This window comes from Lactuca serriola, chromosome 6 (assembly GCF_051521515.1).
Source record: "Lactuca serriola cultivar US96UC23 chromosome 6, Lser_US96UC23_V15, whole genome shotgun sequence".
Classification (NCBI taxonomy): Eukaryota; Viridiplantae; Streptophyta; class Magnoliopsida; order Asterales; family Asteraceae; genus Lactuca; species Lactuca serriola.
In genome coordinates, this window is record NC_136413.1 from 121,244,877 (window position 1) to 121,316,965 (window position 72,089).

Below are 72,089 nucleotides of genomic sequence, written 5' to 3' on the forward strand. Positions count from 1 at the left end.
ACATTGACGATCTTTTGAGCACTCCAAGTTTGATACTGTGGTTGAGCAGACTTCGGATAGAATTCGACAAGTTCCCTATCAACCTTTGGATGAGGATGAGGGATATCAGCAACGTTATCAAAAGCATGGAAGATGAAGGCTTTTCGGGTCAGTGGCATGTCGAACTGAGAATCGACAGAATTGATTCGATCCAATGAAATCACTGGTTCGAGCCATAGAATGCTGGGAGTTTCAATTGCTTCTTTTATAAGCTTCTCAAGAGTCCACGGAGGAAAAAGAGTTTTCCTACTCTCAAGAAGGTCATGAGCCTCCTTCATTTTTCTTTCATTCGCCTCAAACTCTCTGGCAACGCGAGCGCTCATGTCAGCATCTTTATCCCGGCCTTGTTTCTTTAAGAGATCAGCAATGGTCTCTTTATCATCATTATCACTGTCTTTAGCAATCTTCTTTCCTTTGTCTTTGACACCCGAACCTGAGGGTTGACCTGCTGGAGGAGGTTCGGTTGCTTTAGTTGTTGTGGAAGTGGGAGGCGGTTGAGACACATCTTCTCCCCCTTGTTTCGGATGGGCCACGAACTCAAGAAGCCCTTCAAGTTTGCTTAGTAGGGCAAGGGCAGGAGCAAGCTTCTCTGCGAGAGTGCGCCTCACTGAGTAATTCAGGATCGGATCATGTGCTTCAATGATGTTGGAAAGGGCGGCGTGGACATCCGAAACACACGATGAAATAACCGCACGCTCAGATCGAAGAGATGCAACTTCCTTTTCAGATTGGAAAAGATGAAGACTCTTGACCTTGAGAGCAGTGGTCTTTCGAGCAAGAGCATCCATCACTGAGTTCTCTGAAGCGAGATCTTCTTGTAGCTTAGTCAGGCGCTCCTCAACAGTCGCCTGAAACAATTTGTTGTCATCGCTGAGAGATTGATGAAGACTGGAAAATGACTGCAGTTCGGAGGCAACTGAGGTGGCCAGCGTGTTGACAAGAGAGTCAAGCTTCTCTGCATTGGAATCAGCGGTTCCCTGTAAAGACTGCAAAAGAGAAGTAGCGTCAACAAATAGTTTTTCGACTTTTTCGGTCGCTGCAGCACACGCCTTGGTAGAGGCATCGATATCGGCAGTGGCAGAGTTAATAGAGGCTTCATGAGCCTTAGTAAACGTATCAACGAGCCCCTGAATAGCAGCCTCTGAGATAGTAGATCGTGAGGAAGAAGAGGAGGAAGCAATGGGAGAATCGATTTTCTCATGAAGCTCCTTGAGATGCTTCTTGGTGACTAGAGCATCATCATCATCATCACTTTGCATTTGATACGGACTGTAATAGACCGAGTCAAACTTCATGTCCTCTCCTCCAAGAAAAGGTTCTTCATTATCTGATGAGTGAGCAGGAGATGAGGGTGAGGGTGGAGGCTCGGTTGTGGAAGTAGGTTTGGGTACGGATGTATGTTCGGTAGCGGGAGTGGTTTCGGGTGCTGTAGTAGGAGCCCCCGTATCAGATACGTTGGTTCTAACGCCAGCGGTGGTTGTGGTGGTAGCTTCAGTGAAAATAGGAGGTGGTACAGGGATAGAAGTGGGTGGTATTTGAGTAGTGGAGGTTATGGGGGGAATGGAAATAGAGATGGACATTGGGGGAGGAGAGACAGGTCTAGTGGAAACAGGTACCTTAGGGATAGGCGAACGTGGAGGAGTATTACCTCGAAGGGACTCTTTGGAGTCTGAACTCTCTTCCTCAGATTCGCTGGAGGAGGAGGCAAGAATAAGCTTGCGCCTAGGTTGAGTCTTCCTCTTCTTTGGTGGAGGGGATTGAGCTACTTTGGAAGGTTTGCATTTCTTTGGAGAAGGACCTTTCTCTCCTTTGACAACCTTCTTGTCTTTTCCCTTGTCATGTTTCTTTCCCCTGGGAGCAGGCCTATCAGCATCATGGATTGATTGAATCATTTCAGGAGTGAGCACTCTGGGACCTGAGCGACAAAACTCCTTGTAAGTTCTGATAATGCGGCTGTCGCTTGGAACACATCCATACATGGACTCAGGGATTGAGCCAATGAACTGAAATTTAGAGGAATCAGAGACGATTATCTTCGTAGTGTGGAAAGTTCCTATCCAGGAGAGTGGAGAATCAGCAACAATAGGAACATGATACTTGTCCATCACCTACTTTGTGACCAGCGTCCAGAATCTGGCATAAGAGATCTCTGAATGGCGAGAAGTAGACGCTAGACTCTGAATCAGCTGCTGCCATAAAACCGATCCAAAATCGAGATTGATGCCGTGGTACAACCCATAGAGAACGGTCATAAATAGACGACTCGCCCCGTCTGAACCTGCACTTCGTTCTGATATCCCCTTGAACAAAACTGTGAAGAAGTCGTTCCACTGAGGAGGTAAGCAAGATTTCTTGAACTTTGTGACGATCGTCAGAATTTCAGTATAACCCATGTTATAAAACATGGAGAACAACTATCCCACTGGAATGGATTCAGAGTTAACCCTAGACTCATCAGGTTCAAACCCTAAAAGCGAACAAAATCGTTGTTTGGAGATGGAGGCCTTGTTATCAAGAATGTCGAAGAAGATTCGATCGACAGACTTGTCATAGTGGGCTGTAGAGAAGATTTGTGACAGATACTTCATTGGAACAGATTCGACTTTGGTGAGAGCTGGAACCAGTGGCGAATGCTTGAGACATTCAACGATTGGAAACATGAAAGCATCATAAACTTGTGGAGTGAGATCGATGATCACGCTTTGTTGAGGACGGATTGGCAGAATGTGAGAAGTAGCATGAACTGAAGAGGAGTCCGCCATTGAAGAGAAGAATTTGGGTAAGATGATGAACAGTAGGAAAGACAAATCTTTTCTTGCTCTCTGAATATTTGGTGCAGTAAAGAGGTAAATAATGGTAGAAGTTACCTTTTATACCGTGGTGAGAAGAGAGAGAAAAATTTGTTCCCAAATCTTCAATGAAAATGCGAAGCGTTTCCTTAGGTGATTGATGCGTGACAGTTTCGAGCCCCGATGATTACGCAAGAGAGAGAAAGACTGTCTTGTTTCACACGCCTTCCCATCAGGCGCCGTTTGAAATGTCAAAAACGGTTCCGCTTCACACGCCTTCCCATCAAGCGTCGTTTGAAATATCAAAGCGATTAGACTTTCGGCTGAGTCAGCAACTTATCCCTTTAGAGTGAGTTGTCGTCATAGCGCAAAATAACCACGTGTAACATTGTGAGCCACATCTCTTTTATAACCTTAAATCCCATAGCCAAAAATAGCTTGTAATTAACGAAACCGGATTTATGGAAAATCAAAAAGATTTTCGTGCATAGAGTGTAAAAGAAAAAGAAATAAAGAACACATATGTGGGAAATTGTGATGTCAATAAAGACACGAAACAATGGATCCCGGGCACGAATCTCTTCCTTCAAATTCAAGAGAGACCTTAAAGTGTTTGTGTGGTTTCCCGTTGAATTACGATCAGACACTTATTAAGAAGTGTTGAAAGGCATCTTTTAATAAGGCTAATTTGGGAGGCTTTCGCTTCAGTTCAGAATTCCTAATCTTGACATAAGACAGAAATCGATTGAAGTACTTGTGAGACCAATGTGGTCTGTTGAACAAGTAGGTGTGAATAGAATTTAAAAGACATGTTGAAAATACTTTTAGGTGAAATCTCAGAGAAAAAAAATTGAAACTGGATTCTAAGGGAAGAAATGTTATGGGATTTAACAATTTTATAAGAATCACACAAAAAGAAAATTCAGAGATTTCAAGGTACAGCCCCATGGGTGAATTCGTTAATTCATTAGTGAAAACTAGAGCAAATTTAATTGTTCACCGTCAATGCATAGTAGGTATTGAATTGTGGGTTTCACTTAGCACGTAGTGGCACGAAGCTAAGATCATAAACACAGAAATTGTGTAACCATAAACCTCAGTGGTAATTGTTGAGAGTCTCAAAGGTTACGTGTATGAAGCGAATAGGATGGAGAAAAATATTGGAGATGGTGTAAAGAAACCAAAGTACCTCTATTGTTAAAATAAGGACCAAGCAGAAAACTCTTATCTCATGTGAGAAGATAGTAAGGTAGATCATGATTAGAATAAATATAATAGCCTAATTGGGAAGACAAGGTTTGTATATACCACGTCAGTAAGGCTTTATTCAGAATCAGTTGAGGCTTTGGACAACATACAACAGCATGCTTCTTAGGACACTTAACTATTAAAAGATGTGAGAACAATATCTGCCCCATTGATTATCCACAAATGATAAAAATAGAAAACAATTTAACGAATAGAAAAAAATATTTTTGGAGTTTTTGATTCAAAGAGAAAAACAAAAATAAAACAAAAAAATTTTGGAACCGAACCCGAAATAGATCGAACGCTCGGTTCATTTCGGTTTCAAAAAAAAATGTTTGAACCGATCCCAAGAAAATAAGAGAGAAATAATTGAGAAATAAGGGTACAAAAAGTTTACAACCAAAGAAACTACCTTTAAGTGATAAGCGAAGACAGGTGAATAGGACCGAACCCGAGCGTTCGGTTCATTTCGGCACTTACGTGAACCGAACCCGAACGTTCAGTTCATTTCGCTTCCAACTTTTAGTTTTGAGAAGTAGTTTTTGGTACTGACTCCGATTCCATCATACCTAGCCCTTGTAGAATTTTATTAAAAGTTGCTTCAGGAAGAGCTTTGGTGAAGATGTCAGCCAGTTGATCAGTAGTTCGAACAAAATGAATCTCTACGTTTCCGTCTTCTACATGATCTTTAATGAAGTGATACATCAATGCAATTTGTTTGGTTTTGGAATGTTGCACTGGGTTATGACAGATCCTAATTGCACTTTCTGAGTCACAATATAGTGGGATCTTTTTCATATTGAGTCCATAATCCCGGAGTTGGCTTTGGATCCAAATCACTTGAGATGTGCAAGAAGCGGCTGCAATATATTCTGCTTCGGCTGTAGACAGTGAAACACATGTTTGTTTCTTAGATTGCCAGCTCACCAACTTCCCGTCGAGGAATTGACAGCCTCCTGTGGTGCTTTTCCTGTCTAAACCACATCCTCCAAGGTCTGCATCTGAGTAGGCTTGAACAAAGAAACCTGAGTTTGAGGGATACCAGAGACCGAGAGAGGTGGTTCGCTTCAGATATCGGAGTATGTTTTTCACTGCTAGCATGTGTGGTTCACGAAGATTCTCCTGAAACCTAGCACAATAACACACAGAAAACATTATATCAGGCCTGCTAACTGTGAGGTACATCAGGGAACCAATCATTTGGCGGTACAACGTTATATCGACTGCCGGTTTTTCCAAGGATGGTGTAAGCTTGGTGCCGAACGCCATTGGAACTTTAACCTTTGAATCTCCCATCATGTCGAATTTAGCAAGAAGAGTCTTGGTATATGCTTCCTGGTTGATAAAGATGCCTTCGGGTCCCTGTCTAATGTTTAAACCAAGGAAAAAGCTAATCGGACCCATTGAGCTCATTTCAAATTTAGTCTCCATCAGCTTTCTGAATTCAGCTGTTAAGCTAGGATTCGTTGAGCCAAAGATGATATCATCGACATAGATTTGAACTATCATAAGGTGGTTACCTTCCTTTTTACGAAAGAAGGTTGGGTCAACCGAACCTTGTTTGAATTTAGACATCTTTAAGAACTTAGTTAGTGTTTCATACCATGCCCTAGGCGCTTGTTTCAGACCATAAACTGCCTTGTCTAGAATGTAGCAGTAATTTGGATGCTTTTCATTCACAAAACTAGGAGGTTGCTCCACGTAAACCGTTTCTTCAAGTTCTCCATTCAGAAAGGCGCATTTCACATCCATTTGGTAGACCTTGAAGTTCTTGTGTGCAGCATAGGCAAGAAATATTCGAACAGATTCCAACCTTGCTACCGGAGCAAATGTTTCTTCATAATCAATTCCTTCTTCCTGGCAGTATCCTTTCACCACAAGACGAGCTTTATTTCGAATCACATTACCCTCCTTATCCATTTTGTTTCTGAATACCCATTTGAGACCAACGACTGAGGCATCTTTTGGTGTTGGAATGAGACGCCAGACCTTATTTCTTTCAAACTCATTGAGTTCATCTTGCATTGCTTGGACCCAATCAGAATGATCAAGAGCAATATTGACAGTCTTTGGCTCAACTTTGGATACGAAGGAATTATACATGCAGAACTCTACTTTGGAGAATAGGGAGGTTTGCTTTGCCTTCACTTGAGATCGGTTTAGGACCTTTTCAGATACATTACCCACTATCTGAGATACAGGATGATCTCTGGTCCATTTAGTGAGCGGAGGAAATTTTGGATCATAGGATGGATCCAATTCAGCGTTGACCATTTCTTCCAACTCGGATTGGATATCATCATCATAGAACATGTCGGAATTCTCCCCCTCGACAGATGATGAATCATTTGGATCTTCGGGTGCTACAGAACTCTCAGGTGTAGCCGGGCTTTCGGGTGCTACTGGACTTTCGGGTGTAGCCGGGCTTTCGGGTGTTATAGGTTTTTCGAGTGCTATAGGGATTGAATTCTCCCCCTGAAAATGTGAGTCCGGTTGATTTGAAGAGAATTGATTCTCCCCCTCAACTGCAGTGCCGTGCTGAGGAGGTTCGTTTTGAACTGGTTCTCCTTCTCCCATTTGTTTGGCTGCATCTTCGACAATCTGCTTCAGACGATCGATTTTGTTGTCTGCCGCCTTGGCTTCTGAGAGAGTGGCTTTCTCAGGTTCATCGAATAAGTCTACGAACTGATCAAATAAATTAGCAATCGTGGCTGTGACTTGACCTGTTTGAGAGAAAATCTATCCAATTGCTTCTTCAGTAGTCTTTAGTTTCTTGACGAAATTATCATCGAACATCACATAATAGGTTTCTTCAATCTTTCTAGAACGTTTATTTAAAACCCGGTATGCCTTTGAAGTAAGAGAATATCCCAAAAAAATTCCTTCGTCAGCTTTAACATCAAACTTGTTACGATGTTCTTTAGAGTTGAAGATGAAGCACCTTGAACCGAACACATGGAAGAATTTTACATTCGGCTTCCTATTATTGATGATCTCATAAGGAGCGAGAGAGAAACGCTTGTTGAGATAAGACCTATTCTGCGTAAAACATGCTGCAGCAATAGCATCAGCCCAGAAATATAAGGGAAGAAAAGCAAAACTTAGCATAGTTCGGGCCGCCTCACACAAGGATCGGTTTCGCCTTTCGACAATACCATTCTGTTGAGGCGTATAAGGGGCTGAGAAGTTATGACTGGTTCCTTTTTCTGCCAAGAAGTCTTCGAATTCTTTGTTCTTGAATTCCAGTCCATTGTCGCTCCTAATGTTTCGAACGACTTTTCTCAGTTGTACTTCGACCTGCTTGATAAACATCTTCAGCTTAGGATTGGCCTCAGATTTGTGCTTCAGAAAGAATACCCATGTAAAACGTGAGAAATCATCAACAATAACAAGAATATACTTGCAACCGCCAATGCTCTCGATTGATGATGGACCACACAAGTCGATGTGAAGCAACTCAAGTGGTTCAACAACTTTTGTGTTTATAATTGATGGGTGACTTTGACGACTTTGTTTCCCCATTTCGCATGCAGCACACAAGTGTTCACGATCAAACTTGAGCAATGGAAGACCCCGAACATGACCTCCGGTGACAAGTTTGTTGATGTCTTTGAAGTTGAGACGTGAGAGCCTTCGGTGCCACAACCAACTTTCGTCTGAATGAGCTTTGGATAAAAGACATATGGCTGGATTCCCTTTGATTGGTCTGAGATTCAGAGGAAACATTTCGCCTTTTCGATATGATTTGAGAATGACCTTGTTGGATTTCTTCTCTATAATTTCTGAGCCTTCGTCGTCGAATGAAATTTTGAGACCGGTACCTCCCACCAGTTGAGATACACTGATGAGGTTATGCTGCAATCCTTCCACGTATGCCACCTTTCTTATTGTGAAGTCTCCATTGGTTATCATCCCATAACCCTTTATTGTTCCACAGGAGTTGTTACCGAACTTGACATTGCCACCATTTTGAAGTGATCGAAACTCCCTTAGCTCTTCCTTCCTTCCTGTCATGTGACGTGAGCAGCCACTATCAATATACCATTCTTCGTCAAACTGCTCGTCACTAATAACCTGCAAAAATTAAGCAGATTTAGGAACCCAAAGTTTCTTGGGTCCACGTGAGCCTTTCACAGGAACAGGAGTAGTAAGAGAAACATCAACAAGATATGTTCGTTTTATTAAGGTTGTTTCATATTTTCTTTTAATGGTAAACACTTTGATTTTATTAGGATTAGTTGCATGCTTTTTGGAGTCAGATTCTGGGGTATGGACTTTAGTCTACTTTCGGTCTTCCTTGGCTGAGGAAATCTTCCTTTTTCCTTTCAAGTTCATTGATGATCTTGAATTTTGTGTAGGAACAGAATTGGTTTTAGAAGAAGATTGAGAATGAGAAGAATAAGAGGAAAAGAAATTAGAATGAGAGTCTTTCCTGACTTGGGGTTCAAAATGACCCTTTCGTTTGTGGTCATTAAAGGGACCGAACCTGGACCTTCGGTAGCCGCTTGATGATGAGCCGAAGTTGGATTTTTGGGTGTTGTTGGTTAGCGGTCCGAAACTTGGTCTTTATTATAAAAGCTTGATGGACTGAAATCAGGTCTTTGCCTGTTATTATTTGGCGGACCGAAACTAGCTTTTCGGTTGTTGTTGCTCTCGGGACCGAACCTATCCTTTCGGTTCTGTTCTTCGTGTGGCCCGAAAGTCTTTCTCTCTGACTTAGAATCTTTATCATGGTAAGAGTAATGAGGATTTTGAGAGCGCCAAAACTGCTTTCGCTCTGAGAGATTTTTCTTGTATCTCAGGTTTCTCTGCTGCTTTTGATTTTTCACCTGTTTCGGTTGTCTGTGGATATTAGCTTTTTGTTTCAGCTTTTTGGCAACCGGTTCACTCTTCATAGATGAGGTTTCGCTTGTGGAGGTGACTTCTTCTACAGTAATTTCTTTTGTGCCACTTGTACTTGGTACGTCAAAGTTGGTAGGCTTATTTAGCGGTTCGGGCACATATCTACCTTTGGTCTTCCAGGATGTTCGCTCCGACAGACCAACCGTTTCGTCTGCATTGTCTATAGGTGCTGACCAGAAAAACTCATCACAGCCATCTGCATTATCTTCGTTCACTATGGTAGTGAGTTCGGCTGTTTGATGTTCGGTTACTCCTGTGACCTTATACACCTGATTGGGAGTAGTTCTAACCTTATGAAACACAACGGCCTTTTCTTTAAGGGCTGGGGACTTAGTTTTGGACAAACGAGCGAATTCCACAGAATTTTCAAAAATCAGGTTTTTGTGGTTTTCGGGTTCGCTCTTGACAAACTCAGAACAGTCGACTTCATCCTCTACAGAAATTTCACTCATATCACCGTCCTCATTTAGTTCAGATGCGTTTTCAACATCAATTTTGTTTTCTGAACTTAAATTGGTACTCAATGAGTCGAATTTCTGTATGGTTTTGGTCCTGAGTTTCAGCTTATCATTTTCATCCAAAAGATTTTTAAGCATGTCCTTATGGTCTTTGGATTTTATAAAAGATTCTATTTTGTCCAGACCATACATATAAGTAGGATTAACATCATCGGAAGATACAACACTTTCACAGTTGTATGCTTCGGCATCGATTTCATCCTCCTTAAACTCAAGGAAGGGTAGAATCATGCGATGTATCTTCTGCTCTATTTCACAATTTAGATGCAGTTGAGTAATGTTGGCATAAAGCCTTTTAGCGATCAAACAAAAAAAATTCCTTTGTTTTAACAATTTCAGATTGTCTCTTTGCAAATAAATGTTTTCATCCCTAGACTTAATTAGCTCCAACTCCTTCTGCTCAATCCACATCCTTCGCTCCTTACTCTTGGATGACACCTTTCTTATTTGGTCAGTCAGATTAGAATTTGTGACCCATGTTTGAGTTAAAAAACTATCTAGATTTGAAATTCTTGAATTCAAATTATTTAATTCCTTTTCATATGATTTTTGTGGAATTTTAAACGAAACAAAAATAGATTTTACCTTCTTGATCAGTTCATCAAGTTCACTGATCTGCATACTGAGAGGTTTTGCTGTAAAGCATAATTCCTATCGCTCCTTGGCCTCTTCATTTCCACCATCAGTGTTGTATCCCCTCATCTGAGATACATCGGTCACCATCAGACATCTTCCACCGGTTTCACCACCTTTTTGCGACATAAGCCTTTCCATGAGAAGGCTTTCTCACCTCATCATCTTCTGAGTCGGTCGACCACACCTGTACACCACTGAACTCGTCATCCTCTGCCGAACCCTGCACAATAAGAGCATTCATAGAAGAATTAGTAGCAGTCTTCTTCCTTTTTATCTCTTCCAGTCTTTTCATAAGACTTGCTTCTTCATCTTTCTCTTCGTCTTTCTCTGCCATCTTCTTCAGCACGCAATCCTTTGCATAGTGATTCTTTCCCCCACAGTAGAAGCAACTGACACCAGAGTTAGCTTCACCCTTTGCATCCTTTTTCGACTCCTCAACCTTCGGTTCATCTTTCACTCTTTCGGAACTATAGCTTCCCTGCCAATTACGATTTTTGTTGGAAGGAAACTTTTTCTTGATAAACCTTCTAGGATTTATCAAGAATGAATCAATATATGTCGAATGATTCAATATATTCAAGCCTCAGTAGAGCTCGATAAAGAACTTCCGCTGTAGAGGCTGTTAAGGTTACAAAACAAATAAGAATCAAATCTTTCAAAATAATTGACTTCCAAATCCTACGTACTAAGATGCATGCAAGCACCTATAAATACAAAACCCTAGATATAACTCTCGGATGGACAGGCCCAATCCGGAGACAAAATGGACTAAATAGCGAGCCCAAGACGCAACACCTTTCAGACCCTACAATGATGTTGACAGATTCAGAATCGTTCATCCAACAGTTGGGGTTGAGTCTGCGGGACTTCAGCAGTTGGGGTTGAGTCTGCGGGACTTCAGCAGTTGGGGTTGAGTCTGCGGGACTTCAGCAGTGCGAGGTGAGTTACCTTCCAGTAGCGGTGGGTCTACGGCCACAATGCCGACCCACCAGTAGGAGTTGTATGTTAGATGATTGTCTTTGTGATATTCATCTAGGTTTGCTACTACCTGATGTGTTTATGAGCTAGTATGATATGATATTAGATGCTAGTAGCAGTAGGGGAGATAGTCCCTAAGGTTACGGGTCGATAGGGCCACAGGGGGTGGTTACACCCAGTCATGCTAGATAGAATATGGTTATGTGTTTCATGCTATGTGGTAGTAGTAGAGGGGTGAAATAGTCCCCAACATCCGATCGAGAGGACCGAAGGGGAGGCCAGCACCCAGGTATGCTAAGCAGTATCCGGTCTAGAGGACCGCTAGGGAGGCCAGCATCCAGATATGTTAGGCAATATCCGGTCGAGAGGACCGCTAAGGAGGCCAGCACCCAAATATGCTAGGCAGTATCCGGTCGAGAGGACCGAAGGGGAGCCCAGCACCCAGGTACAGGTATGCTAGGCAGTATCTGGTCGAGAGGACCGAAGGGGTAGGTCGGGCACCCAGATATGTCTGCCAGTATGTGTATGTTATATGATTGTATGGTATGTGGTATGATGGGGGAAGTCACTAAGCTTCGTGCTTACGATTTACAGTTTTGGTTTCAGGTACCCGTTTTTAAAGGAAAGGAGCCGACTTGATCGCAGCACATCACACTATGGTTTTCCGCACATGAGATCTTTGGGATTACACTCTGATATTGTTTTATGATAACATGTTTTGATTATTTCTACTTTTGTTTTGACATGACATGATATTACGGATGTTTTATTACACTGTTGGTTTTATAATAACGTATTTAAAAATGAAATTTTTGGCCTATATTTTTGGGATGTTACATTTTGATTTGCTCAAATTGTTTCATAGTGAATATTGAAATATAAATTGTGACAACCATAAATTTCTGGTCAAGTCAAAGCCAAATAAAGTCAAAAATTCAAACCGGTCAACTCAATTAACCCTTGAATATTAGGGTTTACATCGTGTTTACTATTGTACAACACACTATCTTTATGCAAAGTATCACTTTGAGTCTTCATGTGTTCAGGAAATCTAAACCCAAATTAGGGTAAGTGATGGAACTACTCGATAAAACACTGATGCATACCCTTTGGGGTGTATTACACTCATAACAAGGCATAACGAGGTTTACAAACCTTGCAATTCGAAGTTAAACACTCACAAAAGTCACAAGTGAAATCTCTCCCAAATCTCTCCAAGTATGTGAAATCTCTCCCAAATCTCTCCAAGTATGTGGAATCTCTCCCAAATCTCTCTCAAAATCTTTCATAACTTTTTATAATGATTTGGGGGCATCCTGACCCTTAACTTGGTCAAAAATCACTCAAAACAGGAAGAAATCACGAAAAACAGCCTCTTACCGAACCCTCTTAGGAACCAAACTCCTTAGGACCGAACATGTCAGAACCGAACTACACAGAAGACCGAACTTCGCATCTCGGACCGAACCTCGCACCCTCGGGCCTGAACCTTCGCACCTTCGGTTCCTTCTCCCAACCTTCGGTTCTCATCTCCTAAGAGTCGAACCTCACAGGTTCGCTCATAAATGTCCGGTTTTCGACTACTTTCGCCTGTTAAGCCCGTTTTTGACGAGGATTTTCCACCAAATTCATATTTTTATCATTTAAACTCCCTAAAATCACATTTTAATCAATTTTTGATGGAAATTCTTAGTCTAAGAATAAAATCTAGTTGGTAAGATATATGGGTGGAGTGTTGACTTTTCCATAAATCTATGACACAAGCAACCTCCCATACCCACTCCATGTCACTATTCATACTTTAAGTCACAAATCCCATCACCCCTAGTCTATTCCTTGTCCCCTCTCACCCTTTCCCAGCAATTTATCTTGCACATGGGCCGGGAATTCCTTATCTCTCCTCCAAGAAGCAATTTCTTACACCAAAGGATAACACTTTTCTCTCTCCATTTTCTCTCCAAGAAATTCGAGATTCTCCAGGGGTTTTGAGCTTCTCATCCACCCTTGGTAAGTAAATTTCATCCTTCACTTGATTTTCTACATCCCTTCATTCAAATCATGGATTCCTTACACAAATATCGTCATATTTGTTCATGGAATCTTCGAATCTTCAAACTCCTCCCAAGTGTTCTTGACTTGGAAACTCCTTTTCTTCATCATCCATCTTCTAGAATCACTCAAGGTGAGTTCATACCCCTATCTTTCCACCTTTTTCTTAACTTTTAAGGGGGGGGGGGGAATACAAGTTAAAACACCAAGAACACAACTAAACTCAAACATCAGCTTTCAACAGAAAAGTTAAAGTTCATTCACGGACTATTTTGAGCATCTTAAACTTTTTAGTTTTCAAAACTGTATTAGATGCAAATAGTTCAGGTTTATACCTTTAAAATGACTACTTGCACATACTCACACGATTTTTCTATGATTTTTGGTGATTTTTACAAAACTGCCTATCATTGTAGCTACGATTTCGGACCAGTCTGTGAATATGAACGATTTCGGACCAGTCTACGATTTTTACAAAACTGCCCTAGGGTGGTTTGGGAGTGTTTTTGGGGCTTTTTGACATGTTTAAGAGGTGTTTACGGCCTTGGCATATGCCTGGGCCGTAAACTCTCTTTTACCTCGTAAAATCATGTGATTTAATGTTTAAACACTCCTAGGCAAATCCCTCAATTTATTTCCAAGCCTTTAGGGACATTTTGGGGTCATTTGGCCTCTTTTAAGGTGTTTACGGCCTAAGGAGGAGCTTAGGCCGTAAACTCCTTCTAAGTCCGATTTTTGGGCTATAAACACAAATCATGATGTTTAGAATAAGCTAGGGTAAGCGGACTTACAATTTGGAAGCGTTTGGTTGCGGATTCGGGTCGAAAACGAGTCTAGAGAGAGAGTATAGAGAGAGTGTGTAAAAAGTCTCCAAATGGGGTTTACTCCCCTTTATATATGGGTGGGAGTTGGATCTCAATGGAATTCTACCCAATACTGTCGTTATACGGGGCTTTTGGTCGCACCCGATTTAGTGGTCGTAATAATAAAAACTAACTTTTTCCAATTAAATGGAAATGTGTGTTATGTGTTTTTATTTCCTTTTATCACGACTTAACGGAATATTAAATGTAAACAAATGGAATGTTTATTAAATTGACGACCTCTAATTAACGGAACTTTTATAAACTGGAATATTCCGTTAACGGTAACGGGGAAATGTAATGGAACAACTTGGGTTGTCACATCATCCCCCCGTTAGAGGGAATTTTGTCCCGAAATTCAGGTCTAGGCAAGGAAGTAGGTATGAATGGCCAAGTAGAGGTAAGAGAGCACTTCCTATACTGTTGTCATTGCATTCCCAAGTGAACTCGGGTCTGTGTTTGTCATTCCAACAGACCTTCACGTACGGGATGCGGATTTCGTCTCGTGTAGCTAGTGGGTTCCAACTGGTGTATCTACAAGGTTAGGGTTCTCAATGGATTCTATCAAGATGAGTGAGGCACGAAGAGTGTTGTCGGGAAATCACATATCAAGTCTAAGAAGTGGATCGATCGGGTGTGAATCTTGTGGTATATCCGAAGGTAGTGGCGGCCTGAAAAGGGTTGGACCAAGTCTCCATGAGAATTCTCAGATGGTCCTAAGCTCTTGGAATGGTAGAGCTTTTCAGTACTTAGAACATATTGTACTTCTATGGCAAGATCATCACTGGCGTGATCGCCATTCCGAAGTTCCTAACGTTCTCTCCCGTACTGGTAGTGTAGTCCTTCAGGTTGGTTCTTAGAAAGCTTGGGTGGTCTTTGGTCTCGTGTTTTCTGTCAATTGGCTGATAGAGACTTTCTAGATCGTCGAGTGGGTTGCGCGACTATGGTTATCGGTTTGTTGTAGAGTGTTTATCTCAAGCTTGTGCAAAATGGACCTGCACTTACGAATCTTGAGATACGGAAACCCTCAGGGCCGGGGAGATAGGGTTTCACTAAACGAGTGTTGGACTATCTCGGGAGGGGGTTCTACTATTTCTGCGTGAGATAGTATTTGTGGAACACCTAGTAGTCCAATGAATCTCGCGAGACGTGCCCAAATTTCCAAGGCGTTGGTTTATCCTAGTGCGGAAAGCGCATGCTCCTGCATAACCCCTCGACTAACACCAAGGCTGGTGTCAAGTCTATAATCTCTTCGGGATCTAGGTCATGAGGCTTAACGCAACTACTCTCACACTTTGACTAAGGATTCTTAGCTGCGGAGGTTATCCTGTGGTTCTCGGTATTCTAGTGTTCTCTTCAGAGAATGAAGTCTCTCGTCTACAGGGCGACGACGATTTCCTCCATGCGAGAGGGTGGAGGGTGATAGGCACTACCTGTCTATAACAGGGTGGGCGAAGTTCCTGAGTAGTGCGAATATCTTTGGCAACTACTCTTCCGAAGGTTCTGAGTTTTCTCGGTCTAGGTCAAATCTAGTGAGTATAGGTTCCCATCACTCGGAACTTTAATCTTTTCATCCATTCTTCTTAGAGTTTACTTTATCGCAGCTCTCGGATTTCCGAGATACTCGTTGTGATGCTTAAGTCGGGGCTTAAGCGTGAATGGATGGTCTTAGTCAATGTCCTTGTCTCTTATGACTCAGGTTTCTTTATCAATCGAGGGTGTTAACTACTATGTTGACTTAACTGGGATGACCACAAATTTCGGATTCGTGGTCATTATAGTAGCTCAACCCGCAGTGGTTCTCTTGACTTTAGCTCCCGTTCCATGGGATAGGATGAAGGGTCTTTCTAGGGAATCTACTAGGTATGCTTCGGGTGGTTATCGTCTTCTAGAGTATCTGCAGTGTCGTTCACTTCGGTGTCCATCTGACTACGAGGGGTCGGTCAACAGTGTACGGCACCCTCTCTTGGGTACTTCGGAAGGTTTGAGATAAGAGGGACGATTGACGGATCGCATTAGGTTTGATTATTTGTGTAAGGTTTAGATTCGGGAGAACCTTTATTTGCCGACATGGCTACGGAGAAAGTTCTTTTTACACAGCACTAAGGATGCACACATGGTTGCACGAAGTCGAACCATGATCAATAGGGTCGTCGAAGTTGGCACACTTCGACATGATATAAAATGAGGGTCAATAGAGTCATGCGCCGAACAGGCACACAAGTTCTAGGCGTTTCGGGTTTCGTCCTGTATCACTGCCGCGGATACTTGGACCGATAGAATAGTCGCGGAACTATAGAGAGTCCTAAGTGTTTCCGAGTAGAGTATCTTTTCATGAATGGATTCTCATGAGGCATTTCTATAACCGCCTAACATATACTAGTCATGTATATTTAAGGTGGGGAGGACTGTTGACTGAGCGACTCCGCCCTAAGTCCACAACCAAACGAGGAACAGGAAATGAGGTGGCCTTCACTCACTCTAGGTCTTTCCATCTTAACTATACATGGTCGTAATGTATATGTTTAGCCATTATAGTTTTACCTGATGAATTTTAAATTTTATAACAGTGCTGCGACTTTCGCCTTAATGGGGAAGAATTTACATTTTGAATTAATCTTTTATTGTTTTTAGTTTAGTTACCCGAGATCGAGAGACGTACCAAAATCTAACGAGTTCCTTGATGCTTCTCTCTAAGCAGTAGAGTTAGGCTCCTCCTGTGTCTTTGTTGTTTCCTTCAGCTGGGAAATCCTTCTTGAAATGTCCCATTTCACCACATAGGTGACAAACGGGATTGGTCTCCGCATTAGTGATTGATGCAATACGCTCCACTGGAGTTCTGCATACGCGAGCAGTATGTCCCTTCATGTTGCACCTAGCACAATAGAGTTCCCGGCAGACACCATGATGATGGTAGCTGCACTTGCTGCAATGGGGAAGGTTTTCTAAGTATGGTCTTCTTGAGGTCGAGAGGGAAGGATTGACAGGGGTATAGACTGCCTCAGCTCGTCGCCTTTCAGAAGGTCCTTGAGCCGAGGTACTTCCCTCCTCAATCTCGAGTTTTCTCTTTAGTGGGTTCAGTGAAGGTTCTTGGGTAACTGGGTATGAAAGTGTTGGTTGCTGTTGTCCATCGCCAGGATTGGAAATCCCGATAGGGCCCTTGCTAACATTGGCGGTGTTAGCATTCAGGTGAGCCATGACATCTGCTACGGCTGCTGAGATTGTAGCTTGGAACGTAGCTTCATCGAATAAGAGAGCAGGTTTCTTGCTTGTGGATTGGTTACGCTTCTTCGGTGGCATGGTTTTCCTACATGGAAAGGAATACAAGGTAATGAGAGACGATGGTTAACCCTGGACATTTCTGTCCTGAACGTATTAGGCATAAATTTTTCCCGTGCCTTGGGTACTGGTCGTCTGAGTGTCGACCTACATCCCTATGATGTAGTGCTGGTAATCGAGGTGGGTGTATGAGTATCGGAAAAAGGCCATAAGATGCGAATCGTTCCTACTAAATTACCTTTATACTGGGAAAGGTTTCACTCTCCGGCCTGGAGAGACTTGAGAACAGTTCGGAACGAAACTGCAGAAAGAGAGGCTCACAAGGGCAAATGACTAAATTCTCTCAATAGAGATGCGGGGATCCGCCCTAATCGTGTATCTGGCAACGGGAAACGACGATTTACCTAACACATAGCATGAGTAGTGTAACCACTAACTCACTAAATTGTATTGTTTTACGGGTTCATTAGTGTGACGAACACGAGGAAAAGACAATTCTCGGGTTCCATGTACTGGCTCCCTCTGTCTGTCTCGTATCTTTGGCTAGTATCGGCGTTGGTTTCCTTCGGATAATTACCTAGGGTTCTCTCCTCGTATGGACATATTGAATTTCTACTCTGCCTTCCTTCTGATTCCGACTCTGGGTGTCACCACTTCATGATGGATGACTGGGAATCTCCGAAGTTTAGGCAAATTTCTTACCAATGTCCCTAAAAGATATGGGCACTTGGTGAATTCAATAGTCTCGACCTAGTTCATTCGTTTCCTAGCTGGAAATCTTCTCAATGAACTTCTTCGGGTCAGAATCAAATCTTCTGTCAAGCACTGAAGTGGGTAGGGTTTTCTACAGGGTTCGTGCGAGAATGGAAATGTCTAAAGAATCCTAAGAGATTTTTAACATTTCACTGGATGATCCATATTGAGTCCTGCTACGATTACATAGGGTATACAAATCATATATAGCTTAGATCCGATAGGCCTTCGAATATGTGATACTACTCGGTATCCACATCCAAACGAGGAAAAGGAAGTAGAGCGAAACCACACATTCTTAGCCTATGGGATCCTTATTATATATAACCTTGGGAGTATACCCTCTATAGTTGTAGGTATATCAATAAGGATCTTTTTAGTTATTCACGCAAGGTTGTTTATGTTTCCTAAAATACCCTTATGGTATTTTAATTCTTGTTGGTTTCTTATCTTCTGATTATGATTCTGGGATTAGTGTGAATCTTTTAGTGTTCCAAAATACTCCTATAGTATTTTAACTTTATGTTTGGCTCTAGCATTCCTAGTTGGTAAGTTTCAGACCTGTTGCAACACCACTATCACTCCCAAGCACACGTTCATCGCATCTCGAATAAATGTAGTTGATCAGGTTACATTTATTCCAGCTTACGATTACATAACTGCCCAGGTTTGACGGTAATGCTCAACATCCGAAGACTTTTATTCTTGTTCTTCTTGTGATACTTTTGTTCGAGTGTTTAGGTTTTGGATGTTCTTATACTTTGGTAAAATATGGTTATATTTTAAAGTATAATTCTTGGTTAGAGTGTTTTATCCCTTTATGTTTATAGGTTGTATATCTTTTATGAATTGATATACTTAGCTCACTATAAACAATGCTCTGATACCAATCTGTCACACCCCAAAACCGGAACGGCGGAAACGTTCTGGGGTGGATGACGTCATGTCAAGTATCACAACACATGCATTATAGTAATCAAAGTACAACAAAACATTGCATTAATAGTAATAATTTTACATGGTTACTTTACAATACATCAAAGTAATACAAGTAATAGAATAAATACCGTGTGGTACTAAGCTATCTTCATCAACAGCTCCGGGGATGTACCTGTCTAATGCTAACCTGAGAATACAAGTTATTTGAAAAGCAAGTATCAGCATTTTTACAAATGCTAGTGAGTTCATAAGTATTTAGTGACATTTCATTCAAATAACTTTATAAAGTAATAGTTTAAGTGTTTACAGTGTATTAGAGTTCTTTCCAGAAAATCCTATATTTTCTTTAATCAAAGCAGCCTTCTACCAAGACTGGTCAGTGTTATGTGGTAAAAAGTGGTTTTCCCTTAATTGCTATCATTATCAAAATACTGAATTTGATTATTAAAGAAAGCAAGAGACAACAGGGAAATAACATATGCCTCAGCAGTGAGGACTACTGACTAAGGCAAAGGAATCATAGACTCCAGGAGAGTATCGAACTAACGACACGCCTGGCTCAGTCTAACAAGTAGAGACTCAGACCCCAGAAGATACCAAATGAAAGGTACAGCTGGTTAGGTCTAAAACAGTGAAAAACAGACCCCAGACAGTATCAAATGAAAGATACGTCTTGTAAGGTCAAAACAGACCCCAAATAGTATCAAATGAAAGATACGTCTTGTAAGGTCAAAATAGTGTGACTCTGAAAATGAATTACCAGCATACAGTGTAAATTGTCGGTGAAATACCGTTACCTTAAGGCCAAAGAATTATAAGGTAACTCGGGATACTCGTAACCGTACTGACTAGAGTACCAGATGCCCTACAAGCGTCCGAAATATGACATTTGTCACCCGTTGGCTTGGTAGGCCGGGACTGTAGCTAGCAGTCTGGGTGCGGGGTTGTCAATCTCATATAGATCTATACACACAATGTCCGCTCTCCCTACAGGAGATCCTGGTTATCATCTAGACAACGGAGAAGGCCGTGTCCTGAAGATGCATCCCAAATAGTGAGTAGAGACTTCCAAATAGTGGGTAGTGTGTAAGTGTTGAACTAGAGGTAGAGACTTCCAAATAGTGGGTAGTGTGTTTCTAATGTAAGTGTAGACTAGAGGTAGAGACTCTTAACTGAACTGACTAGAGAATTTCTATATGTCCATACTCATATACATAATATATAACTAATGAATCAAACGACCTTCGGACGGCCATCCGATCCCACCAGACCACATCTCAACGAAGAAAGGAAATAGGGCGGATGAGCCTTCCTAAGTCTTTCAATCATTACTTATATGCACCTATATAAGTACAGACATACATCTAGCTATGACTGAGTGTGTATCAAGTAGAAGTGATTCTTGTGAAGTAGGAGTGTCTAACAAGTGAAGTAGGAGCGGTCGCAAGTGAAGTAGGAGTGTCGAACAAGTGTAAGCGTATCACGAAGTAGAGACGACAATAAGTGAAGTAAGAGCGTCTTTCAGGTATAAGCGACTACAAGTATAAGTGAAATAGAGACAATAACATGTATAAGCGTATCAGGAAGTGAAAGCGTTATCAAGTAGGAGTTTACAATAAGTGAAAGCGAAGCAGCGGTAACTAACAAGTATAAGTATTCGACATGAAAGACAAATTTGATGAAAACCTTGGAAAACCTTTATATTTAGGAAAATCGCATTTTGTATTCTTTGGTAAAATCAGTGTGAAAACCTTTAGAAATCCTTGGAACCTTTATAAATCGGTTTGAAATGATTTTGAATAAAACAGTATAAGTAAGAGTTTGAAACAGTTTGAAAAACCTTTTTGCAAGTCGTTATAGTATCCTACTCGGTAAAACAGTGTACAGTGTGGTAAAATCTTGTGCATGCGGGTTATCACTCACATGTGATTGATATGATAACTGGCATGTTTAACTTGTATTCCCCCCCTATAAAACATGTAAAAACATTAAAAGGTGCATTCAGGGGTATGAACTCACCTGGTGTAAGTAAGTCCGACGAAGGTGCCGGTTAGGCGTTCGGTGTCACGTAAGGACTCGAACACACTCAATGACCTATTTAACATATGATAACATATGTTCACATACAATTAGTATATTTAATACTAATTAAACACGTATACGCACTCAAAGGAGCGGAAAACACTTTGGTTAAGGGTTTGGGGTGTCCCGGGTAACATTTAAGGGTGTGTATGGCTTAGGAATGGAGTTTACTCTCCGAGAGTAAACTCCCAACACCATGTTTACGGCCCAGGGACTACTCACCATGAGTTTACGGCCGTAAACTCATGGTGAGGGGTTCTAGTGTGTTTTAAGGCTTCTAACTTGTTCATGGAATTATTCTAGGTCCAAAACTATATAGTATGAGTGGGTTTAAGGTCTTTAAGGGCATCTTAATGGACTTTACGGCCCAGAGACAACTCCTAAGGGAGTTTACGGCCATAAACTCTCATTCCTTGAGTTTATTGAAGTTTCAAGCCCCTAATACCTTGCTAGTAATTTATAATGAAGTGTGAGGCCATTTGGGGGGATTAAAATTATCATTTGGGTATGTTTAGGGGTGTTTACGGCCTTGGTACATGCCTGGGCCGTAAACTCCCTTTAATCCCCCAAATCTTTGTGTTTAAATGATTTAAACCCAAAAGGATAAGCCCCCAATTTATGTATGAAGCCCTAGGGTGGTTTGGGAGTGTTTTTGGGGCTTTTTGACATGTTTAAGAGGTGTTTACGGCTTTGGCATATGCCTGGGCCGTAAACTCTCTTTTACCCCCTAAAATCATGTGATTGAATGTTTAAACACTCCTAGGCAAATCCCTCAATTTATTTCCAAGCCTTTAGGGACATTTTGGGGTCATTTTGGCCTCTTTTAAGGTGTTTACGGCCTAAGGAGGAGCTTAGGCCGTAAACTCCTCTTCCTTAGCTTCTAAGTCCGATTTTTGGGCTATAAACACAAATCATGATGTTTAGAATAAGCTAGGGTAAGCGGACTTACAATTTGGAAGCGTTTGGTTGCGGATTCGGGTCGAAAACGAGTCTAGAGAGAGAGTATAGAGAGAGTGTAAAAAGTATCCAAATGGGGTTTACTCCCCTTTATATATGGGTGGGAGTTGGATCTCAGTGGAATTCTACCCAATACTGTCGTTATACGGGGCTTTTGGTCGCACCCGATTTAGTGGTCGTAATAATAAAAACTAACTTTTTCCAATTAAATGGAAATGTGTGTTATGTGTTTTTATTTCCTTTTATCACGACTTAACGGCATATTAAATGTAAACAAATGGAATGTTTATTAAATTGACGACCTCTAATTAACGGAACTTTTATAAACTGGAATATTCCGTTAACGGTAACGGGGAAATATAACGGAACAACTTGGGTTGTCACACTGATCATATTTGAGCAAAATGATTTTGGATTTTGGATTTAATCAAACTAATTTTGCCCTAATTTTTAGTAGATTTAGGTTTGTGGTTTTTCTAAGATTGTTACATCATATTATTGTTTTAATTTTGTTCGTTGGTGGTAGTTGATAGCAATGGAGGTGACAGATGTGGTGTTTGAGGGTGGAGGTGGGTTTTTCCAGTAGTGATGATGGAGCAGTGATAGTTGGTGTTCGAATGGTTTTTTTTGGTATGTTGGTGTTTGTACATGAAGGTGACGGTGGTGGTCTTAAGCTTTGAACAGGTGGTATAAGGAGGAGGTGAAATAGGTGGCTTGATGGAAGCAGGGTGGTGGTCTTGAGCTTTGAACTGGGGAGTTGGGTGGTACAAGGTGTTGGTAGATTTCTGATGGTAGTCGTGCAAGTTTCTGGTGGAGGTGCATATTTCAAGTGATGGTGGTAGCTAGGTGGACCCATAATCTTCATTAAAATATTTATTAATAATTAAAAAGAATGTAGATGTCAAAAAATAAATGAAAAAGAAATTACAAAGGGCATTTTAGTCATTTCATGTATCATAAGGGATGAAATATGCAAATTTAAACTAACGAGGGATGAAGCGTGCACCTTTCTACCATATAAGGGACTGTCTAAGTTAATTTTTGAAAATAGGGACTAAACACGCTTTCTGGCATATGCACGAGGGACGATTGGTGTAATTTACCCTTAAAAGAACTATTTACTTTATATTTTTTTGGAATTATGCTTACTGCAACAAATATATATTAAATATATGTTTTCTAAACAAACAAGTAGATTAAATACTCTCATTAGACTAGGGATGTAATGGTTTATCATTATCTAAAAAGTATGGAGTTATAGAGCTTATGTTAGACAATATGCTTAACCACTCTAGCATCTAATAATTGCATTTATGTAGACTATCCTAAATGATTGTTTAAGATGAAGTCTCTACTAATCCCACTAATTTTCATTCCAGAAGACAAGTGCTTAGAAAGTTGTTTTTCTAAGTGGGATCAATACGGAACTTTAAAAGCTAAAGAACCATAAGCCAAATGCATCATAGTTTGGAACTATCAAGTTTTCAACTCTTGTTGAATTTGCTCAATAGTTGATTAGAAACTAATAAAACACATAAAGATGCACTCATGTATGATTATCAAGTATGAACTTGATCAATCTTCCTCAATATATTACGAATATAGAGAGTAAGCGAGTTTTCAAATGAGAAAACATACATGAATAAAAATATTTTCAGATTTAAACTAACATCTCAAAGTAAGATTCTTCTTTTGTATATTATAATTATATAGTGTGATTTAATTATAAATCAAGATGACTCTTGTGTTTTTGTACAAAGCTAGTGGGATCGCATGAAAATTCCTAGTCTTAGATGTAGCCGACATACTAATTCTCGGAATAAGGATCTATATAGATAGATCATGGCAACTTAAAGGATTAAGTAAAATAAAATTAATTGTCAAGGATCTTAAAGATCTTAAGATAAAAGACTCTGAGAGAGTTATCTTGTCAAATACCACCTAATATGATTTTGAGCACTCATCAAAATCCTAGTACAATGTTTTGAAGTAGATAATATGATTGTATTTCATATGTTGCCGCAATTGGATCAATCATATATGTTATAATTATGCATGAAGGTCAGATAAGTTGTATGCTTAAAGCATGTCGAATTATACCAGTATAATCCGAGAATAAGTCATTGTGTGGCTTAAAGGAACATTCTAAATTACTTGCTAGAACTAAAGAAATATTCCTAATTTGCGGAGTATTTGAAAGAAAATTATGTTTAAGTTGTTACACATGTTAAACTTCCAAATAGATTGAGACGACTCTCAATCACAATCGGGTGTGTCCTCATTTTAAATGAAGAGAAATTACATGGATAATAGTTCCATTTAGATTTTAACTAAAGTTACACATTAGAAGGTAAAATCAGGGGCACAGGCAAAACTGAACGAAGTTACCGGTATTTGAGGCATTTATGAACAAAAAATCTAACTTTGGGATAACCAAATATTTTGTGTAAAATTGAGGGCTTATTATGAAAATAACACCAAACTTTTTGCAAATCTATTACAATTAATTTTATCAGAATATATCATATTTTTTGAAAGTTAATTGTTTGTTTAGTTGGTCTTTATCGATTATTTGAAAAACAAATACAAATACATTCTGTGAATCTGGTTTTGCTTCCCTGCACAAATTAGCCTTATGTATTCATGTTAATCATGTATTGTATATTTATAATTTGAACTATAAATTCTAGTTAATTAATTTGATTAGTAAAAAATAAAGTTATTACTTATAATAAGAAAAATAAGTCAAAATATAAAGAGAATTTGTTTTTCGTAATTTTACACATATAAATATTTTTTTTCCAAACAATAAAAATAACTTATTAGCTCGATGGATAAGTTAAATCAAAACATGTTTTTAAAAGTTTGTTTTGAGACCACTATAATCTAATAAAATATAATTGGGAAAAATACAAATCTAGCATTTTTTTAATTATCTATAAAAAAAATAGCCAAAAAATACCACTTAGCCAAAAATAGCTCACAAAACCGTAGTTAACTTACGGTCAATGCCGTTGACTACTGTTTTAGGCTGAAAACTACTGTTTTGTGCAAATGGGCTACTGTTTTGAGGGTCCGTTTATTTTTTCGTGACCCATTAGCCCAAAGTATATAATGAATTTTTTTTCAGATTAGGTCATTTTGCCTATTATTTTTTTGGTTTGACTACTTTTTTTCTCTTAATTGAGCACTAGGTTTTTCTATTTTTCATCAAAATTTTACCGTCTTTGTAATTAGGAGTAGGTTTTATATATGTGGTTAAATTTTTTTTGAAAAAAATCGAAAAAAAAAATATATAACCGTTGGTTTTTGGACAAAATAGTACTTTTTTGGACAAAACAGTAGATAAAACACCCAAAATAGTAGATTAAAAAAACTGTAGTTTTTTTGGACAAAACAGTAGATAAAACCCCTAAAATAGTAGATTAAAAAAAACGTAGCTTTTTCCCAAAAACTGTAGACTACGGTTTGAGAAATCGTAGGTTTTCGAGAGGAAACTGTAGGTTTTATAATACCTACGGTTTTGTATGGCAAAAATGAATTTTTTTTATAGAAAATGCAAAGCAATAGACGAAATGGCTAAACAGTAGGCGAATCTCGAAACCTACGGTTTCGCGGGCTATTTTTGGCCATTTACTAATTTTTTGCTAAAAATTGTTTAATTTGGCTTTAAAAAGTCTTATTTAAAAAGTGATTCTCATTTAAAATAAGCTTGATATAAAGGGAGCGAGTTTTCGATTAGGGTTTTCTTCTGAATCCAAAGGAGCGAGGTTTCTCACTACGAAAGAGGGCTTTACACTGTGTCGTGCAGTTATTCTTCTCCCGATACAACATCATATCAATGGCAACAGGTTCGTCTATTGCTCTTTGCGTTTTTGTAATTTCTATTTTGGAGAAATTCAATTGCGATTTTTCATAAAATTAACAACGCAATGTAGAAATGTCCTTCCTCATACTCGTCGAGTTCCACCCTTTATAGAATCAGGGCAAATCGTTCTAACTCGTCGAGTCCCTCCATGGACTCACCGAGTTCTTCAGTCTATTGCTCCATCTTAATGGGTTAAGCCCCTAATCTTCAAATCTGAGCTTCCTATTTCACATATACTCTAGAAATGTCCTTTTAAGGGTAAAGTTTCCAACTTTACCTATTATCATCCTTACATAATGGGTTTTGCTCAAACCCTAACTCCTTAGGACCTAAATATTGGTCCACAAGCCATCCATACTCGAAACTAAAGCCTACAAATAGAGATCTAGAACCTAAACACTATATGGACACGTAAAGTTCCCGACTTTCCTCCCATGCATGGCCTTTTGGAGCTTAAAAGGCTTGAATGACAACTTATAGCTTGCATGGGGCTTCCATGGCCATAAAGTTTGCACCTTTATGCCATGTAAGACCCTCAAGGTCCTAGATCTGAAAGTATACCCACTTGGGACGTCCATATACCAAAGATTATGTTTATTGGACCAAAAACCCCATAAAATGATAAGAAGGAGATCTAACAAGCTACTAAGCAAGGTTGAGACTTGCTTACCAGAAATAAAGAGGATGAGATGTTGTTTCTGGATCTACTAGCTTCCTTATGAATCCTCAAGCCTCTCCTCTTCTTCACAAGCTTCAATTACACAAAATTCACTCAAAAGTGGCTCATAAACTCACAAAAGGCTCTAGGGTTTTGTGGATAAGGGTTTGGGACTTGGAGGTTGGAAATGAGGCTGATAGGTGGGGATTAAGATGCTTAAATAGGGTGCAAAATCCCGAATTTAGGGTTCCCAAACCCAGACCAACTCGTTGAGTTGGTCCTCCCCAGCTCGTCGAGTAGGTTTCTCAACCCACGTCCAAACTTATTCCTACTCGTCAAGTTATCCCCAGTGGACTCGACGAGTTGACCTTCAATTTGCATATTATCTTTCCTTAATTAGTATTCCAGATTACGGGTGTTACACAAATACCTTTGTTGTAGAAGTTCATATATTTTACATATTATTTTACTTTTTAAATGTTTACGTACCATGTTAACATTCAGTTATCGAGTTCCGTTTGATACGTTTATCCAATTAGCATACATATCGCCTCCAAATGTAGTTGGGGCTACACAATTGGTACTCTATCTGTTATGTAATCAATTTGGCACTTAATCTTTAGACTAATTTTGAAGTTTTTAATTGATATGTCTATGGAGTTTATTACAACATCCTACTTTGAAAAATATAGCAAGTACAATGTTATAATTGTGGATATCTCCCCCTTAAAATGCATTATTAAGATAAAAAGTTATAAGTACAATGTTGCAATGGAAGAACTGATAGTAGGGTGCTATAAAACACAATGAAATGGAAGTATGTTGCTATATCTATAAGTCATAGATTGATTTGTATTATAGTTTTCACATGGTGAAAATTCTTTATGAAGCACCTGGATAGCTGAATTCATACCCTATTGGTTGTCTAAGGTGATCTTCACTGTTAGTGATGACTAATTCAATTAAATTGGATAATTGCATCATGATTTTTCATTAACAGATGTATACTTACTTGCATATGCATAAAATATAATGTGTATTTACTTTTCAATTAGCATACATATCGCCTCCAAATGTAGTTGGGGCTACACAAATTGGTACTCTATATGTTATGTAATCAATTTGGCACTTAATCTTTAGACTAATTTTGAAGTTTTTAATTGATATGTCTATGGAGTTTATTACAACATCCTACTTTGAAAAATATAGCAAGTACAATGCTATAATTTTGGATATCTCCCCCTTAAAATGCATTATTAAGATAAAAAGTTATAAGTACAATGTTGCAATGGAAGAACTGATAGTGGGGTGCTATAAAACACAATGAAATGGAAGTATGTTGCTATATCTATAAGTCATAGATTGATTTGTATTATAGTTTTTACATGGTGAAAATTCTGTATGAAGCACCTGGATAGCTGAATTCATACCCTATTGGTTGTCTAAGGTGATCTTCACTGTTAGTGATGACTAATTCAATTAAATTGGATAATTGCATCATGATTTTTCATTAACAAATGTATACTTACTTGCATATGCATAAAATATAATGTGTATTTACTTTTCTGGTCAACTGCATGTATGAGATAATTAGAAGTCGTAGAAAATGGCTAATGATTGAAGTGTAATGATACAATGCTATGTATTGTATGCATCAGTATCAGGTTGCTAATGGTATATGTATATACCAGACATTTGGTTTATAAGATTGTTGTTGAAGTATGATGTTGTAATGTGGTTGGTTCAATCATATTTGCAAAAAGTAAATGAAGCTATGTTGCTATTTCATGCATTTAATCAGATAGATAACCTGGTATATAGCTACAATTGGTGAGTTTTTATGCCTCGTTGCTGATTAATGCATAAATAATAGCTTTATACAAAAAAGTTCGTTTTTTTTTTCAATTGTGACATCATATTCCCATACATCTTTTAAATTAGGGCAATTTTAGATATATTCTTTTTGCAAATATTTGATAAATCATTACGATTTCAAATTATAAATAGTGTTTTTTTTAACCTTGATTTCCACGAGATTAAACCTAGTAACTTATTAAGTTAAATAAAACATTTTTAAAAAATTTGTTTTGAGACCACTGCAAACCAATAAAATATAAGGGATAACGACTTAAAAGGGTAATATATATATTTCGATTTGTATACATTTGGTCACTGAGTTTTTTTTTTCGTCCACATTTACCCCTTCAACTTGTTAAACTGTACACATTCAATCTTTATGACCGGTTACTCCAGGTTAACCGGTAAAAATGACTTAATAGGTTGATATATTTCTCACTTTGTATACATTTGGTCCTTAATATTTTTGTACACATTTAGTTCTTAATACATACATATACATATATATATATATATATATATATATATATATATATATATATATATATATATATATATATATTTTGCAAAATAAATCATTTTTGTTTTTATACTCATTCAATATTTATGAATGATTTCTTAAGACTTTTCTCATGACATCTTAAGTGGGATAATCCTTAGTGAGGTGTTTGGGGCTTTTGATATTTATGTCCATCGTGATCTCAACTATTTGGTAGTTTATGTCATGTGCTCTGAATATCATAACTTCTTCATACGATCTCAGATTTTAATGTGATAGACATAAACATCAACAAACCGAAACACCTCATCAATGATTGTCCCCACGTAAGATGTCGTGAGAAAAAACTAAAGAAATCATTTATAAGTACCGAATGAGTACAAAAACAAAAATAACTTATTTTGAAACAAAAAAATATTAATGACTAAATGTGCACAAAAATAATAATGACTAAATGTGTATAAAATAGTAAATATATTACCTTATTAAGTCATTTTTCCCGGCTAACTTAGAGTAACTGGTCCTAAAGACTGAATATATACAGTTTAACAGATTTAAATGATAAATATGAAAAAAAAAAAAAAAAAAAAAACTCTAACGAGATATATACAAATCCAAAAATATATTTTTTTGAAGTCATTATTCCAAAATATAATTTAAATGATTCTTATTTAAAATAAGCTTAATATAAAGGGAGCGAGTTTTCGATTAGGGTTTTCTTCTGAATCCAAAGGAGCGAGGTTTCTCACTACGAAAGAGGGCTTTACACTGTGTCGTGCGGTTATTCTTCTTCTTCCGATACAACATCATATCAATGGCAACAGGTTCGTCTATTTCTCTTTGCGTTTTTGTAATTTTTATTTTGGAGAAATTCATTAGAAAAGTAGCGCTTTTCCGATTTTTCATATAATTAACAACATAATGATCTTGATTTGTTGTATTTTGGAATTTGTATGAATCTTGTTCGCAATCAGCAGCTCCATCTCGTTCCTTCTTGCAAGTGGCAGCCACCGAAGAGGCAGTTGCTCCGCCTCTAAGAGTTGTCCAGATCGAAGGACTGGTACTGTACTGCCTTTCTATTCCTTTAATTTCATTACGACGGAATTATGATTCACAACCAGAGGGTTTTGTATCTGTTCAAATTATGCATAACTGATTCTATTTGCTTACATGGTTACGCATTTCACCTTTTTCTGGGATCATAATTGTTTAGATGATGATATTATTGTGAACAAACAGGTTGTATTGAAGATTATCAAACACTGCACAGAGTTTTCACCTGCTCTCGTAACTGGTCAACTTCTTGGCTTAGATGTTGGCAGTGTTCTTGAAGTAACCAACTGCTTCCCCTTTCCAGTATGTTATGTTCTTCTTTTTTCCTCCATAATAACACAACAGTTGCTAATTTCTTCACCATTATTTAACTAACACATAGTAGAATTACATTAAATTAAATTAATAGATGAGGGAGGAGGATGAGGAGATTGAAGCAGATGGTGCTAACTACCAACTTGAGATGATGAGATGCCTCAGGGAAGTCAATGTTGACAATAACACTGTTGGCTGGTAACTTTTTTTTTTTTTTCTTTTCTTGTAAACTGTTTCTTTGAATTCTTTCTTCATTAAATTTGGTAAAAATGTAAGATGTGTATCTTTAAAGGTACCAATCAACTTTACTAGGCTCTTTCCAGACTGTGGAACTGATTGAGACCTTCATGAATTACCAGGTATACACACACACACACAGTTACACTTTGTTGTTTTTATTTGGTTGCATAAAGAATTCAAATATTCAAAGAGAGGTGTTTTCTAATTTTAGGAGAATATTAGAAGATGTGTGTGCATTATTTATGATCCTTCTAAGTCAAACCAAGGTGTCCTGGCTTTGAAGGCCTTGAAACTTTCTGATTCTTTCATGGAGCTTTATCGCAACAATGATTTCAATGGAGAAAAGTAAGTCCCTTTTTATTATTATCTTTAATTCCTATGTTGTAAATTTACACTTTTTTTTTTTTTTTTTTCTTTTGCTGTTTAGGTTGCGGGAGAAGAATCTCACATGGGTGGATATCTTTGAGGAGATACCCGTATGTTCATTTTACAACCCATTTATTATCTACTTTAATAATTAATTAATATTAAATGTTGTTTCTTGTTTGTTATAATATGTAACAGATAAAGGTTTCAAATTCAGCCCTTGTAAGTGCATTCATGACTGAACTAGAACCAGATTCACCTGTTACTCAGGTATTTTATATATTTATATTTATAATCTAGTAATCTAGTTATTATAATATAAAGAAAGACTAATTTTATATTTATATGGTAGTCTGATTATGATAGACTACAATTGTCAACAAATCCCTTTATGGAAAGGAACATGGAGTTTTTGATTGAATGCATGGATGATCTCTCAATGGAACAACAAAAGGTTGTCTTTTTTTACTCTTTTTCTTTTTCATTTCTTTATTTATGTAATAATAGCAAAGTGACACGTGGAAAATTTGTATTTTTATTTCCCAGTTCCAATTTTACTATCGGAATTTGTCACGTCAGCAAGCCCAACAGCAAACATGGCTTCAAAAAAGAAGGTATTTTTATTTATTTATTTATTTATTTTTTGAATATTTTGAAAAATGTGAATGTTTTTTTGAAGGTCTGAAAATATGGCAAGAAAAGCTGCGGGAGAAGAACCGTTGCCAGAGGAGGACCCGTCAAACCCTATTTTTAAACCGCTTCCCGAGCCATCAAGATTGGATAGCTTTTTGATAACAAATCAGGTTTCCAATTACTGCAATCAAATTAACAGGTATTTAATTTTTTTTTTTAATTTTAAAAAATAAAATTTCATATTATTTCATTTGTTTTAAAATTTCATATTATGGGAATTTGCACACACCATGCAGTGTTGCAGGGCAGAGTTTCAGCAGATTATATTTGATGAAGGCGTTACATGAGTGACAACTGAATTGACTGAATCATTTAATTTTGCTTTTTTATTGAAAACTTAAGATGGTATGTAGGAGAATTTTGATATGTAAAAACTACTTGGAAATATTCTATTCGCTATTTCAGTTTCAGTCCCTACTTTGTTATTGTAAGATTTATTTATGACTATTTGTTCTCAAGAATTTGGTATAATATATTGATGGTAGAAAATAGGGTGAAACCAAACTCCAAAACCCAAAAACTAATATAAACGAAACCAAACCCAAATTGTCGGGTTTGGGTTTAAATTTTTAAAAACAGAAAAATGGGTTTTGGGTTCAGTTTTAGTACTTCAAACCGACCCAACCCGAGATTATTACATGTTTTTCAGTGATATTCTATAAAGGTGGATTTTGGTACTAAACTACACTAATTCTATGGCTTGTGTTTTAGTGAAACCGAGATTATTACCATGTTGTTTGTTAATTGTTTTGTTTCTAAAAACTTGTTAAACTTAGTTGTTCTTAAACCTGGTTGTTATAAGCTTCTAGCAACATACTTTGGATGTTGTGTTGTTGAAATGGTTTTTTTAGTTTTTTTAATCTAGGTTGTTAAATTTGTTTTATTTTTTAAGTTATAAAGATTTGCTGAAACATGGGTTACAACCCAAACATACGAGTTTAAACCTAAAACCCATATGAGTTGAACCAAAAAACCGATCTAAGAACCCAAAAACCAAAACCGACCAAAAACCGAACACTATGTATTCTAAAACTCAAAAACTGAAATACATGGGTTGGGTTTAGTTTTACCCCAAAACCGAACCAACCTGACCCACTCAACCCTAGTAGAAAAACATGATAATTATAATTATCCAAGATAACTTGTAAGCTATTATCATTGTATAAAAAGCCTTGTTACTAGGATATGTTGTAAAAACAACATTAAAACCATTCATGCTTTATTGCTTTATGTCTAAACACTGTAAATAAAATATTTCAGTTTTCCAAATTGTATGTAAATTAGAAAAGTGATTTTTACAGTTTTCCAAAGTTTTCCAAATTTCTAAGATGGAAAATGAAAACTCCACCCTTTCCAACCAAACGCGTTTTCATTGAAAATTGGAAATGAATACTTAACCCTATTTTCTGAAAACATTTTCATAGAAAATGAAAACAGTTTTCCACAACCAAACGCACCCTTAGGGTTTTTACAAAAACGGGAATCGGGGTTTCCAAATTATGGTTCTTACAGGCAACAAAACAAAAATCGGAAGCTCACCACCATGTTAGGACAATTCAGAAAACGACCGGGGTTTTCAAACTTCCAAGACGTCAATTCCTAATGTTGTTGGAAGTCATAGTCTAGACCGACAAGCTAATGAAGGGGAAGACATTATGTTCATGAGATTGCTACTTAGGGTTTTCCATAGCTAAAAGAGGGTAACAACGAAGGAAAATATGTTCCAAATGGGTGTTTCAATTAGTAGGGGACAAATATGTGGATAGTTGTCTCCACGTCATTATGCCAACTAAGCACGATAACCTGAAAATCGACATTTTTTTAGTTGAGCCCCTAATTAACAGGTCAAATTTAATTTTAATGAACCATTGCGTAAAAATACTTTAATGATCAATTCGAAACAAATATATATATATAATCCATTATGCTAGAACGTTATATATCCATATAGATATGAAATTGGTTGGCAGTATTGTAACGTCCTTATTCTTTTTACACACAAAATTTAAATTTTTTGAATGGATCCCCTTTTTAAAACTAATAATAAAACATCATTTATAAAATGATTCATTCGAGATTACATAACACATTTTAGAGTAGTAACGAAAGTCTTTTAAACATATTAACCATATTAAACATAATGTGAACGATGTTGCAGTCAAGGTCACGTTCTTCCATTTGATCTCCCTGGAGGGTCCTACAATTATTATTAAACAACGGATAAGATTAAATTAAAGCTTAGTGAATAAACACAATACTCAATCATTATATCGATCATATATATCGTATAACAAATTTTTATTCTTTGTGGGTTTTCCAGAGAAGAAATGGGAGAAATGGTTGGTGGTGGTGGTGCCAAAATCTATAGTTCAGTGACTTTCAAGAGGAAAGCATTGTTCTTGTCACTTTTAGACGGATGATTAGATGATTTGGAACGATTTTCAATCTTGAACATGTATTACCTCTTTTTCATCTTCCATCATCTCTCTTCATCTTTATTGGGTGTTCATCAAGATCTGGAAGCTCAAGAACGATCTTAAAAACTTAGGTTTCTGGATTTAGTTTTATCAAATTTAGCTTCATTGTACCGGTCGTTTTTCGGATTTTTTAGAAAGAGTTTTGATTTTCCAGGAAGATCTTGAGATCTCGTTTAAAGGGTTTCAATTTTTAGAAAGAGATTTGATATTCAGAAAGGTTTTGAATTGGTTTTTTTAATCTCGAGCATGAACTCAAAAGGGTTTCAAGAAGAAGGCTTTTGATTTTATCCTTATTTGATTTGGATTTGTCGATGATTTGGATTTGAATTTTTTCCATGTTTGATTTGGATATGTTAATAGAAGATGTGAGAGAGATGATGGTTGATGGTGGAGGACGGTGGAGGTAATGGTGGTGGATGACGACAGATGGTGATGTGTGTTATTGAGTGTGTATCTTCGTGAAGATGATGAATGTGTGTTTATGAAGATTTTCTTGAGAGTGTTTGTATTAAGATGTTCTTAAGAGTGGGTATGTATGTTCTCTTAAATTTATTAATAAAAAATAAATAAACAATTTACAAGAACAATAGTATAAAAAATAAAAAATTATAGAAAATCATGAATGATCTTTAGGCCATCCACATCAGTGCAATGCCACTAATTTTTCAATTGTGACACATCAGCTTTGCAATGATTACTCACATCAGTGCAATAATACTTATCTTTCAAAAATGGTCCCCACTGCCACATCAACAATTACTTTATATATATATATATATATATATATATATATATATATATATAATAAATAAACATAAATTTTATTATTATAATTAAAATAATATTTTTAAAATAAAATAACAAAATAATAATAAATATTAAATTTATTTTACTTTATTAATTATTTAAGTATTAAGACATTACAAAAAACATGAATTTTAAAACAAATATTACAATATTATTTTTCATTTTCTTCGTCTTCAAATCGGTTCTAAATCTCTTCAATCAAATCCACTTGTAGTTGGTGATTTATGGATCTGTTACGAATTTTTGCATGACTCTGAAGATATATTTCATATGAAGGAAGACGACTTCGGGAAATTTCAGGCCTAACTATATTAAAATTAACATCATTATGTGTATAATCAAATTGACGAATATATGAAACATGTTAACCTTCCACAATCAAAAGTGGTCTCCATTGCCACATTAACAACCACCTTTTACATTTAAAAAAAACACCATTATAAATTATATATATATATATATATATATATATATATATATATATATATATATATATATATATATAATAGAAGAGTAATTAATCATACATATATAATATATATAACTTCATCATATATAATAGAGTAAATTACTGAAATCGTCCCTGTGGTTTGGTCAAAATTGCACGTTTGGTCCCTAACTTTTTTTTGCATTCGGATCGTCGATGTGGTTTGCTTTTGTTGCGTTTTTCGTCCCTATGGTTTAGTAAAAGTTGCATGTTTGGTCCCTAACTTTATGTATGTAAGGGACGAAAAATGCAACAAAATCAAACCACAGGGATGATCCGAATGCAAAAAAATGTTAGGAACAAACGTGCAATTTTGACTAAACCACATTGACGATTTCAGTAATTTACTCTATATAATATTAGTAACTACTATCTTTAAAATAATATAAATATGATGACATGGACTTGCAAAAAAACTTGCACAAGTTGAAAGATAAATGCATATGTGGCATGTCAAACCCATTTGCAAGAGCTTTGCAATGACCAATGCAGACGCTCTTATGGTTCGTATAAGATGACTTTACCCTCATATGCATTGCACATGGTCAGACGAAAATAGACAATAGACGGAAAGTTTTCAACCATAAAGACCATCCTTGAAGACGAAAAAAAGTTAAGGATCAAATTTGATTTTTTTTGAAACTATATGGACCATTTTTAAAGATTTATCTAAAAAGGATAAAAACGTAAACCGTTATAAAAAAAAAAAAAAAAAAAAAAAAAAAAAAAAAAAAAAAAAAAAAAAAAATTAAACCCAAATACCAAAAAAAAAAAAAAAATGACGCTTGACTTACAAGCTTGAGAAACAAAACCCTAGCAATTCAAATAATCTCAAACCAAACTCACATTTCAATCAATGAATTCGGATAGAGCAATGTCTACTGTTTCACCAGCATCGACGACAAATGATGATATTGCAAATGGATTTCAAAATTTGGGGATTTCAATTTCAAATGTTAACGACCTGCAGATCACTTGCTTCTCTGACGTCTTCAATGACACTACCCTTCATTTTCAGATCATTCGTCTTCCCAAACAGGTATCTTGTTCAATTTCTTCATATTTATGCTTCTACGTTCTATGTCCATCTATATCATACACAAAATCCGGAACTTTTACCTGATTACGAGATGCAATCTTGTCTTCAGCTTCCTCGCTTTACCTACCTTGACCATGGAGTTTATCCTTTAGTTTAATACTATTCAAATTATATGGATTTATAGGTTCACTTTCTATCTCCTTGACATTTAAACAACTGATTACTCAGAGTTCAAACTAGACATACTTTTTCTGAATGATATGCAGTTTTGGGGAGAAATCACCAACAGGATTCGTATATTAATGTACAGTATTAATGGGAAATGAAATTTCTGAACATTCTTTGAATTATCTGGGAAATTACTGTGTGGTCTCTAGTAACTGTTTTGATATTATTGCTACATATGGCTTACTCATCAGTCATCAGCTCATGTGTAGATATATGCATGGATTGGTTGTGACTCTGCCAAATTTGGTCATTTATATGCTGCTGCACGTACAAGACCAGTAAGTTTTCACTTATGAGTATGTTATCTTCTGCAACAAGTAATTTTATCCAAATAGCCATTTTGGTGTTGATACCTCCACTTTTCATGTTCATATACAGAACAACACAGTCAGTGTAAGCTCCCTTCTTGGTGGTAACTCTGACAATACAGGATCTGGCATTGCTCGTAGAATAGGTAACCCTCTAACACTCTTTGTTACACAGGACAAGACATGACATGACATAATGGGTTCTAATGTGTTTGACATGCATTGGACCGGAGATTGAGACTGATGCCAATGGGACAAAAGTTCAAACTTTTTGTCCCAACCGAAAAGGTGGGACAGAGACTTGCTCTCGATATCTTGTCTGTGAAAAAGACGTGAATGCCCTCATCCTCGTTGTAAATAATAACCTTACAAATTGTCTCCGCTCCTTCTGACATGTGTCATTTTCTCATAGTTATTAAGACTGGAGTTCCTTTAACATTGGCTTGCAACATTCCAAAAGATAGTCCCATGCTTGAGGTTCTCTCTCTCTCTCTCTCTTGCATACACAATTTTTTTTTTTTTTTTTTATGTAATCGCGTCTTTATCATCTTTTTTTTTTCTCTGTAATCCTAAATGGTTTCTCCTGTTGTGGTTTTAGGCTGCAGCTGAAAAGAAGCTAGTTCAGATGCTAAATGCTCTGGGTTACACAAAGTCCAAACATTAAGAATTATATTCATAGAAAAAGGTGAAACATTTATTTGTGACACCATACATACATACATACATACACATAGATGCATCAACCATACCTAGGCCCTGTTTATGTTTTTTACTATTATATGTTGTCTGGTCTATGGATAAATAATGTCCAAAATATATTTGAGAAATGATGGTAGGCATACGTGGTGAATTGGAAGGAAAAAATGATGAGGGCAAATTTGTAAAAAGTTAGGAATTGATGAAAAGCCTCATTTCCTCAAGGACTTCTTTCAAGTTATTTCTTAGAGCATCTTCATTTAGAGTTTTTTTTTTTAAAGCTTATTACTATTTACAAATTACAAATTACAAAAGTAATATGTAACAGTATATGACGACCATTGTTGATATTCTTAGCTTAACTTGATGTGTGTATTAAATCCAGAAAATCAGTGTAAATCGATGTGTCAAATCATGAGTTTTTGATTGTTGCATTTTTTGCTTTGTTTCACAGTGATGAATCAATCTACTGTTTGAGGGCGTGAAGTGGGATCTAAACATCAATCATGAGGTGATATATAACCATTGGATATAAAAACCCTAATTTGTTGGATTTTACTTTTAAGTAGAAATTTGGTGTGCATTGAAGTGGGATCTATATATACGGAAATTGAATTTTTTGTCACCCAAGGAGATGTACACAAGCCTATCAAACTATATTCATATCTTTTTCATATTGCTAATATTTTAATATAAGACTATTTGTAATTTTGTATTAAATAATTAATAGTTACATGAAAATGTAGCAACTTGTAGAAATGGGGTGATAATATGACACTAAGATGCCATGTACTTGCTACCATGCATCAACCAACGTCACATACCATGTGAAATAACATTAACACATATACCAAAAAGAAAAACAAATTTAAACGACTTTAATATAAAACTAATTTACAATAAACTAAAAACCAACATTTCAAACAATTAGTTATTTGGGATTCAAATTCAACATCATATCTCTTTCCTGTTCCAAATCATACACCTTATCATTCATACCTACCTTCCTATAAGCTTCAACCATGATATCAAACGTAGTCACATCACCCCTACATTCCTTACTCTTCATCCTCCTAAAAACCCTCTCCATTTCCATCAAATCATCCGCTTTCGCACACGCATAAATCACCGCATTATAAAACGACGTATTTTCAGCTATCTCCAATTTCCCAGCTAACTCAACCATATTAACCACCTTATGAAAAACCCCTCCATTAGCATACCCTCTAATCAAACAACAAAACGTCTTCGTGTCCCCACGAATCCCCTCACTTCTCATTTGATCAAAAGTAAACTCCATATTTTTCACATCACCAACATCCGAAAAAGCCTCGATCACATTGTTATAAGTCGATGTGGTCCACGGAAACGAAAGTTTCCGCATGTACGATAAAACAGTCGACATTTTATCGTACATTTTTTTCTTCGCGTACCCATTCACTAAAATGTTAAACGTTCGCGTCTCGGGGTCGATTCCGTAATTTCGAAACTTTTCGTACCATTTCTCCATTGTTTCGACTTGACCCGTGTTCGCGAATAGCCCTAGAATCGTGTTCATTGTCCAAACATCGGGTTTTGATGTCGCGCTTTCGAGCATCCCGTTAAGGATTTTTTCCATTTGGTCAAATTTTCCGGCTTTTATGTAGCCCGCGAGGACCGTGTTTTGTGTGAGGGTGTTTGGGGTTAGGGACATTTCGGTCATTTGGTCGTAGAGGGATTCCACGAGGTCGAATCGGGAGGCGTCGACACACGCTTTGATTAGAATGCTATATGTGTAAATGTCGGGTTGGCAAAACGGGAGGTTTTTCATTTGGTCAAGGACTTTGAATGCCGAGTCAATGAGATTGCTTCGGCTATAAGAGGCGAGTAATGCAGTGTAGAGTTCGGGAGTGGGGTCTAGGCCTTCTTGGATCATTGTGTTGAAGAGATTTTGAGCGTGTTGGGGTTGACCGGATTTTCCGAGGAGGACAATGAGCTTCATGTAAGTTCCTTGTTTTGGTTGATAAAATGGTTGTTCTTTTAGCATCTCGAATACCTAAAATAAAAGTTTTATACAAGTAAAATGAGGTTATATACACCTTGTACTATGTTTGGTGTGCATTGGACTGAGATCGATGGCAATCACACAACAAATTACACGATAAGGAACCAAACGAGAAGATTTGATTCCATATGAAATATCAATGCAATTATTAAGGGTCAAATGCAAGAAATAGCAACGCATTTTGATTTATTTTTTTATTATGCAAGAAATAGCAACATACTTTTTTTTTTCTTATTAAGGTGTTAATAATAAACAAATTAACAAAGGTATATTGTTCTTTCTTGCATTTAACCCATTATTCATTTCATTTCAATAGTGAACATGTCTATCATCACTACAGATTAATTTAACTGGTGAAGAAATGATCCCTCTCTAAACTAATCAAATGAAGAAAGTAAACCAATCAATCAAAAACTATGTGAAAAAGCTTTCTTTCAACCAAAACTATGTAAAAAAACCCTAATCAAAATTGGTAGAAATTAACAACCTAAACACACTAATTGGTTAAATCGATACATTAATTAGGACTACAGGTTGAGTGTATGATTACCTCTAGGGCTCTTAACCACTGCTTGTTGTTGATAGAATCGGATAAGGCTTCTGTAACGGTAATTACCCCCGTATTAAGGTCATTCTTCCGATCCGGCTGCTTCTTAATGGTCTTAGACGGCGATCTTCTCTTGTTCCTGTCAAAACTCGAAGTCCCCGCCACATCGCCGGGGTACTCCCCTTGCTTCCACAGTTTCTTCTTCTTCGGTGCCGCAACTGAGGAAGCTGATCTCATTGCACATCGGAATAGGAACCGGGGAGAAGTTATGGGATAGTGAATGCGGTGATGGTGGTGGAGATCGCGGTAACTGTCGGTGGAGAGTGATAGGGAAGATGAGAACGAGTGAGACGACGGCGGCGGCGGCGCTAACAACGACATCGTTTTGTTTCGTTAGAAGTGATGATCTTGTCATGTGAGTGGGCGAGCGAGCAAACATCCATGGATAAGGTGTAAGGATTTCATTTTTGGCTCACAATAACATTTCACCCTTATAATTATTCTATTAGTCAATATAACCCTCGTACTTTTGATATTATAATTAGAGTAAATCACCGTCTTGGTCCTTGTGTTTGTTCATTTTAACACTATTGGTCCTCATGGTAGGGTCAGGTAACAATCAAGACCTTGTCTTAGTTAGGCTCCGCTAAACCTTTCTATCTAGGATATAAAAAGTCGAATTTGCACTTAAGCCTTATACCCGACAATGTGAACCTCAGATTAGAGTAAAATCACATCTCAACACAACATGAATCTTTGAAGATTTCTTCCTCCGTTACCAATATCACCTTTGGTTCTAACTTTACAAAATAGTATCTCGGCTCTCGATGTGAACCTATATGATGACTGATGCAACTACTTCCGTCAACATGTACATGATGATGTAAGGAAGGGTGGTGATGTAGGGGAAAGTCTTAATATGGTAGGTCAAGTTCTTAATGATGATTAGGGTGTATATGTATGGGAGGGTGATGATTCAAGGTAGAATGATGATGTAGGGGCGTGTCTTGATTTGGTAAATTAAATGCTTAATGATGATGAGGGTAAGTATAGGGCAACAACTTAAAGCAATAAATGATGAGGTTGAAAATGGAATAAATGAAATTCCAGGGGAGGTTAGCAGTTAATCAGAAACTAACAGTAAAGGCCCTTTAGCACAAATTGGTATTAATGATGGTGATTATGATGATCTTCTACCTGTTAATGTCCTTACGGTGACAACGTAGCTATGCTACTAAAGGCAGTGTATACCATGACAAAAATAGAATGTGTGTGTGGTGTACAACTTGTACTCGATGACATGCCACCAGATGAGCTGGAAAATTTAAGTCCTTATAGATATGTAAGTTAGTTTTACAAAAGTCTATTTTTGTCCTCTAATTTAGCAATGCATATGTTTTTTTTGTGAATAACATGAATTAAATGAAGTGAAGGGTCATCCATATGCGGATGTTAATGGTGAAGGTGAATGCGTTATAGAGAGGGTATTGGTGACCAATATCATCAACATGAAGGTGCTGACCAAGATCGTCAACATGAAGGTGATTATACATAAAATGAGGTTGATGACGAAGGCAAGCATGATGTCCTCAACATTAGGAAAATGAAGCATTCTAAGAGGGTAATTAAAAACAATTTGAAGAAGCCTGTTTTTGATAAAGATGGTGGTTTAACACTTACAAATCTAATAATTTTGGAGTAATTATGTAGGTAAGGGTTGAAATGGGGATGTTTTATATGGGAATATGTACATATAGCCATGTTTTGGTATATGTTTTTGATACACCCACTATTTAAAGCAGGCATCCATTTGTTTTTTATGTTACCATTTTGGTTGTCTTTTTGGTATTCCTTTCAAGGCTTTTGGTACAAATAGATGGCTGCTACAAATTAGTCATATTAAATATTATGTAATGGTACCCCGCCCGAGTTAATGTTATTATCAACCTCAAAATTGATGTATGTTTGTGTGTGTCTTAGTATACATTTTGTATTACTTTGGTATGCCATTTGTAGTATAGTACACTACCAATTGTGCATTACAATTACCAATTCCAATTCTGCATTACCATTACCAATTCCAATTATGCATTATCATTCGCAATTCTTTTTCTTGTAACATCTCAAAAATCACAAAAAAATTTAATTTTTTCAAAAACAAAAATTCAATCCATAATGTTTATAAAACCATTGTTTCAAAAGTGTTTTCCAATAATCAGAGTGTCCCAAAATCCAGATATCATAGAATCGAAGGATATGTACGATCACACATTCATCTTGCCACGGTCCTCAGAAGTACCCGAAACAAAACTATAACCGTAAGCCAATGCTTAGTGGGTTCCCCAAAAGTACCACCACATAACATAACAAACAACAACATGCATACAGAGCCTTCAGCATGACTAGACTGACTCACCGGGCCTTCAGCCTATCTGGAACGCTCTCTGGACCTTCGGCATGACTGGACCGCCTTATAGGCCTTCAGTCTATCCGGACCACCTTGGGTATCTTGGCCTTGAGTATCCACTGGTCTGCCTCAACCCAATAAACCATAACATATCGATACATAACATTATCAATCAATAACAACAAATACAGGTAGTCATACATATCTATTAGTCTAATCACATAACCAGTACTACATAACTCCGCATAACAGCATACAAAAAATTAGGATATCTAATCCAATGGACCGACATTGGTGCATTTGACCCCTGAGAACAATGAGGAAACTCGCCTCTCAGTCTGAATATATTATGAATGAATCTCTACTTCGACAGCCGACTTTATCCGACTCCTAATAATCAAAAATTTTCCTATTCTAAATTAATAACAATTTACCAAAATACCCCTTGGTCAAAATCTGTCAAAATCAACAAAATCAGTCGAGTCAACCCAAACCTCGTATACGGGGAGTACTTTTGATGTGTGCGGGGCTTGAACTATATACGCGTAGCGTACCATTTGGTACACCCAACGTACACACCTAGTCTTCTTTTTAAAGAATTAAGAGCTTAATACATAAGCTATTACGACCAAATTGCAGATCCATGTCCCAAATATCATCCTTGACCATAAAATTTCTACAAACCTAGTGAGAATATGGTCTTTATAGCATAAATGGGAGTCTTTCGAGAGAGAGAGAGAGAAAGCTCATATGCAAAGAGGGCAGTGGGAATACTATTGAACTTGAAGAAATTCAAGAGTCAACCAATGAATGAACCTTAGAAGATACTAGCGCTTAACTAGAGGATGAGACTCCTATTGAACCTATTGACAATTCATTAGCTCTTCATCGATCAAGTAGAGTTAGCATGCCACCAATGTTCTATGGTTTCTATATAACGTCAGATGGTGACACATTTATTAGTGATGGTACACCGGCAAATTTGTATGAGCAAGCTCATTACAAAAAAGTAGTGACAAGCCCTAAAGCTGCCAAGTGGAAAAAGGCAATGGATAGCGAGATCAAGTCCATGTATGATAACCAAGTTTGGAATTTGGTTGATCAAGAACCTGGTTGAATCACAGTTGGTTGCAAATGGATCTTTAAGAAGAAGACCGACATAGATGGAAATGTACACACTTTTAAGACATGACTGGATGTAAAAGGGCTTTATCAAACCCTAGGGATTGACTATGATGAGACCTTCTCACCAGTGGACAAGATAAAGTTTATTAGGATAATGCTTGCCATAGCTACCTTTCATGATTATGAAATATGGCAGATGGAAGTCAAAACCGCTTTCCTTAATAGGAAATTGGTTGAAGATATTTACATGAGTCAGCCAGAGGGTTTTGAAGATGCAAAATTTCCTAATAGAGTGTGTAAGCTTGAGAAATCCATTTATGGATTGAAACAAGCGTCTCGCAGCTGGAATATTTGCTTCCATGAGAAAGTCAAAGAGTTTGATTTCTTTAGGAGTGAGGATGATTCATGTGTGTATGTCAAGGCTAATAGGAGTATAGTAACCTTTCTAGTATTGTATGTTGACGGCATACTCCTTATAAGAAACAACATTCCAACTTTGCAACAACTAAAGTCTTAGCTTGGAAAGTGTTTTGCTATGAAGGATCTAGGAGAGGCAGCCTATATTCTTGGGATAAGAATCTTAAGGGATAGAAAGAAAAGTCTAATTGGTCTTAGTCAAAGTACATACTTGGATAAAGTATTAAAACATTTTTGTATGGAAAATTCGAAGAAAAGAGAGCTACCTATTTAGAGTAATGCCAAGTTGAGTAAGACTCAAAGACCTAGTACAAATGAAGAGAAAAAAAATATGCTTCAAGTATAGGATCGATCATGGACACTATGACATGTACTCGCCCTGATGCATCATTTTCTTTAAGCATGGTCTGTCGCTTTTAGGGAAATCTTGGTAGAGCTCATTGAACAGAAGTGAAGAACATTCTCAAGTATCTGCGAAGGACAATGGATCTGATTCTAGTCTTGGTGGTAGTGATACATTAAGAGTAGGTGAGTATGGTGATGTCAACTTTCAAATAGATAGAGACAATCTTCGTTCTCAATCTAGCTAGGTGTTTCTATTAAATGGAGGAGTAGTCACTTGGAAAATTTCCAAGCAGGACATGGTGGCTGATTCTACTTGTGAATTGGATTACATAGCAACGAGTGAAGCATCAAAGTAAGCGGCTTGGCTGGATAATTTCATCAGTGATATTAGAGTAGTTCCGACCATTCAGGAGCCAATGAAACTTTTCTTTAATAATGAAGGAGTAGTTTGTTTGACCAACGAACCAATAGATCATGGTAAATCAAGACATATCGACATAAAGTACCATTATATTAGGCATAGAGTTGAAGAAGGTCATCTTATAGTAAAGAGAGTTTCTTCAGAAAAGAATCCTACAAATCCTTTTATAAAGGCTCTGAGTAGGGTTAAACATAGTCCACATGCTAGTAGCATTGGTTTGAGAGATGACATTAGTTTTAGTAGTTAGATGATTAGTTTGAAACTTGTAACAGAATAAATGTAACTGATTTTGGTGATTGAATAATAGAGATTATTTATGAGTTTGTTTGCTGCCTTTTTCAATTATTTATTCTTATGTTTTGTTTTGCATGTTTTACTTCCTGAATAATTTGATTATTCGAAGATCCACATTCGCTCATACTTTAGGAAGTAAGTAGTGAATGAATCCTGTTGTGAATTGGATTGTAGATTGTCTAAGGATTTTAGACATAACAGTTGTGTTGCTACAATGTTCGTGAGTACTTAGAAAAATGGAGATTTTGAGTATTGGATAAACCCACGCTCAGGGAATTACTTCACGGATTATGTCACGAGTAATTATGAGACGATAATATCTTATATTCTTAAAATGGAGATATATAAGTTGTAATTTACAAGTTGGTTGTACATTGGCATTACGAAAACAAATGAGTAACTTAGTGTTATAACATGTAGTGTCATGTATGATTTGGTGAGTAAAGGATACAAGCATACGAGTCAAAGTTTATTTGTTCTTTTTGCCCTAACGGGAAAAGTGATATATTTGGGCCCTTCGGTGATTTGGTGTTGACTTATAGTGATGGGCCCAACTCGGACTAAATTGATGTGTTCAATTAGAAGTATTATGACGTCATCACAAATTAGGAAATCGGGAAACAAAATTTTGGACAATGAGATTGATTATAATCCATGTCTCGTGTTCATACGATATCTTGTAGAATCAAGGAATATTTGATCACTTATCTTAGGACTAATGTTTGATCATATCAGAGACTGGAGTTTCTTTTGGAAGCATCATTTGCTGATAATTTAGATGTTATACTGCAAATTTTAGTTATAGACTTATGCAAGTGGGAGAGTATTGGATTAGGTGTCTAAGCTAATAACTAAATTGGTATATACTTGAATTATTAACAAACCTTTTTGGGTTGCCCTCAAACCTTGTAATTGAATAACATGACTTTTAGAGAGAGAGAGAGGGTCTAATTTATTGGTTTATTATATGATTAATAAATAGCAATAAATGATTTGTTTATAATATATTATGAGAATAATATATTAATTAGAAATAATATTATTTAGTTAAGAATTAGTCATAAATTAATTAGAATTAATTTTGGGATTAACCAGATTAATTAAAAGCGCAAGGACCTAAGTTGTAATTGTTCAATAGTTGAAAAATAAGGTGTTCCAGAACCTTCCACCCTTAGACAATTTTCTAAGGGGTTTAGGAGCTTTTGGAATCTGCCTTGAAGATAATTAGGAAACCAGATAATTACCTGATTTGAGATATTGTTATTTCAATCAAGTAAGGGTTATCTAGGGTTTTCTTATCAACTATAAATAGGGCCTTAAACCCTCTAAATTCCAGCCACTCCTTTTTGCTAAGAGCATAGTCGAAATTTGCTTTCCATTCTCCTCTCTCTTCAAGTTTCCTAGTTGCTAGGGTTTGGGTGTGAACCATCAGAGGAACGAGATTTATGGTGCTTGCTTCTAGTAGAAATTGAAAAGGTATGTAATCCCTAACTTGTTTATGATTTTCGAAAATAGCTAGGGTTTATAGGGTTCTTGTTGTTCAATAGAATGTTACTTCAATAGTGTTATGGAATAGATCTAATAAGTTGCATGTACCCTTAAGTGTATAAGGATTTATCTGCATTATTTCATGTAAAAATCCATCATCGAGTGTACAAGCCGATGCTCGATAGAACAAATTGTTTTCATCGATGATATCCTGGTCTATTCCAAGACTAGGGAGCAGCAGGAGGAGCAACTTCGAGAGTTGTTGGGAGTTTTAAGGAGGGATAGGCTGTATTCCAAGTTCTCAAAGTGTGAGTTTTGGTTATGGGAGGTTCAGTTCTTAGGACACCTTGTTAACCAGAATGGGATTCTGGTCGACCCGGCTAAGATTGAGGCAGTTATGCAGTGGGAGGTCCCGAAGACTCCCTCAGAGATCAGGAGTTTTCTGGGATTAACAGTGTATTATCAAAGATTTATTCAGGATTTCTCCAAGGTTGTTGTACCCTTCACTCGTCTGCCGAGGAAGGGCGTGGATTTATGTGGGGGGCCTGAGTAGCAGGCTATGTTTGATACGCTGAGGCAGAAGTTATATGAGGCCCCGTTGTTGATCCTTCCGGAGGGTATGGAAATTTTTTTGTTTATTATGATGCATCCATCACCAGTTTGGGGGTAGTACTCATACAGAGAGGTAGGGTGATTTCTTATGCTTCTAGGCAGTTGAAGCCACACAAGGTTCAATCTCCAACACATGATCTGGAGTCGGGGGCAATGGTGTTTGCCGTTAAGATTTGGTTGCACTATTTATATAGGGTCTGGTGTACCATCTAGACTGACCACAAGAGTTTGAGGTATCTCATGGATCAGCCGCATATAAATATGAGACAACGTGGATGGTTTGACTTAGTCAATGATTATGATTGTAAGATTCTTTATCATTTGAGGAAAGTGAACATGGTCGCTGATGCTTTGAGTCGTAAGTTGGCTAGTTCTTTTATTGGGAGCGTATGTATGAAGATTTTGATCGAGTCACCGCTTTTAGATATGATCAGGGAGGATCAGGCTGAGGGAGTCAAGAAGGAGAATTGGAAGCAGGATCGAATCAAGGGTGAGATTGATAGGTTTTCTACCGATAGTCGTAGATTATTGACCCGATGCGGTCGAGTTTGGGTGCCAAATTTTGCTGGGATCAACTAGACTGTGTTGGAGGAGGCACATAAGTCTTGATTTTCGATACACCTTAGAGCCACCAAGATGTATCGGTATTTGAGACTTAGCTACTGGTGTCCGTGTATTAAGAGGGAGATAACCTGGTATGTTGAGAGGTGCTTGACTTGTCGGATGGTCAAGGCCGAGCACCAGAGGCCACATGACAAGCTTCAGCTTTTGGAGGTTCCCATGTGGAAATGGAAACATATCACCATGGATTCCATCACCAAGTTACCTTGGATGGCTAAGGGATTTGATGCGATATGGGTTATAGCGGACCTTCTGACCAAGAGTGCCCACTTTTTAGCTATTCAGGAGAGCTCTTTGGCCGAGATTATTGGCCAATGAATATGTGCACAAGATTGTAGCATGACATGGTGTTCCATTTTCCATTGTATATGATCGAGATGTACGGTTCACTTCTCATTTTTGGCAGAGGTTCCACGAGGAACTGGGTATGAGGTTGCACTTTGGCACTGCTTATCATCCGCAGACTGACGGCCAGAACGAATGGACCATTCAGACTCTTAAGGATATGTTAATTGAGGGCTTGTGTTATAGATTTTGGTGGTAATTGGTACTCCTACCTTCCCATTGCTGTGTATTCTTACAACAACAACTATCACTCTAGTATCGGTGTGCCTCCATTTGAACTTCTCTATAGGAAGAAGACTCGTACCCAAGTCTGTTGGGGAGAGGTCGATCATAAGGTCATCAGAAAGACTGAGGTAGTTCTCTAGAAGACAGAGCTTATACAACCGATCAGACAGAGGTTGTAGACAAATCAGAGTCAGCAAAAAAGAGTTATGCCGACAGACGTCGATCTGAGTTGGAGTTCCAGGTAGGAGATATAGTTTTACTGAATATATCACCCTGGAAGGGTGTAATATGCTTCAGGAAGAGGGATAAGTTGAGGGACTCGATATATTGGGTCGTTTCGAGTATTAACCAAGGTAGATAGGGTAACTTATCAGTTGGATTTTCTTGAAGCGCTCAGTCAGATTCACAACACCTTCTATGTTTCTCAGCTTCGAAAGTGTGTAGTGATGATTCAACAGTTGTTCCGTTGGATGATATTTAGGTTGATGATCGTTTGAATTATGTTGTGAGACCAGTGGAGATTTTGGATAGGAAGACAAAGGCCTTGCGCAAAAAGGTGGTTCCATTGGTTAAAGTTCAGTGACAGCATCGAAAGGGTTCCGAATGGACCTGGGAACCCGAGGCAGAAATGCTAGAGCACTACCCTAAGTTATTTGCAACATCGAACTTTGAGGACGAAGTCTGATTCAAGTGGGGGAGAATTGTAACACCTTGATCCCAGTATTTTCCATTTATACCCTTAGTATGAAATTTAATTGCAAATTGGTCCCTTTTTCACTTAAATTAATTGTGTGTTTGTGTTAACTATGCAGGGCGTACTCAAACGTACGTATGACATACGTGACTGATGTCCAAACCCTAATTATTAGGGCTTGAGCTCTATTTAAACATCATTAACTACTCAACACCCTTTACCTCATTAGCCTCCATCTCCCCAAATCATCCGTTGCAAACCCTAATCCATTATGTGAGCATTTTGATCTTGAAAGTGTATTTTTGGTGATCTTAAAGGAAGAAGAAAGAGGTGAAATCATCTTGGAAGCTCAAGGAATGATGGACCCAAAAGTATCTCATCATCAAGCATCATTTGAAGGAGCTAGGATCTTGATGTTTTATTTGCTTAGATCTTGCTAGTCTAGAGTGTGTGTAACACCCTGTTTATTTAATAAATAAATAAATAAATAAAATTAATGAATGTATAGTAGCCCTAAAATCAATAATTATATAGCAAGGTGTTGGTCTCGAGGAGCGAATTGGCATAATTTAGAAGTTGGAGGTTAAAAGTGTAAGTTCCGGATTGGTTTTGTAAATATTTATGAAGGTAAGGACTACTTGCTAAATTATTGGGACATAACTTGAAAGGATTTTGAAGACTAAGGGCTATTTGGTAAATTTCGGATATAATTTGAAAGAAAAAGAGGTGGAAGGGTTGGATATGTCATAAGTGAGATATTGGGGGTTAAAAGGGTAACTTCTGGACTAGCTTTGCAAAGAAATTCGAAAATGGAGGGATGTTTGGTAAGTATTGTACTTGATTTGAAAGGAATTTCAGAGGGCAAGGTTTAAATGGTAAAATAGGGGCTGAATTTTAAAGAAAAGGTGAAGGGAGGGGCCATTTGTGACATTATGGAAATAAGTTATATGGGGCTCGGGGTATATAAACCCATCACCCCCATTCAAACCCTAACCCTAGCTGTGTTTTCCAGCTGCCATATACACCTCTTTAACTCCCGGCGCAGCACCACCCTTATGCCACCTTTCACCACCGGCGCTGCCACAGTTGTTGGAGTTGGAAAGACCGTCATCCCCACTGTGAGTTGTTGTTGCTGTCAACACCCTGCTACTGTTCCATTGCCTGACGCCGAGAACAGCTGAGAGAAGACAGCCATACGCGATGCTTTCCGCTCTCGCCACCCGACTTCCTCCCGTTCCGCGATCTTTTCACCCACTGCTGGCGATGACGAGAACCGACAGATAGGACCGCCGTGGTCGCTAGGGCTACTGCCTGCCTTCTTGTGTCCGTCGCCGTCTATACTGTTCATGCTAGCTGCTCCAGTTGCCCTCCGCCATCATCTTCCGCTGTTACATCACAAACCGCCGCTCTTGCCGCCGCTGATGTTGATCTAAGCGCCGCTGTTGCTGGCTGTTGCACCACTGTCGTCACCGGTCACAATAGGTGGGTGATTTTGGTTCATTTTTCGAGCAAAGGACTAGTATTCGTGCTTCTACTACGACTGTACATACTGTGTGAGCCTAGTTTAGCAGAAAATCACAAGAACAGCCACCACCACCGTAAGGTGGTGGCTGCCACCATGTACCACCGTGTGTTTGTGTATCTTAGTGAGTGTGTGTGTTTATTTGAGACTTAGCATTGTAAAATGTAATTAGAAAATTGAATAATGAAAAGAAACTCTAACCACCACCGTGAGGTGGTGGTTGCCGCCTCCTGCTGCCGTGTCGGGTGGCAGTGTGCTTTGTTGGTGTTTTGACTCGTTTGGGATGCTTGGACAGAATGGGCCTAATGAAACCATAATAGGCCCAATGAAACCCTAATGGGCCCAATGAAGCCCTAATTGAACTAAAAGCCCAAACATGTTACTAATGGGCCTAGTTAAACCCTAATGGGCCTAATGAAACCCTAATGGGCCTAATGAACCCTAATGGATCTAAGGACTTAACTTTTGGGCCTATTGGGCTATGAGTGGGTTGGAAACCCTAATTAGGGTTTAGAAAACCCTAATTTTGGAATCATGGGCTTGGACTTATCAGGACCCGCATTTGGGGCCACTGGAATTGGATAATGTATTAAGCCCAATCATACCATATGATTTATCCAGTAGAGTGGTGGACTTAATGGATTAAGTCCTTGATGGGTTAAGTGAGAAACACTTAACCCTAAATGTCATTTTATGTGAAACCCTAATTTCACTTGGACCTTGAGTTGGGCCTTTCCATTGGGCTTTGGTAATTGGGGTATTAATAGGCCATCCAAGAATAATCATATGGACTGGAATATGTTGATGGGCTTTCGGGCAAGGCCTATATGAGGGTTTAGACCCAATTTGGAAAATTGGGCTATAGATGGGCCATAGTTTTGGCCTTTATGATTATGAGATATTGGGCCATTAGAAATGCCAAATGTTTGGACCAGACTAAATGGTTGGCCCTTAGAATAAGACCGTGTAAAGGTTTGGGCCCAATTTGGAAAATTGGGCCATACGTTGGGCTTTGATTCACATTTTGACGTGTAGGCCTTGAGCTTGAATCAAGCTAAGATAGGGGTAAAGTAGTCTTTTACCCCAAGCATGGGCTTATGGATATATGTGGAGACCCAATTATTAATTGGGAGATGTTTTGATATTGACAGTTCGGGAATTTGTCATCCAACAGCTGGGGTTGTGTTTGCGGGAGTTCAGCAGTGTGAGGTGAGTTACCTTCCAGTAGAAGTGCGTCAAAGGCACCAAGTTCGGCCCACTAGTAAGAGTTATAGTAGAGATAATTTTCTTTGTGATAATTATTTGGTATGTTGCTACTTGTTATGATTATGTGCTGGTATGCTATGATGTTATGTGATATGTGATAGGAGGGGTAGGTTAGACCCCATTACCGGTCGAAAGGACTGAAGGGATAGTTAATATCCAGTTATGTTAGAAAATTTATGACATATGTGCTATGATATTATGTGGTAGTGGTAGGGGTGAAATAGTCCCCGGATACCGGTCGAAAGGACCGAAGGGGTAGGCCAGCACCCAGATATTTTGGGCAAGATACCAGTCGACAGGACCAAAGGGGAGGCCAACTCCCTGTTATGCTAGGCAAGATACCGGTCGATAGGACCGAAGGGGAGGCCATCGGTTAGGTGGCAATCACTTTTAGCATTGGATTTGATGATGACAGGATTCGATGCATGGACCCGATCTGCTAAATCAGAAATTTGTTAGAGTCGCAGTGGCATGATAACTAGTCGCAACTGGTTCCAGCGAAGGATTTCGTTCAGAAGTCGTGTGAGGTGACTAAGTAGGGAGTTCTTTGGCTCCGCAGCCGGGCCGAAACCCAATATTTCAGATGATTGGTGAACGAATTGAGACCAGGGAGGTCTCGATAGATTTTGGCAAGCAGCCATGTGGCAGCATACTGCTTCAGGCAGTTCAATGTTCGGACAGTTTCAACGTTTGGGCAGTGTTAGTAATTGTGTTTTAGGTTGCATATATGCACGGAATGTCTAGATGATTTGGGGAGTGACAAGTCGCTCACAGTGTGAGTCTTTGAGCCTTGGCCAAGTAATAGGGATCTGCAAGGATGATTGGGTCTGTGACCCTGTTTTATAGTGAGAACCTCGAGTTATTAGAAGTTGAGTACACAGTTGAGGGGTAAACAGACTGGATTCAATGATAATGATTCGGTATGAGTGGTCTGTCAGGGAATCATACTATCTCAAGACAACAGATTTCAGATGGAGTAGATGTGATCTTGTTGTAGGGAAATTCGTTCATCTTCAGGTTTTAGAACCTTGCTAGAGTGGGTTATGGTTGCCTTGAAAAGGCTAGTCACGGTTACCCTGGGAAGACTAGGGTGTGCCTAGGATTGTAACCATGTCGCCTAAGTTGTCGGGCGCGTAACGGATAGTAAGGGATGATTTCGAGGACGAAATCTAATTTAAGTGGGGGAGAGTTGTAACATCCTGTTTAATTAATAAATAAATAGATAAAATAGATGAACGAATAGTCGACCTTAATCCGTATTATTTAATGAGGAGTGGGTTTTAGGAAGCCAAATGTTATAAATCGGATCATTCGGGGGTTAAAAAGTAATTTTGGAATTTATTTTGAAAAGATTTTGGAGGCCAAGGGACTATTTGGTAAGTATTAGACTTAAATTGTAAAGGATTTCAGGAGGCTAGGTTAAAAATGTAACGACGAGATTTTCAAAACAAAATTTTCATTTTTCAACAACCATATTTTAAATATAAAACATTCTCAAAAAGTGTTTCACAATAGTTATTACTCAAACATGTCCCCAAGATCATAAATCAAATCTCCTCTCGGTGTGTACGGTTCATGCCGGTGCCATCCTACGGTCCTCGCTAGTACCTGAAACACATAACACAACTACTGTAAGCATAAATGCTTAGTGAGTTTCCCAAAATACCACATACAACACATACGCCACTCGAGGCTACTGTACGACCCTCCGGTTGATGTGTCTCAGCGGGACCCTCCAGTCCCATAGCTCGTTGGACCCTCTGGTCCGGTCATAGCTAGTTGGGCCCTCCGACCCGGTCTGAATCGTTGGACCCTACGGTCTGGTCTATACAATTATATATCATACATACATCACATAGCACATAATCTCATACATGGCACACAATATCATACATAGCACATAAGACCTTCCGGTCAACTCATAATACCACTCTAGGTAATGTATAGTGAGAAGACTCACCTCGTGTAACTCGGTAACTCGAAAATCTCAGTCTCCGTGAAATAGGATCTAGCCTCTGCCTAATCATACGAAAATAAACACTCGACATCAACACAATTCCCAAGGCTAGACCATTCCCTCTCTTAGCACTCTTAGGAGGGTAAAAGACCATTTTACCCCTCTCAAGGCTCAAATACTCTAAAGTTGACCAACCCTAAAAGTCAACGGTCAACCCTTTGACCAAACTCGCCGAGTGTACAATTGTTACTCGGCGAGTTCAGTCATGAACTCACGTCCTCAAAACCCCAAATGACCCACTGAGTCACTTCCCCAACTCAGCGAGTTACCATCTGCGTGATTTATGGGGGAAACTCATCCTACTCGCCGAGTCTATTCTTGGACTCGGCGAGTTCAAGCCATGCTCAAACTCAAATGACCATCTGAGGTCAAATCTGCTCCTCTAATCCATAGATCTAACCTCCCCAAGCTCAATAAACACGTAAAGGTTCGAACTTGATACACATGCAACGTCCAAATGACACTACTTGATGATTTGGTCCCAAATACAACCCTCTAAGTTCATTTCTACCATAACCCAACATAAAGCAAGATGGAAAACCTTCTCTGGACCATTATGGGCCTAGATCTGAAGTCTAAACATGATAAGGGACCTTATTCTCAACAAATCAACCCAATAAAGGGCATAGGAAACCCTAGATCCATGGATGCCTTTACAAAACATAAAGAGGGTCGATATGCTACCTCAAAGATGATGCCCTCTGCTTGAAATCCACGAATATGCAACTTCCTTGGCCTCCTCCAAGCTGGAATCAACTTCTTCTTGCAAAACAAACCCACAAAGGTCCAATAATGGCTTCTTCTCTCTCTCTCACAAACGCTCAAGCACAATAATGGTTTCTCTCAAGGGTCTGGTAGCCGCAAATGGTGGCTATAAGCCCCTTTAAATAGGTCTCAAACCCTGGGGATTAGGGTTTCATTAAACAGCGTGGACTCACCGCGTCCACGAATGGACACGTCGAGTCCGCCATTAAATCAGTCTGACCATACGCGCTCCTACTCGGCGAGTCTGAGCGCCTACTCGCCGAGTCTCTCTCCAAAAACTCAATATTAAAGGATAAATAAGATACCTTGGAGTCCGGATGTTACAATTCTCCCCCACTAGAATCAGACATCGTCCTCGAAGTCTCATTCCGCAAATAACTTTGGATGCTGCTCACGCATCTCGAGCTCCGGTTCCCAAGTCAGCTCGGACCCCTCCGATGTTGCCACTGGACCTGCACCAGGGGCATTTCCTTGTTCCTTAAAACCTTGGCCTTCTGATCCATAATCGCAACCGGTATCTTAACGTAGTTCAGACTCGCATCCACCTGGATATCCTCTAACGGTACCACCGCCGACTCATCGGCCACACACTTCCTCAACTGCAATACGTGGAAGGTGTCATGAATCTGACCTAACTCCGCAGGTAACTCCAAACGATAAGCTACTCTGCCCACCCACACGATCACCCTAAACGGCCCAATATACCGGGGCCCTATCTTGCCCCTCTTCTTGAAACGGATCACTCCTTTCCAAGGAGACACTTTCAGGAGCACAAAATCACCGACCTGGAACTCGAGTTCAGATCGTCGCCTATCCGCATAACTCTTCTGGAAACTCTGAGCGGTCAATAACCTCTTTCTGACCTGCCATATTTGCTCTGTCGTCTGAAGCACTATCTCCGTACTACCCATCACACGTTGCCCTACCACGCCCCAACAAATGGGGGTACGACACCTCCTTCCATACAACAGCTCAAAGGGTGGCATACCAATGCTCGAGTGATGGCTATTGTTATAGGAAAACTTAGCCAAGGGCAAATACGTGTCCCAACTCCCGCCGAAATCCAGTACACATGCCCGAAGCATGTCCTCGAGCGTCTGAATCGTCCGCTCGCTCTGCCCGTCGGTCTGTGGGTGGTATGCGGTACTAAAATGCAGCCTCGTACCTAATTCCTCATGAAATTTCTTCCAGAATCTGGAAGTGAAACGCACATCTCGATCTGAGACGATCGAGATCGGTACTCCATGCCGCGATATCACCTCCCTAACGTACAACTCTGCCAACCTCTCCGCGGAAGAGCTCTCACTGATGGCAAGGAAGTGAGCGCTCTTCGTCAACCTGTCCATAATTACCCAAATTGCATCGACACCCCTGGCAGTCCTCGACAATTTGGTGATAAAATCCATGGTGATCTGTTCCCACTTCCACTCGGGAATCTCTAACGGCTGCAACTTACCATGCGGACGCTGGTGCTCGGCCTTAACCTTGTGACATGTCAAGCACCTTTCTACGAACCATGCAACATCCCTCTTCATACAGGGCCACCAATACTCCTTCTTTAGGTCCAAATACATCTTAGTGGCCCCGGGGTGGATCGAGAACTTCGATCTATGCGCCTCTTCCATCAAGACGGTACGCGTTCCGCCCACAAACGGTACCCAAACCCGAACCTGAAAGGTCATAAGTCCTCGACTATCGGTAACAAACTCTGATACCTGCCCGATCACTCGCTCCCTCTTGCGGTCTTCCGGTTTCACGGCCTCCGCCTGGGCCCCTCGAATGGTGTCCCATACCGGAGTCATCACTGTCAATCTCATGCAAACATCTCGTATCGGGGCGCCCTCCGCCCTACGACTCAGGGCATCGGCTACAACATTATCCTTGCCCGGGTGGTACAGGATCTCACAATCGTAATCCTTCACCACATCCAGCCATCTCCTCTGGCGCATATTCAGGTTGGGCTGATCCATCAAATACTTCAAACTCTTGTGGTCCGTGTATATAGTACACCGAACCCCATACAGATAGTGACGCCAGATCTTGGGGGCGAACACCACTGCCCCCAACTCCAGATCGTGGTTGGGATACCTTGACTCATGAGGTTTCATCTGCCTTGATGCATATGCTATCACATGCCCCCTCTGCATAAGCACTGCGCCCAACCCTGATATCGATGCATCACAGTACACCACAAAATCCTCCATCCCTCCTGGGAGTGCAAGCACCGGAGCTTCGCACAATCTCTGGCGAAGTGTCTCAAATGAGGCCTGCTACTTTGGACCCCATGAAAAAGCAACTCCCTTCCGGGTCAACTTGGTGAGTGGCACGACGATCTTAGAGAAATCCCTGATAAATCTCCGATAATAACCAGCCAACCCAAGGAAACTCCTGATCTTGGTAGGTGACCTCGGCACCTCCCAACTCATCACCGCCTCGATCTTTGCCGGATCGACCAATATCCCCTTCTGGTTAACGAGGTGCCCTAGGAACTGGACCTCCCGTAACCAAAAATCACACTTGGAGAATTTGGCGTAAAGCCTCTCCGATCTCAGAACTCCGAGGATCTCCCTCAAATGCTCCTCATGCTGCTCTCTGGATCTCGAATACACCAAGATATCATCAATGAATACGATCACCGAACGATCCAACATCGGTCTGCACACCCTGTTTATGAGATCCATGAATGCTGCGGGTGCATTGGTGAGCCCGAAAGGCATCACCACGAACTCGTAATGCCCGTAACGAGTCTTGAACGCTGTCTTCTGGATATCTTCATCCCGAACCCTCATCTAGTGATATCCCCGACCTCAAGTCTATCTTGGAGAACTAAGACGCTCCCTGCAACTGGTCGAATAGATCATCGATCCTCGGTAACGGATAACGGTTCTTGACCGTCAGCTTGTTCAACTCCCGATAATCAATACACATCCGGTGTGAACCATCCTTCTTCTTGACAAAAAGGATCGACGCTCCCCAAGGTGAGCTACTCAGTCTAATAAACCCCTTTCCCAACAGCTCCTGAAGATGCGAGGATAACTCCAACATCTCAGGCAGCGTAAGGCGATAGGGTGCCTTGGCAATAGGTGCCGCCCCTGGTACCAAGTCGATACGAAACTCCACCTGCCTCTTGGGAGGCACACCCAACAACTCCTCGGGGAAAACATCAGGGAACTCCCGCACAATCGGGACCTCATCAATCGAACTTGGCCTCCCAGCGGCTACTTGCGTGTCCATCACATAAGCCACAAATCCCCTACAGCCCTGCTACAAACTCTGCCTCGCCCTAGCAGCCAAACAAAATGTTGACTCAGGACGGATACCCTCACCGTACACCGTAAGTAATACCCTACTAGGGTCTCGAATCGTTACCAGCTGACGCTCGCAGTCTATAATAGCTCCAAATTGGCTCAACCAATCCATGCCCACTATGACACATACGTCCCCCATCGCAATCGGGACTAGATCGATCGGGAACCCCACACCGAAGATCTCAAGTCTACATCCTCGTATCACCTCTGTGGCATACACTGCTCGCTCGTTAGCTATAGAAACTCGCAGAGGTTGACTCAAGGCCTCTCGACAAATACTTTTATGATGACTAAAAGCTAACGACACAAAAGATCGACTCGCTCCTAAGTTAAATAGCACTAAGGCAGGTACATAATTCACAAGAAAAGTACCTACGCATAACATGATATAAGCATAATATCTCAAACTCAAATAAATAGGGAGAAGAATACATACCGGCCACAATGTCGGGTGCTGCGCGGACCTCCTCCGCTGTCAACTAGAAGGCTCTCTCACGAGCCTTTGGTGCCTCGGCCTTCACTGGCCGAACCTCGGTAGCCCTAGTCGCGGGCGCAAATCTCTGCTGTAGCTGAGGGCACTCGGCCTTCCGATGGCCGGTCTGGTTGCAATGGAAGCAAACAGAGAATCCCTTGGGGCAATCCCTCGCGATATTCCCCTCTTTCTCACACTTGTAGCATACCCCTGCCCTGCACGACCCCTCGTGACTCTTGCCGCACTTCCCACAAGTGCGGCCCTTCACGCTCCCAGATCTCGAATCAGCGGGCTTAGCCCGCTTGGCTACCGGCTGAGACTGAGCCGACCACCGATCCATCCTCTGTGACTCGGCCTCCTCCCTATCCTGAGTCTCCAACTCAATCTCCCTCTTCCGAGCATTTTCCTGGAGCTAAGCAAATGTTCGGTAAGTCGAGTTCGCCACGAACTCCTGAATATCTCTCCTTAGAACACTCAGATACCGACTCATGCGAGCCTGCTCGGTAGACACCTGTTCAAGGCAAAACATCGCCCTCTCATGAAACTTCCTGGTAACAACTGTGACAGAATCAGTACCTTGCTTGAGGGTCAAGAACTCCTAAATCAACCATTCCCTCTCCACCGGGGGAACATACTCGTCTCTGAACATGGCGGTGAACCTCTCCCAGGTCACCTCAGAAATCTCTGCCAGAGTGAAGCTTGTCGTCACGAACTTCCACCAATCCTTCGCTCCCAAGCGGAGCTGGTTCAGAGCGAATTGTACCCTCAAGTGCACTGGACAAGAACACGTATAGAAACACCCCTCGATGTCAAAAATCCATCTCATCGCAGCAATTGGGTCATGCGTCCCATCAAACTCTGGTGGCTTCGTGTTGCTGAATTCCCGAAACAACGAGTCACCTCCCCGAGGTCTGGCAGCAGCAACAACAACAGTAGTTGCAGCAGCCGCAACCTCAGTCACTGCTGCATAACGCTCGTCAAAGGTCTCAATCAATGTGGTCTTAATGTCCCCGAACATCTCTGGAATCTCAGCCCGGATGGCAGTAGCCACCTCCTCATGAATCAATCGACGGATCTCCTCTTCAATGACACCACTGCTCCCCGTTGTGTGTCGTGTCCCAACCATGATGTCTATGAAATACAACATAAAAATATCAGAGACTTGATCGAGCATACTCGCACTCGATAACACAACCTTACTCGTCCTCCAATATCTAAAGGATTCTTACTTGGACTGCATCACTGATCCAGTGTCTTCAGTAGTACGGGCCCTATACTACTGACCACACCGCATCAGCATTCACCCTAGTTCCTCCTCCTTGGATTCCGGATCGCAAGTACTCTACTCTCGCTATGCATTGGCTACCCTCCGATAGATCTCTCATCTGCTACCTACTCACTCTCAAGGCATCTCATAGCAGCAGTAATCTCCTAGGCTAAGGCATCACAAATCAGGCCACTCTAGTCCTAATATGAGTACCTAGCCTACTCTAGCATGCATAACATAACATATCATATTCTCATAACACAGAATGTAAGGGTATTTTGGGGATTCACCGTTCGGGCGCTGGCTGACCGTACATACTGCTCTGCTCTTCTCTTTTTTTAAAACCTCTTACTCTTTTAAAAACTTGTTTTATTAAAAAAAATCTCTCAAATCCTCAGTTTGAGTTCAAATACGCCCGAAGGTGCATCCGAATCCCTCAAACCAAGGCTCTGATACCAACTTGTAACGACGAGATTTTCAAAACAAATTTTTCATTTTTCAACAACCATATTTTAAATATAAAACATTCTCAAAAAGTGTTTCACAATAGTTATTAATCAAACATTTCCCCAAGATCATAAATCAAATCTCCTCTCGGTGTGTACGGTTCATGACGGCGCCTTCCCACGGTCCTCGCTAGTACCTGAAACACATAACACAACTACTGTAAGCATAAATGCTTAGTGAGTTCCCCAAAATACCACATACAACACATACGCCACTCGAGGCTACTGTACGACCCTCCGGCCGATGTGTCTCAGCGGGACCCTCCAGTCCCGTAGCTCGTTGGACCCTCTGGTCCGGTCATAGCTAGTTGGGCCCTCCGACCCGGTCTGAATCGTTGGACCCTACGGTCTGGTCTATACAATTATATATCATACATACATCACATAGCACATAATCTCATACATGGCACACAATATCATACATAGCACATAAGACCTTCCGGTCAACTCATAATACCACTCTAGGTAATGTATAGTGAGAAGACTCACCTCGTGTAACTCGGTAACTCGGAAATCTCGGTCTCCGTGAAATAGGATCTAGCCTCCACCTAATCATACGAAAATAAACACTCGACATCAACACAATTCCCAAGGCTAGACCATTCCCTCTCTTAGCACTCTTAGGAGGGTAAAAGACCATTTTACCCCTCTCAAGGCTCAAATACTCTAAAGTTGACCAACCCTAAAAGTCAACAAAAGTCAACGGTCAACCCTTTGACCAAACTCGTCGAGTGCACAATTGTGACTCGGCGAGGTCAGTCATGAACTCACGTCCTCAAAACCCCAAATGACTCACTGAGTCACATCCCCAACTCAGCGAGTTATCATCTGCGTGATTTATGGGGGAAACTCATCCTACTCGCCGAGTCTGTTCTTGGACTCAGCGAGCTCAAGCCATGCTCAAACTCAAATGACCATCTGAGGTCAGATCTGCTCCTCTAATCCATAGATCTAACCTCCCCAAGCTCAATAAACACGTAAAGGTTCGAACTTGATACACATGCAACGTCCAAATGACACTACTTGATGATTTGGTCCCAAATACAACACTCTAAGTTCATTTCTACCATAACCCAACATAAAGCAAGATGGATAACCTTCTCTGGACCACTATGGGTCCAGATCTAAAGTCTAAACATGATAAGGGACCTTATTCTCAACAGATCAACCCAATAAAGGGCATAGGAAACCCTAGATCCATGGATGCCTTAACAAAACAGAAAGAGGGTCGATATGCTACCTCAAAGATGATGCCCTGTGTTTGAAATCCATGAATATGCAACTTCCTTGGCCTCCTCCAAGCTGGAATCAACTTCTTCTTGCAAAACAAACCCACAAAGGTCCAATAATGGCTTCTTCTCTCTCACAAACGCTCAAGCACAATCAGGGTTTCTCTCAAGGGTCTGGTAGCTGCAAATGGTGGCTATAAGCCCCTTTAAATAGGTCTCAAACCCCGGGGATTAGGGTTTCATTAAACAGCATGGACTCGCCGAGTCCGCCATTAAATCAGTCTGACCATACGCGCTCCTACTCGGCGAGTCTGAGCGCCTACTCGCCGAGTCTCTCTCCAAAAACTCAATATTAAAGCATAAATAAGATACCTGGGAGTCCGGATGTTACAAAAAAGGTAATTTCTGGGCCTAAATGGAAAAATATCCCACGGAGGAGTGACTAAAGTTGGGAAATGGCACACATGTTTGAAATGAGACACGGGATTAACTCCCGTATCCCTTGCCCCTCGTTTCCTTGCACGAAGCCTAACTCTACATCGATATACCTCCAGCCGCCATCACCATGTGAAGCATCTTCAGCCGCCACCTTTATGGAGAACTTCAGCCGCCACAAACGATTTGGTCGACTCCTAGCACCACCGAGCATCCACAGGAGGCCTTGTTGTTGACATTATTGAATATTGATGGAATACAGGAAGCCGCCACTTTAGTTGGATATCAGAGAAGCAAGGTCGAAGTCCCCGTTGCTGCCGCCATGTGGCTCGCTTCGCTACCTTGCGGCTGGTCCGCTCCATCAAATGTTCTCCGACCACCGCCTGTTGCCTCGAGGGTGGATATGTTCGGTGCGTTTTCAGTGGATTCGTGGAGGTATGTGGGTACGTTTCAGTGTAGATTGATGGGTGTTGATGGCTGGAACACTAGCGGACCACCATGGCAGCCAACCATGGTGGCCGCCGCCATTTTTATTCACTTCTGCCGCCTCTTGCCGCCACCAGCCACCATGGGAGGTGGTTGTGTGCATGCGTGTGGGTGTGTATGTCTATTATCTATGTTGCTATTGGGTTGTGGTTGTTGTATGAATAATATTTTGACCGGAAAGCAAACGCCACCACTGTGAGGTGGTGGTTGCCATTTCTGTTGTCGCCACCAGCCTCCATGGGAGGGTGGTTGTGTGCGTGATGTAGTGTGTGTGGGCCTAGTTCATGAGATTAATGTTGTATGGATGTTATTAGACAGGAAAAAACGGAGAGAACTCGTCACCACCACCTGCTGCCGCCGCTCTGTCACTTTTGGCCGCCATCTCGGGTGGCTGTGGGCTTTCGGCTGTGTTTGGATTGATGTTTGGAGTGCTTTTGGTGTTGTGTTGGCCAAGAACAGCCACCACCACCACCACCGTGAAGTGGTGGCTGCCAACAGGTGCCATCGCCGACCACCACAAAGGTGGTTGTGTGTGTGTTTAACATCATTGTGTGTGTTATTTTGGAGATTAGCATTGTAAAATGTAATTAGAAATGTGAATAATGAAAAGAAACTCTAACCACCACCGTGAGGTGGTGGCTGCCGCCTCCTACCACCACCGGTTGTCGTGTTGGGTGGCGGTATGCCTCGTTTGCATTTTGGACTCATTTAGGATGTTGAAACCCTAATGGGCGTAATGAAGCCCTAATGGGCCTAGTGAACCCTAATTGATCAAGGACCTAGCTATTGGGCCTATTGGGCTAAGATGGGATTGGAAACCCTAATTAGGGTTTAGAAAACCCTAATATTGGATTTATGGGCTTTGGACCTCGGGACCCACATTTGGGCCTTTGGAATTGGACTATGTATTAAGCCAAATCATACCATATAAATTATTTAGAAGAGTGATGGACTTAATGGATTAATTCCTTCATGGGTTAAGTGAGAAACACTTAACCCTAATTATTATTTTATGTGAAACCCTAATTTCACTTGGGCTTTGTGTTGGGCCTTTCTATTGGGCTGTGGTGTTTGGACCAATATTGGGTCATCCAAGAACAATCAAATGGGCTAGAATAATTTAATGGGCTTTAGGGTAAGGCCCATGAGAATGTAAGATGTTGGACCATGAGAATGTAAGATGTCGGACCAAGAATAAATGATTGGGCATTAAGGCAAGACCATGTAGAGGTTGGGCCTAATTTGGAAAATTGGGCCATAGTTGGGCCTTGGTCCATTATTAGACTTTTGGGCCTTTGGATTGGGCCTTGGGCTTGAGTCAAGCTAAGATAGGGGTAAAGTAGTCTTTTACTCCAAGTATGGACTTATGGTTATGAGTTGGAACCCAATTATTAATTGGGTGATGTTTTGATATTGACAGTTCGGGAATCTGTCATCCAACGGCTGGGATTGTGTCTGCGGGACTTCAACAGTGTGAGGTGAGTCTTCTCACCATACCAATGGGTCTAAGGCACCAAGGTCGACCCATTTTATGTTATGTGGTATGATAGTTAGCTTTATGCTAGGTGGCATGCTAGTAATTATATGATGTGTGGTATGCTAGTTGTCTTTGTGATACTTGCATTAAAGACCCTGGGGGGGAGCCCATGGCATTGTATGTAAGACCATGTGGGGTAGCCCATGGCAGACCTAGGCAAATACCATGTGGGGTAGCCCATGGCATTAGATGTAAGACCATGTGGGGTAGCCCATGACAGTCCTAGGTAAAGACCATGTGGGGTAGCCCATGGCAGTCCTAGGTAAAGACCATGTGGGGTAGCCCGTGGGATTCTTATAGGTTTTTGTATGCATGGCTTATATGTTATATGTAGCTTCTATAGCTAGCAGGATATGTGATACATGTAGCTTTTATAGCTAACAGGATATGTGATATGTGGATTGTGTGTATGGTATGCTCTGGGGAACTCACTAAGCTTCATGCTTACAGTTTTCAATTTTGGTTTCGGTACTTCATTCTCAAAGGAAAGGAGCCAGCTCGATCGCAACACATCACACTATGTTTTCCGTACAGGAGGTCTTTGAGATTATACTATGATATTATCTTATGATGACATGATTGATTATTGACACACTGGTTTTGACATGAGATATTATTATGAGTGTTTTATACTGATGGTTTTATGTAATAACTTAGTTAAAAAGAAATTTTTGGCCTGTATTTTTGGGATGTTACAATAGAGGGGAGTACGCAGGGCGTACTCAGCCTAGTAGGAATTTTTGACTTTTTGACTTGACTTTGACGAAGTTTGACTTAAGAGTATTTTGGGTATTTTGAGTAGTAGTTTGAGACTAGGTCATTGTTTGTTAAATAGGTGACATGTAGAGTCTGCAGTTGGAGCTGTGATCTGTTTAGCTATCTTTTCAGACTGTGAGCTGAGTTTTCCTCACTGTATTTGAGGGTCGAAGGCGCCAATGTATGATTACATGAGTTTTCCTCACTGTATTTGAGGGTCGAAGGCTCCAATGTCGGCCCACTGGATTATATATTCAGGTATATTGGATTGATGTTATGCTGGTTATATGATAGACTGGTAGGTCTGTATGATTACATGAGTTTACTGAGTATGTGTCAAACTGGTAGATATGTATGATTACATGTATTTGATGGTTATTATTTGTTATTGTATATGTCGACATGTTATGGTTTGTGTTGGGTTGAGGCGATCTTGTTTTGTGATGAAGGAGAAGTTACCCATGGCGGTCCAGATAGGCTGAAGGACCGAGAGGCGGTCCAGTCGGACCGAAGACCTGGAGAGCGGTCCAGATAGGTTGTAGGCCCTACGAGGCAGTCCAGTCAGGCTGAAGGGTTATATTTGATGGGTTTTTGAGCATTCTAACACTTCCTAAGTGTACATGCAACCCTAATAACCTTGGATCTATGTTTGTCTAATAATCATGCAAAGTTGTTTTCCAAGGTTATGAACCTATCTAGCATATATGGGGTACAATTTTCTTTGTATAAACGATAGAACTACATACCTTGTTGTTGAAGGTGTTCCTTGAAACCTTGTGAGCCTAGCACCTCAAGTGTGATGCCTCAAATGCTTCACACAACACCAAATGCAAAGTATAAACTTGAGAGAATACTCTAACACACTCAAAATCAGCCAAGCCCTCTTGTTTCTCTTAGTGTAACTGATTTTGGGGAGAGTCATGGTCCTTATATAGTGTGTTGCATTAGGTAAAACCCTAATGTAACATGACTCTTCATTTCTCAACCCATGGGTTAACTCCATGGAGCATCCATGGAGCATCCTATGGGTGGAACCCAACTTGATAATCCATGGAGCCTTTTAGCCCACTATATAAGATATGGAAGATTTACATAATCTACCCATATATTTAATTAGTTGTTCTTTTGATCACTTAATTAATTCTAAATTAATTCTTGATCAAAAATAATTAAATAATATTATTAATATATTAGAACTTATAATATATTAATAAACCATATGTGTTATTTCTCTCATTTAGTTTATCCAATTGCATGGTGCCATGCAACCCAAATGGACCATGCCGGGTCGGGTCAAGTATTTACCAGAAATAGTTATAGACTTAGACACCTTATCCAACAGTCTCCCACTTGGATAAGTCTAATAACTATAACTGCAATACTTCAGGAACCGATCGGCAATCGTAGCTCTTTCAAGGTCTCTCGGAACCGAGAAGATGTTGATACGCCATTTAAGATAAGTGATCATATAATCCTCTGTTCTAGATATCAGCCGGACAAATACATGGAACAATGTCTTACTTATTGTCCAGCAGTTTGTTTCCTGATTTCCGATTTGTTTGACAAAGAACTTAATTGAACACATCAACTTAGTTCTGACCAGGCCCGGTACATAGGTCAAAACAAAATCATCGAGGGGCCCAGATATTAGCTTCTAATCCAAGAAGGAACAGATAAACTTTGACTCATATGCTTGTTCTACCACTCATTGGATTACACACAAAAGCACGTTTTATAACATCGAGTTACCAATGCGTTTTCGTACAATCAATGCATAACCAACTCGTAAGTAACAAATCATATCTCTAGGTTTGAAGACTTATATGATATTACCGTCTCACGATCACTCGAGATAAAATTCCATGAAGTGATTCCAGTGAGCGTGGGTTGATTCCAATACTCAGAACTTATGAGCACTCATGATTGTTGTAGCCATGCCCAACACCTTAGACCTCTGCAACCAATCATGACAGTCTTGATTCATACCTACTTCCGACATATGAACGGTTGTGGAGGTTCGAATAATATGATATAAAAAACATAATTATTCTGGAAGTCAAAACATGCAAAAAGAAATATAGTAAACGATTGACAAAAGATAGTAACACTTTACTCATAAATAAACACAACTTTTATTCATCATCAAATGTCAATTACACTTTACAAATTTCATAATTTATCTAACTACTAAAACTTATATCATCCTTCAGCCCTATGCTCCGAGCATGCTGGAGATGCTTAACCCTACTCAGTCCCTTTGTGAGGGGATCTACTGGGTTCTCATCCGATGATACCCTCTTTGCCACAAGGATTCCTTCTTCTATGCGATGTCTGATAAAATGATATTTTCTGTCGATGTGTTTGGATCTACCGTGATCCCTTGGTTCCTTGGCTAAGGCAACAACACTTTCACTATCACAGAAAATTTCCACGAGCTCCTTTATAGCTAGTACAAATCCAAGGTCTCCAATGAAGTTCTTCAGCCATATTGCCTCCTTTGCTACCTCGCTTGCTGCTATATACTCTGATTCACAAGTGGAATCAGCCACTGTCTCCTGCTTGGAACTCTTCCAAGTGATTGCTCCTCCGTTTAAGGTAAAGACCCAGCCCGACTGAGAACGGAAATTATCCCTATCAGTTTGGAAGCTAGGATCACTATACCCTACAAATCTCAAGTCATCACTCCCACCGAGGGTAAGGACCCAGTCCTTAGTCCTCCGTAGGTACTTGAGGATATTCTTTACCGCAGTCTAGTGTGCCTTGCCAGGATTCCCCTGATACCTGCTAACCATGCTCAAGGCAAAAGCTACATCAGGTCGAGTACATGTCATAGCATACATGATCGAGCCTACTGCTGAAGCATAAGGTACTTGACTCATTTATGCTATCTCAGTCTCGGTACTTGGGCTTTGTGTCTTACTCAATCTGGCGTTACTCTGGATGGGTAAATCTCCTTTCTTGGAGTTCTGCATGCTGAATCTCTTCAACATCTTGTCCAAGTATGTACTTTGACTAAGTCAAATTAGTCTTTTACTCCGGTTTCTCAAAATCCTTATCCCTAGAATATAGGCAGCTTCTCCTAGGTCCTTCATAGAGAAACACTTCCTAAGCCAGGACTTAACTTCCTGAAGTGTTGGGATGTCATTTCCTATGAGTAGTATGTCATCCACATACAATACCAAAAAGCTAACTATACTCCCACTAGCCTTGACATACACACAAGATTCATCTTCACTCCTAGAAAAGCCAAATTCCTTGACCTTTTCATCAAAGCAAAGATTCCATCTGCGAGGTGCTTGCTTTAATCCATAAATGGATTTCTCAAGCTTACACACTCTATTAGGGTACTCGTTGCTGACAAAACCTTCTGGCTGACTCATGTAAACATCTTCAGTCAACTTTCCATTAAGGAAAGCGGTTTTGACATCCATTTGCCAAATTTCATAGTCATGAAATGCAGCTATGGCTAACATAACCCTAATAGACGTAATCTTGGCTACTGGAGAAAAGGTCTTATCATAATCCACTCCAGGAATTTGAGAGAAGCCCTTTGCAACCAGTCGAGCCTTATAAGTGTGAACATTACCATCCATGTCGGTCTTCTTCTTGAAGATCCATTTGCACCCTACAGTCTTACGACCTTGTACATTCTCAACCAAGTTCCAAACTTGATTGTCATACATGGATTGTATCTCGCTATCCATAGCCTCTTTCCATTTAGCAGACTCAGGGCCTGCCATGGCTTCCGTGTAGCTGTTAGGTTCATCCAGACCTACTAGTGTCTCATCAATAATAAGTGTCTCACCTTCCGCAGTAATATGGAAACCATAGTAATGCTCAGGTGCATTCCTAACTCTCGTGGAATGCCTTAGAGATACAGACTCGTCAATTGGCTCAACAGGAGTTTCATCCTCAAGTTGAGGGCTAGGGTTTGAAGTTCCTTCACCACTTGACTCTTGAAGTTCTTCAAGTTCTTCAAGGTCAGATGATTGGGGGAGAGTTGTAGCACCCATAATCAGAAAGACCAAGAAAGGAAAGGAAAACCTTAAGTTAAAGGGCCAACTCGTCGAGTCCAAGGAGGAACTCGGCGAGTCCGAGCGGGAGCCGGGTCGACGAGTAAGTGACCGACTCGGCGAGTCGGAGAATGGACTCGGCGAGTCCGGTCTGAAGAGGGAAACCCTAAATCCGGGACTTTGTGCACTATTTAAGCACCGCATTCTCTTCCTTACGGTTCCTTTACAGCTCCCTTCATCAAAAACATTGAACCCTAGCCACCATATCCATTTTTGAGCAAAGATCTAGCCTTGGTGTTGTGATTTGAAGCTTGGAAGAGAAGGAAGTTCATAGTGGTGCAAGAGGAAGCCTTGGATCCAGAGTTGGTGTGACTTTTCAGGGCATTTGAAGGTAAGAAGTCATTACCTTCACTCCTTTGCTCATAGTCTCCTTTTTGTGAGATTTGGGGCTTTTATGCCATGTCCTAGACCCAATTGGAGTTGGAAGTCCAGATCTATAGTTGCTTCTTTAGATCTAAGTGTATTCTGGCCTAGAGAGTCATAAAGTATCAGTCTTGGGGGTGTAGGCGAAGCATGGTTGTCTTAAACCCGAGTATGGAGTGTTTTGGGCTTAGATCTCCTTAGCTACACGTAAAGTTTGCAACTTTACATGAGGAATAGGCCTTGGAAGAGTGGATCTATAGTTTGGAGTCCCTGAATGACTCAAAAAGCCTCTGAATACATGAAGGAATGAATAGACTCAGCGAGTCCTTCGAGTGGACTCAGCGAGTAGTATGAAGATTAGGAGGAACTCGGCGAGTCTGTTGAAGTTTGCCTTGGACTCGGCGAGTCTGTTCTTGGACTCGGCGAGTCAGGTCGCGAAACCCCGAACCCTTCGAGTTAAGACTCGAATCAGTGAGTCGAGTGGAGACTCAGTTAGTTGGACAGGACAGGACTCATAAATCGGTGGACTGGACGAGTCATGGGTTGACTCGGCGAGTCGAGTCGCGAATGGAAGGACTCTGAGCATATGAACTCGGCGAGTCAGTAGGCAGACTCAGCGAGTAGGGTTGACCTGGAAGGTTGACTTTGACCATGACTTTGACTTTGACCAGAGTTGACTTAGTTGACTTTCGAAGGACAGTTAGACTAAGTGTTATATTGGTATTGATAGCTCGGGGAGCTAGGGGAGCCGCAGTTCAGAATAGTTGTCGGGCAGCAGCAGAGGGGTTTCAGTAAGTGCAGGTTAGTTTCCCTTTGTGTGAATGGGTCTAAGGCCATAATGCCGGCCCATGTAATTATGAGTAGAAGACCCAGGGGTTAGCCCTAGGCACAGTATGCTAGTATGATATTCAGGACGAGGTCCAATGATAGCGGGCGGGTGCCCAAGGAATGGTTTATATGATAGTTTATACTTGTTGTTTGTGTGATACATGTATATGCCAGGTAGGGAGGTGACTGTGGGTGAGGTCATGTGTCTCACCAATAGCAGAGTGTGGATGGTGTTCCGCATCTCATTAGCAGCAGAACAGGGGCGAGGTGATATGTGCATAATTAGTTAATTATTTAGCATACATTTTTATTCATTTTTAACTAATTATGTGAATAATATGGACAAAAGGTACTTAATATTGTTTAAATTTTGTTTGCAGTCCAAAAGACATGCTTGGGAGTGAAAGGGAACAAAGGGGAAGCAATTAGAGACCAAAGAATGAAGATTGAGGGACAAAAGCTTACCTACTCGGCGAGTCCATCAGAATATTCCAGAAGATAGCCACGACTCCTGATTTGAGACGGATAATTACGAACCTACTCGGCGAGTTGGGTCTGCTACTCGCCGAGTACACCCTGTTTTGAGATAGCTATAAAAACCGAGCCTTTATCCGATGGGACTACTTTTCTGGCGTTTTTTGAAGATCCATCTGTGATTGAGAACCCTTGAAGGTGCTGAGGAACTCTAATCTTCAATCTTTTGAAGAATCAAAGCAACTAGGTTAATCATTCCACTTAGCTTTAGGAATTAAGTATGTTTAATCTAGTTAAACTTGTTTTTGTGTTTGTTTTTACTGCAACTATGAGCTAAATACGTTTTTGTTTCTGTTTGGGGAATACCAAGGAACTCCTATGGTTTAATTCTTAGCTTTTGATTGATTGTTTATTGGTGATTTATTAAATCAAGTTTGCTAAAGAACCTTATGCATTAATCACAACTATTTTCTGTTAATTGGAAGACAATTAAGCTGCATGAACATCTCTTAGTTGTTAACCTCATATGTCTATGTGAACACTTAACCATATGCTTAGGAATAATGATTATGAAACTAAGATTAATAAGACAATAGGTAGATTAATGTGTGAGCTTGTTTGAGAAACCATCAAACAAGAGGTTAATTGAACCACTAATTTGATTAACCACTACAAATCTTATTTAATCCAAATTATTAATCTAAGGAATTAATTAGTTTAAACACTTGATCACTGCTTGAATTAATTAATTGTCTAAGGGTTAGGAGTAATGAACATGAACCTAACCACTATAATTGGTAGCCAATAACAATTAATCTATCATAAATACAAAATAACCATAGGAGTGAATTGGTTGAACCTAAATAGAAACATCTTTATCAAATTTGGTGAATTAGTTGTTTGCTTTAGTTACTTAGTTAATTAAGTGTTTTATGGTGTGCTTAAGTTTCTAGTCTTGCGAAACTAGAGAAAAACCTTTTACTTTCATTAATTGCTTAGTTAAAATTAGCCATTAGTTTAATTTTCCGTTCCCTGAGTTCGATACCCTACTTATTCAACTATACCACTAAAAGACAGGTTCACTGCCTTTGTGTGCTAAATTTATTAATAAAAAGTAGGAATAAAACAAGTGCATTTTACACACATCAAGTTTTTGGCGCCGTTGCCGGGGAACGGTTCTAAATAATTAATCTAATCCCTAATTTTTTCGATCCTTTGTGTGAGTTTATTGGCACAAAGTTAATTTATTGCAATTTAGTAGTTAGAAATTAGGTTTTAGCATCTGTTTTAGTTTTAATATTAAGTTTATAATTTCTTCAAAATTACATTGATACTCGCCGAGTGCAGTCGGCGAGTACAAGTGTATTTGGCAGAATAATTTTCGATTTTTTTTAGTATACTTTTTTGTTCTTTTTACGTTTTTATCTTGTTTATTTCAGGACTTTCATGACCAGAGGATCAAACACCCCGCTGGTACCCCCGTTTGAAGATCCCGAATCCGCATTGAAAAGGAACAAAGGAAAGGACGTGGAGAGCTCGAGCACACCAAAGAAGTCACCTTTGTCCAATTTAAAGAC

At 39.6% G+C, this 72,089-nt stretch overlaps 3 protein-coding genes across 4 annotated transcripts; 2 read left to right on the top strand and 1 right to left on the bottom strand.

Moving 5' to 3' along the window:
• The first annotated feature begins 29,604 nt into the window (after nt 1-29,604).
• Nucleotides 29,605-32,012, top strand: LOC145056728 (eukaryotic translation initiation factor 3 subunit H). Of its 2 annotated transcripts, none has more exons than XM_079004449.1 (12): nt 29,605-29,738; nt 29,889-29,974; nt 30,154-30,270; nt 30,377-30,480; nt 30,575-30,641; nt 30,734-30,867; nt 30,950-30,998; nt 31,087-31,158; nt 31,241-31,342; nt 31,435-31,502; nt 31,568-31,720; nt 31,818-32,012. In XM_079004449.1, the coding sequence occupies exons 1-12, from the start codon at nt 29,729-29,731 to the stop codon at nt 31,870-31,872; spliced, it is 1,017 nt and encodes a 338-aa protein (XP_078860575.1). In that variant the 5' UTR covers nt 29,605-29,728; the 3' UTR covers nt 31,873-32,012. The 2 variants fall into 2 exon arrangements, with proteins under 2 accessions (XP_078860575.1, XP_078860576.1); XM_079004450.1 differs by having other exon boundaries at nt 29,607-29,738; nt 29,892-29,974.
• A 4,119-nt stretch (nt 32,013-36,131) lies between these two features.
• LOC145056732 (proteasome assembly chaperone) lies at nt 36,132-38,331 on the top strand. Its single transcript, XM_079004453.1, has 6 exons — nt 36,132-36,391; nt 36,829-36,897; nt 36,998-37,073; nt 37,340-37,404; nt 37,526-37,612; nt 38,078-38,331. The coding sequence occupies exons 1-5, from the start codon at nt 36,209-36,211 to the stop codon at nt 37,589-37,591; spliced, it is 459 nt and encodes a 152-aa protein (XP_078860579.1). The 5' UTR covers nt 36,132-36,208; the 3' UTR covers nt 37,592-37,612; nt 38,078-38,331.
• A 169-nt stretch (nt 38,332-38,500) lies between these two features.
• LOC145056731 (pentatricopeptide repeat-containing protein At3g06430, chloroplastic-like) lies at nt 38,501-40,655 on the bottom strand. Its single transcript, XM_079004452.1, has 2 exons — nt 40,218-40,655; nt 38,501-39,658 (listed from the first exon to the last, which is right to left on the bottom strand). Exons 1-2 carry the CDS (start codon nt 40,593-40,595, stop codon nt 38,555-38,557), a joined length of 1,482 nt encoding a protein of 493 aa, XP_078860578.1. The 5' UTR covers nt 40,596-40,655; the 3' UTR covers nt 38,501-38,554.
• Between the last annotated feature and the right edge of the window lie 31,434 nt (nt 40,656-72,089).

Excerpts from the sequence above, each read along its gene's own strand:
- LOC145056728 (XM_079004449.1), top strand. Across the intron at positions 29,975-30,153 it reads TTGTCCAGATCGAAGGACTG|GTTGTATTGAAGATTATCAA; the intron begins GTACTGTACTGC and ends GTGAACAAACAG. Across the intron at positions 30,868-30,949 it reads AATGATTTCAATGGAGAAAA|GTTGCGGGAGAAGAATCTCA; the intron begins GTAAGTCCCTTT and ends TTTGCTGTTTAG.
- LOC145056732 (XM_079004453.1), top strand. The coding sequence starts at position 36,209 with ATGAATTCGGATAGAGCAATGTCTACTGTTTCACCAGCATCGACGACA. Across the intron at positions 36,392-36,828 it reads TCATTCGTCTTCCCAAACAG|ATATATGCATGGATTGGTTG; the intron begins GTATCTTGTTCA and ends GCTCATGTGTAG. Across the intron at positions 37,405-37,525 it reads AAGATAGTCCCATGCTTGAG|GCTGCAGCTGAAAAGAAGCT; the intron begins GTTCTCTCTCTC and ends TTGTGGTTTTAG.
- LOC145056731 (XM_079004452.1), bottom strand. The coding sequence starts at position 40,595 with ATGTCGTTGTTAGCGCCGCCGCCGCCGTCGTCTCACTCGTTCTCATCT. Across the intron at positions 39,659-40,217 it reads AGTGGTTAAGAGCCCTAGAG|GTATTCGAGATGCTAAAAGA; the intron begins GTAATCATACAC and ends CTTTTATTTTAG.